Source organism: Dryas octopetala, chromosome 1, assembly GCF_963921425.1.
Source record: "Dryas octopetala chromosome 1, drDryOcto1.1, whole genome shotgun sequence".
In the NCBI taxonomy this organism is placed as follows: Eukaryota; Viridiplantae; Streptophyta; class Magnoliopsida; order Rosales; family Rosaceae; genus Dryas; species Dryas octopetala.
The window spans coordinates 26,176,887-26,248,975 of record NC_141366.1 but is presented as its reverse complement, the minus strand read 5'-3'; the positions used below and the strand labels follow the sequence as shown (position 1 = coordinate 26,248,975).

Sequence of the window (72,089 nt, the reverse complement as noted above, 5' to 3'; positions counted from 1 at the left end):
CATTTGCTCTGCACTTGCCTAGTTGGCAGTGTACGACCAGCATTTGCTCTGCACTTGCCTAACCGGCGGTGTATGACCAGCATCACAGCAGGTATAAATTTGCTCTGCACTTGCCTAGAGATAACTCGGCGGTGTATGACCAGCAGTTCCCTGGGTACTAGTGTGGCGTGAGTTTCAATTGTGGAGCATTTTGAGAAATGAATTTGCATCAGTAAATATTTTAAATGACATTTTCAGTAAGACCTTGTGTTTTAAATCAGTTCAGATTTGATACTTCTTTGTTTGAACAGTTTCATTGCTTTTTCAGTATATCGAGGTTTATTTGAGTTGAAAGTTTTTAGCCTAAATTATTTATATACAGTTGATAATATTGATTTCAGCTTGAGAACTGTGTTACTTTCAGAGTTTGATTTACGGTTTGAGGGGATTTAAAAACTGGATTTGAAAGAAGAGATTTTGAAAATAGTTTTAAAGCTAGGGGATTCCAAAGAGTGAGATTAGGGGGATTTCAAAGAGCGACATGAGTGAAATTAGTTAGTCTAACTGTTTGCTGGATTTCTTGTGTGTATTTGTTTGTTAGGACTTGATTTGACTAGGACTGGGTAAGTCTAGGCTTGAATCTTAAGGATGGAATTGATGAATGGATTATGCATTGAGGTTATGAGTTAGGATGTAAATGATTCGAGATTGAGGTTAATAGTTGACGTTTAGGTAATTGATTTGCCAGAATGAGGATTATTATTATTTTTGTTGGGATTATGATGTGAATTTGAGGAATTACATTTATCTTGATGCTTGAATATTTGTTGATGAATTTGAGATGTGATTGAGTAATTATGGATACTCTTGTGGATTATTTTGAGTATGGAAATTGAGGATATTATTGAGGTTAATTATTTCGTTATTTCACTCATACGAGCTCTAGTGAGCTTACCGGGTTGTTTATTTGAATGACCCGGTGTACCATGGATATGGTGCAGTGTGGTTATTGGTGTTTTGCAGGTTAAGCAGGCTGAGGAGGCAGTGAGGAGAAGACGAGGCAGTGGGACCTATTTTAATTAGATTTAACTGATTTTATACAGTAAATTTTACATAAATGTTTTGGGCTCACACTCTGATTTATTTAACGTATTTATTATTATGTTAAATGCATAGCTCATTCTTTAAAAAGAGGTTTAAATGTCAAGGTTTCAGTGTATTTTTGGGCCCTAGGATCGGGGTGTTACACAACGTCGGGCCAAAGTTGAGATAAAAACTGAAAAAAACATGGTCCTTAATTAACACAAAATGAAAGTATGTGTCCTTCATTAACACAAAGAAAAATTAATGTCCTGAAATGAAACAACCATCAAAGTATGTGTCATGTTTGTAAATTTTTCCCTATTTTAAAACATTTATTGTAACGACCCGACCCAAATTTCCACTAGAAATTTAAATTTTTATTTAACTATGTTTTTAAGAGATTTTTTTTAAAGGATGTTGGATTGTATTTTAAAGATTTTGGGATTTATTTGGAAAATAAAAAGGGTTGGGATTTAAAATTTTTATTTTTATTATTGTTTTAATTTAGGCTCAATCCAAAGTTGACTTTTAAAATAAATGGGTTTTCAATTTTGACTTAGGGTTTGTTGGATAGGTTTCGAATCCACGATTTTGTAGACACGCGGCACGCGTCAATCGGAGTTACGGTTTGAAAGATACGGACATGTGAAGTGAGGGGCAATTTCGTAAAATGGACAAATTGGGTTTAAAAATCAGATTTTTTCTAGAAGTTTCTCTCTCTCTCTAGAACATTCTCTCTCCCCTTTTATTTCTCTCACCCTCGCACTCTATCTCCCTGTTTTCCTCTCCCCCGCACCCTTTCCCCTGCGGCATTACCGAGCCACCACCCCCACTCACCATCGCCGGCCACCTAGCCGGCCTCTGGCTCCGGCGAGCTTCCCCCCAGGTGCCGGCCACCCTCCCCTGACCTCTCTCTCTCTCTCTCTCTCTCTCTCTCTCTCTCTCGCGACTCACCCTGTGCGCGCGACAGCTCCGGCCATAACCCAGTTCCCCGGTCATTTTCCCGACGACCCAAGGCCAACAGCAGACGACCCACCCAGACGCCGGTCCAGCCCAGCCTCCCTCCTCACCAGCCAGCACCCACGCACAGGGAAACCCATAGGAAAACCACCAGCCCGCCGCCCCCTCTATTCGCTGGATTTCAGCCATTTTTTCAACAGCAATTACCTCGATTTTAGGTGGGTTTTCTCTCCCCCATCTTGGGCTTTATTTCCCCTGTACTTTTATTGGTTAATTTCGAGTATTTAGGAAATTAAACATTTGGATTTGTAGTGATTTCGGGTTCCCTTTGAATGTAGAGGTTGTGGGTTAATTTTGTTGTGTTTTAGATATTCTTCCACCTCTTAGGAAGGTCAATTGATGTTTAGAATCGGAAATTTAAAGAAATTCAGAGGATTTTTGAGTTCTTGGGGGAGTTGAGTTCAAGGGCTTGGAACCCATTTCGGGTTTGATTGAAATTTTTGGATTTGGTGGTGTGATGTGGTTGTTATGGACAATTTCACTCGTAGAAACTTTCACGTGCCGATCCTAATAAGAAGTTTTAAGAAAATTCTGAGAGTTGGTAAATTTTATCTTTGGAGCCGCCAAGTTGGGCAGTGACAGTAGCGAATACAACCATTCAGTTACCAATTCTAGTTTCTAGCACCGTTTGAGTGTCTTAACTTTAGTTAGTTGTGGTTTTGGGGTTAAGCTCTACGTAATTAATTTTGGATTTATGGTTGGATTATTTTGTGTAATTAACGTTGATTTTAACCGAGAAGTTTTGGAGTTAAGTATGGTATTATAGGTTTAAGAGAGGGAATTTCTAACTATTATTTTGAGCGAGAGTTGGGTGGGACATTAGGCTCCAAACACACTCTCTTTAAATGTCGTAGAACCGAGGCTAGTCTATGGTTGTATCGTTTTATTCTATAGGCAAGACGATCGTGGCTCGAGACGACCCGGAGGAGGATCGAAGTTAGGATTCTCACTGTGAGTGGACTTTTGTTTTAAAAACATTTGTTTACTTTATGGTTGAATTTATTTGCTTATCTTGAGTTTTATTTGAGTATGGTTTGAGTTAAAATAATTTGGGGTTGAATTGGTTATAAGTGATTATGATTTTCAAAGTTTACATTTCCGTTAGTTGATTAACGTTTTTACTTTAAGTCTTATTAAATGATTTTTCATTCAAGATTGATGAACTAATTTGGTTTTATGAGTCGATAGAGATATATGATTTCAAACGTGATTTATACAAGAATTTTTTGAAAGGAAATTGATTTCAAAGTTTTGAGTAAGCCTTGAGTTGATAGCGAAATGTGTGATAATTTCATTGGGATTCTTTATTTTTAAGAACTTATTTTGCGTGGCATTGAGATATTATGAATGGTTTATGTATACTAAAATTATTTGAAATAATACACTTTGGCATATTGATTTAAGGTTTGAAGGAAGGTTTCAATAATATTTTCTTTCGATGAGAAAATGATTTTTATGATTTGGTTATGGAAGATGGTTTTCAAACCACCTTTGCAGTACCCTCCAGGTTATCAGATTTGATAGGTCTTTGGGACCCATCACGGCACACATATAGGCTTTGGGCCGTGTGTCGGGATGCTTCGCCCTTTGGGGGCCGCTTTGCGTGCACGTACGACCAGGTTTGCCTGCACGTGCCGATTTTATTCGCACGTGTGTATGGCCAGGATATTGCCTGCACATGTTGGATTTACTCCACGCGTGTGTATGGCCAGGATATTGCCTGCCTGTGCGATGCAGGAATTCCGCACAGGTGTATGACCAGGATTATTCAGGGTATATAGCATGGTGGAAAATGAAATTGGTATCTTCAGAGTTTAAGTATGGATTTTAAGTGAGAAATATCTTTCGAGTTTTATAATGATTTCGATTTTATTATTATTTTTATGACTTTGTTAATTTAGATGGCTGGTTATTGAGAAATGTGTTTTGAGTTATCTCTTCCTTGAGTTCCATTAGTTTTATAACATTCTTAAAGCTTGGAAATGGTTTTAAAACTGGGGGATTTCAAAGAGTGACGTGAGGTCTTAGAGCTAAACGTGATTTTGGAGGATTTTCTGAAACATGAATTTTACTTTTGTTTTCGTTTTTATTAAACTGTCCACTCACTGAGTTATCTCACAGTTTTTCTTGTTTTGTTTTAAATTGTTTCCCCCAGGTAGTAGCTTTGGTGGAGGTCGAGCCAATAACGTCGAGGCATTTACGTCCATCTCCCTAGTCGGACCCTGTAGGCGTTATTTTATTCTTGTAAAATTTTTTGTAATAGAATAGCAGCTCTGATAACCACTCTACAATTTTAAGTTGGATTTCTGTGAAATTATTGGGTCTGTGTAAGACCCCGTATTTTTCAAGGAGTTATTTTAAATATTTTACGAATTTATTTTAAGGATTTTGGGGATTTATTTGGAAATTTAAAAGGTTTTGGTTTAATTTTTTATTTTTGTTTTAAATTGGGCTTGACCCAAAAGTTGACTTTTAAAACTAATGGACTTTCGTCTTTGACTTTGGGCATGTTGGAAAGGTCTCGAGTCCACGAGTTCGTAAACACGCGGCATGCGTCAATCGGAGTTACGGTTTGAAAGATACGGACATGTGAAGTGAGTGGCACACTTGTAATTTTTACGAAAATGGTTTTTAAAACCCAAAAAGTCAGACTCATTTCTCTCTTTCTCTCTCTCTCTCTCTCCCGCGTCTCTCGCCCCAAACCCTCGCCGCCCATGTCGCCGGCGTGTGGAGGCGCGTTCGGCGGCTGGGCTGGGTGTTTGGTCCACCGTGCTTGCCGTCCTCCCCTCTTCCTTCCCCTGGCCGCCGATCACCCACCTGAGCCACCATCGCGACGAATCGACGCGAAGACAGAGAAGATGCTCTCGCCGGCGATCTGTGTTTTCTGACGGAGTTGCGGCGCCGGACCACCTGGGTTCTCTTCCCTAGGCCACGGCGAGTCTTCCCATGCCCTTCCCTCACGCCGGTGACGCTCCACGACGACGATTCGACGCCACAAGGGTTGCGGCTGCACCACCGCGATTTCACTGTTCCGGCAGAAATTGGATGGCCGGACCTACTGGGCTTTGTTCCCCTCGTCATGGTGAGTCTAGCCATGGTCTCCGTTCATCCATACGAGGCTCCACGACGGAGCAATGAGGTCGGGTAGCCAAGTCAACCGCCGGCTTCCGCTGTCGATTTTGGCCATTTCCGGCGAGTTTTGGCCATCGACTCAGGTATAAAAGTTGATCCTCTCGACGTCTCCTTCGTGCCGGTGTAATTCGTTTTCGTTAATTTTGAGTTTTGAAATTCGCGTAGGTTGACCACCACGGACCACCGCGGGTCCCGCCTCGTTTGGCCACACCGATGGCTGGAATTGTTGATTTTTGACCTCTGGCCAGTCACCCGAAGCTTGTGGTGAGTTTTCGGTGATTTTTTTGTGTTGTTTGGGGCTGGGCAGCCACCGTGTGTAGTGGCGGCCGCCTGTTTCGGTCGTTCAGTGGCCTAATTGTGTTTCTGAATTGTATTTGTGGATTATCTGGTCTTAACAGATACACGGGCTCGGGAAATCGCATTCCCGATGCTGTTATGCTGCCGGATTTGAGATCCGAGCAAAGGAGCCAAAATGGGCATTTCGGTCTTTTCGCGTGGTTAGACTGTGAGTGAAATTTATCAGTTTTTAAAGTAGAGTACTGTTATTGAATGATCTGTTTTGTGTGTTTGTTGCTTTATGTTAGGAAGGCTAAGTGTAGGATTTGGATTATGAGAATGAATTGATGAGGATTTGAGGCTAGGGAATTATTTAGGAATTATAGGGTTGCCCGAGAATAAAAGCTGGATTAGGGAAGAAATATTTATTGTCGAGGATTAATGAAAAATGATTAGGTAATTATCTTACAGAATAATCAAGTTACTTTTAAGGAAGCATTTAGTATGATTTGAGTGACAAACAAGTGAAAGGTCATGAGCAAGAATCAATTTCGGAAGGGATTCCTTGATTCGGCATAGCTCGGAGTAAACTGAGAGTAAATGTTTAAAGAATAAATTGTCTGACAACAAGTGTTGATGATGATGCATATGTAGAGATGATCTGAGGAGAAATACATGGGGCATTTATACATTGTGAAACAAGGATAGTTATGAGATGGTTCTGAGAATGTTGTGATTGGGGTTGTGTGAGAATTCCTGCCTACTCGTGTACAGATTCGCTCTGCACGAGAAGTGGCGAGCATCCTGCCTGTTCGTGCATTGATTCGCTCTGCACGAGAAGTGGCGAGCATCCTGCCTTTTCGTTCATTGATTCGCTCTGCACGAGAAGTGGGGAGCCTTCCTGCCTGCTCGTGTATAGATTCGCTCTGCACGAGAAGTGGCGAGCATACCTGCCTGCCCGTGCATCGATCCGTTCTGCACGGGAAGTGGCGAGCGATTTATAGTTTGTGGAGTGAGGTTTTGGTTGTGGAGTATAAATTGTTCTTTAGAGGTCGATTTACAATTTTGAGGGGATTGAAAAATAGATCTGAAGGAAGAGATTTTGAAGGTAGTTTGAAAGCTAGAGGATTGTAAAGAGCGACGTGAGTGAAATTAGATAGTCTGTTTTGTTGCTGTGTGCTTGCGTGCATATGTTTGCTAGGATTTGGTTTGGCTAGGACTTGGTAATGTCTAGGCTTGAACCTTGTGAATGGAAGTGATGGTAATTATGCTTTGAGGTTATTAGATTTAAGACGGGAATGATTTGAGGTTGAGGTTGATAGTTGATCATTAGGCAATTGAATTGCATAATGATTATTATTATTTTTGGTGGAATTATGATGTGAACTTGATGAATTATATTTGTCTTGATGCTTGGATGAAATTGTTGATGAAATTGTTATGCGATTTGAGTAATTATGGGTTTTATTGTGGATTATTTTTAGCATGGAAATTGAAGGATTATATTGAGGATAATTATTTTGTTATTTCACTCATACGAGCTCTAGTGAGCTTACCGGGTTATTTGTTTGAATGACCCGGTGTACCATGGATATGGTGCAGTGTGGTTATTGGTGTTGTGCATGGCTCATTCTTTGAAAAGAGGTTTAAAGGACAAAGTTTTCAGTGTATATTTTGGCCCTAGGATCGGGGCGTTACAGTTTGAGACCCTATTTGGTTGTGGTAGAGGTTAGGGGTGGGCATATTAACGGCGGACCGCCAAAACCGGCCGAACCGCACCGCAAAAAAATCGCAAAAAACGCGTTGACCAAAAAAAGTCAACACCGCCAAAAAAACCGAACCATACCGCTTCTCTCCGGTTCCAGTTCCGGTTCTACACCTTATTTAACCGCACCGAACCGAATCGCACCGCATACTTGCAAAAAATATATTTTTTTATATTTTTATACACATATTGTCATATACACCATTTTATATATTTTTATATATATATTTATACCATTTTTATATACTTTTTATACACTTTTTGTACACATTTTTATACACTTTAGACCCTAAACCTTAAACCCTAATAAAATATTAAAATTAATATTAACCTAGCTATATTTTAGGGTTTAAACCCTAAAATATATTTTATATAACCCTATGACCTATTTATAGATATATAATATAATAATAAATTAATATGTTTTAGCATATAATTTTAGTTATACCCATTACCCTATATAATAAAATTAGTATATTCTTTATATTCTATATAAAAAAAAATAGTATATTATTTATAGTTTATACTCTATATACTAAATTTTTTAATTGTTTATAGTTCTAAGGTATAATATATAGTTATATACTATATAAGTGTATATAGGGTATATGCCATAGAAGGTAATAAGGTATAGGATTTAAAATTTATGGTATAAGGTTTAGGATATTAGGGTTTATAGTATAAGGATTTAAAACTTATGGTATAGGGTTTGGTTGCAACTCATCTCTCATTCTCTAAACCCTAAACCATAAAGTTTAAAATTTTATATATTCTATATACTCTATATAGTCTAGTTACATAAACTAGTTTGCCCAACCAAACCCCAAAGTCCCAAAACTTGTTAATTAGAATGGGTTTACATCATTAAATAATTGGGCTTAGGCTTAAAAAAACAAGTGTGAGGCCCCATTAGGCCCAGAACCGTGGTGAGAACCGCACCGCACCGCATTCAAGATGGTTTGGTTTGGTTCGATTTTTTTATTTTTTTCACCGTTTTAAGCACCGAACCGCACCGTCTATTCATGTCTAGCGCGGTGCACGGTTCCGAGGGAAAAGTGAGTCGAACTGCACCGCGCCCACCCCTAGTAGAGGTGGTTGATGATCTATAAGTGCTTTTTAACAGGTTTTGAAATTTCTGGGTTAGTCCATTTTCAGGGGAGGCTCTGCCGAATTTTTGGTAGGATTTTCCTTGAATTTGGATTCCCGCAGGACCTCTCCGGGTTTTAGGGTGGAATTCGGGGGCGGTCCTGTCATTTATACTTAAAACTCGCACCATACTCGTACCCGTACTATAGACACTGTCCTGGCCACAATCCCACGCACGAGCAGGCTCAAATTCTGGCCACAATCTCGTACGGAGAGGTCACTCCGCACGAGTAAGCTCGTATTCTGGACACAATCTCGTACGGAGGGGTCGCTCCGTACGAGCAGGCTCGACCGGTCAATACGTGCATTTACACAACAGTTTTTAAATACTCTTTTCAAATTTCTCTTTAACAATCCAACTCATCAAACATGTGTCTTTCCTCAAATCACAACGTCTCAATTTTTAAAGTCATTAATCTCAAACATAATATCATTTGAAGAAGGTTTAAATAAGAATTCTCAACTCAAATCCACCACTATATCAATGAAATCAAAATCATCTAGAAACATAAGCATTTAAAAAAAAAAAAAAAACAAGGTCCACTCACAAATTGGGAAATCTAGTTTCGATCCTCCGCCGGATCGTCACGAGCCATGGTCGTCTCGCCTATAAAATAAACAATAATTACAAATAGTCTTGACTCAAAAATATTTAAAGTTTGTACGTGGAATAATGAACCTAATTATCGTGCATATCTCTCATTCAACCCAAAGGTTAATTACTTATATCACATTAATCCCATAAGCACTTCGTTCTCCTTCAAAAACTCCTCGGCTCAAATGAAACTTCAACCACAACTCCAAAATACATCTTAAACTTAGAAAGAAACCTATCCGAGGCTTATTTCAATTGGAAAGTTCGTCCTAGAGTATTATCGGTGTCAACAAGGTTTCAATTCTTAGTCCCAAAATAAGTTTTAGCTCCTCTAACCACATTTGACATGCTCAAGATCAACAACTTACTCCACATTTGCCAAAAAAATCCTACAATCATAAATTGGCAGTGGGGGTTCGAAATCACTGCCCAAAGTGGCTGCTCCAAATCCAAATTTTAACCAAATATATAAAAATTTATCAATCTTCTCAAACTTTCAATTCTAAACATCAACTTGGGTTTCTTAGAGGTGAAATTGTCGAAAATCACACCAATAATAACCCCCTACCCAAAAACCCAAAGTAAACCCGAATGGCCCCAAACCCCCCACACTCCAACTTCCACAGAATCTCAAATTAGACAACCAAAAACATAATAGGATTAAAGCCCATCAATAGTTAAGGAAAACCCACCTGGAATTGAAGGAATTGGTGTCAGAAATTGGTCGGAAATGAGGAGAGAGGTCGGCGGCCTGTGGTGGTTTTCTGAGCAGAAATTGCGCAGGTGGAAGAACGGGCTGGTGCGAGAAAGCAGCTGGGAGGTTGACCGGTGTCAGGGAATTACGCCGGTGGGTTTGGGTCGGTGGAAGGTGGAAGGTGGCCGACGATGGTGTCTTGGAGGGGGTGTGTGTGCACGGGGAGGAAGACTCCAGAGAGCCCGAGAGAAGTCGGGGGGGGGGAGGGAGAGAAATCTGAGGAGAGAGAAACTCATTTTTGGGTTTTTAAAACTCATTTTTATAAATTTACAAAATTGCCCCTCGTTTCAATTGCCCGTATCTCTCAAACCGTAACTCGGATCAACGCGTGCTACATGTCTACGAACTCGTGGACTCGAGACCTATTCAACGTGCCTAAAGTCAAAGACGAAAACCCACTAATTTTAAAAGTCAACTTTTGGGTCAAACCCAATTTAAAACATAAATTAAAAATTAAATCAAAACCCTTTTTAATTTCCAAATAAATTCCCCAAAATGATCCAAATAAATTCTCAAAATATTTAAAATAACTTTTGATAAAAATACGAAGTCTCACTATTCAATTTCTCACTATGCCTCTAAATGGCTATTACGAATAAAAATTTAGATTTCTCGTGAAATTTGGGTCGGGTCGTTACAAATGTGTTTATGAGTGCAAATTTATACAAACATGCTAGTAACCAATTTGAGTATGTCTAGGGATTTGTTTGGGTTTTTAAATTGGATGCAAAGTAAGCAAATTGGAGTTACAAATAATTAGTTTACTACTGCCAATTGAAAGATTGTTAGAAATATATAAAGATTACAAATTTTCCTGAATGTATAAATATTTCCAAGTTAAAGATTTGTTTAAACTGAATGGAAGATATGCTATTTATACTGCCTTTGTGGCTGCTTCTAAGAGAATCTGTCTACTACCTATTTATACTTCTAGTGGCTTGCAATCTGAAATGCTTGCAATTTTTCAATAGGCAACCTCAGATTCTCTTAGAAGCAGCCACAAAAGCAGTATGCATGTTTATCTTCCATTCAGTTTAAACAAATCTTTAACTTACTAAACGCTAAAAAGAACTTATTACTACTAAGTATATGTTTAAAGCATTTTTTTTTTTTACCTGTGAATGTAAATATATGTTAGTGTTTGGTCAGGTCCTGCAACTCTTTCAACAACCTTAGTGCTTATGGATAAGATGCTAATGATTTTAGAATGTGTGGTGTGGCATATTGCTGATTTTAGGATTGGTTTGTAAAGACTTTAGCATTTGCTAATGATTGAGCTGGTCTACTGTGGTTTTGCAGAGGTATTAACATCACAAAATGTCCAAGGAAATCCTCTATTGGCACCAACTACAAGTGGACCAAGTGGTGAAGCTACCCAATCTTCAGTCCAAGCTTCCACCACCACCTAATCTGCAACCCAACCTTCCATTCCAATTTCAAGCAGTACAAGTGCCCAAGTTACAGTAGTAGCACTTCAAGAGGGCATGTGTCATGCCCCAAAACCCCGGCATGTGACATCGGCACATACTTTAAGGTTCCCAAGAGTACAACACTTAATCGACATAGCATTGTTGTAACGCCCCAACTCTCGGGCCCATAAATATTTATACAAATACGTTTTTAATGAGCCAATTACATACTTAAATAAATAAAAACATTTATTCAAAATTCACTGTATCAAAAATATTTAATCAAATCAACGTAGTCCCATTGCCTCGTCTTCTCCCCACTGTCTCCTCAACATGCTTATCTTGCAAAGCACAAACCCTACACCACATCCATGGAGTACCGGCTTATACAACAAACCCGATAAGCTCATAGAGCTCGTATGAGTGAAATAACTTAAACAAAAACCTCAATTCATAATCAATTGACTAATAATTCAAGCATCAAGATTATTATAATTCCTCAATTCACATAATATTCCAGCAATAATAATAAATTATTCTAGCAATTCAAATGCCAAATTGTCAACTATTAACCTCAACATAAAAAATTCATATCCTTATCAATAACCTCATTGCATTCCAATTATAACAATATTTAATCCCTTAATAGGCGAAATCATCATCATTTTTATGCTCAGGATTCAAGTCTAGACTTTACCAAGTCCTAGCAAACAATGCATACAAGCAAACAATGCAAACAATCCAACTATCTAATTTCACTCACAGTGCAACCAAGTGAAAAGAACAAAATGTCCTTCACAGCGCCTTTGCTAGGATTTCTAATCCAACAACCAAAATGACATCGGGGATAGAATTCCCAAGCCGAGTACATGTTAAGACCAAACAACCAACACTTAATAAATTTCAGGTTTCTCAACAAACAAATTGGTCTGAAAAAGAGTCGGCCACTATGTGCGGTGGCTGCCCAATCACAGATTTCACAAACTTATACTTTCAAGTTCATAATTGACCTTAAAGGGTCCAAGTAGCTGAGCAGATGCCAAAACAATATAGCTTGAGTCGCCAGCACCGTCACACAGGGTGGAGATTGTGGTGGACAGACCTGGCAGATAATGGGTCTCTCAATTCGTCACAAAATAAGCAAAACCAAACACATAAAAACAAAGAGCATGATGGGAGGACTAGATTAATACCTGACTCGACGGAAACAACCGTCGAAAATGTCAGAAATTGGCCGGAGAAGTCACGGCCATTGTGGCTTTGATCCACCGCCGTTGGGGATTGGGTGGGTGATCGGAGCACACCACCGTGCTTTGCTCGACGAGAGGAAGAAGATGATGGTGATGCGACGCTGCAACTCCGCCGAAAATAGAGTCAACGCCGGCAAAGGCTAATCATACCTGCTCGAGCACACGTGATGTTGTCATCTTTTATAGGTGATCAGCTCACATGGAAGAGAGGAGGAGATGACTCCATTGCCGCTGATCTACTCGCAATCTGCCACCGGACGGCCGAGAATCAAATAGAAAGGGAGAGAGTGTGATCGGAGAGGGAGGAGAGAGAAGAGAGAGAAATGGGAGTCAGGGAGAGAGAAAAAGAAATGCTAGTTTTGGGTTTTAAAATTCCTTTGGTACAAAATTACAAATTCGCCCTTACTTCAAACGCTCATATCTTTCAAACTGTAACTCTGATCTAAGAACTGTTCACGTCTACGATCTTGTGAACTCGAGACCCTTCGAACAAACCCAAACCCGAAATCAAAAGTCTACCTTTGGGTCAAACTAATTTAAAAAGAAAAATTTAAAAATAATCCGAAATCTTTAAAATACTTTTCAAAATAAAAATTGGAAAAATACGAGATTTCACAATTGTAACCCAAGTTCCTTAAGATACATTAAGCCCTTTAGTTTTAACCCCGAGTTGGACTAAAGTTTTTAATAGCAGTAGAAATTTAAATACGTTTAGATTAAACATTGTTTTGATAAACCAACCCCACTCAAGGTCACATGTGTTTAAAGAAATCTTGAGCAAACTTTTAAATGATTTGAATTTAAAACACTCAACCCGAAATATAATTTTTGCTTAGTTCAAAAATGTAACCAAATTGAAAAACGACAAGTAAAACGAACCGAATAATCATTACAATCCTTTTCAAAAATAAAGAAATAAAGGACTATCAAAATCAAATGAATTATACAACTTTGGCTAATTAAATCACGTAATGGCCAAAATGATAATTGAAAATAAAATTTGCCCAGTTGGAAATCAATAAAGTTGACAAGTCCAACAATAGCCCGCTCGACCTCAATCCACGTTCTAGTAATCACATGCACAGTACCTGAAAAATCCATATAAGGGTGAGCATCACATATGTTCATCGTCCAGCAGGGGCTACCTCGACTAGGTTTGAAAATACGATACTTAAAATATTTAATACATATATAGTGAGTTCGGCATAATTAAAATACTTTAAAACAATGCACAACACAAATCCTTTAACTTGATTCATAAAATGAAACTGTGGCATGCTCATACATCCATTTAAAACATTAGGAGCTAACTCCAGATTCATACCTGATGACCGACCAAAATGCCAACTACTCTTCCCTAACACATAATCCTTGGTAAAAGCTAGTGAGAGTGTCCACTTCACCGGCTATTCCACCTACACTAGGCCTCCCCTAGGACAATCGACCTAGTCCGTCTGTACAGCCCATCCGGAGGTTTAGGGGATCAAAACCCAAGGTCATCATAACGTGACCCTTCACCATCAGGTCATCCCAAGAGATATCGCGGTACTTAAGCAGATATCTCATCATCACAAAACCACAAAATTTTTCCAACCAAAAACATATGCAAAGTTCACATGCAACATATATTTATATATATCTTACACATAGAAAAACCACTAGCCAAAGTATGAGCATGTGTGCCTCTTACTTGGCATCCATAGCTTAACCTGATCCCACATGCCAATCCAAGCAATCTTTGAGTTGTCTTTACGACACCATCATCACCGGTTCCAGTGACCAATACAAAATCCTAATTCCAGCATAAAACCAACCATGCCTCATAATCAATCCAAACCAACCAATTCCAATACCAAGACAATTTACGTAAACGAAATGGAATGAAACCCTACCTTAACAGGAATCATCCTCTAATCAGCACAACTTTGATTCTGGTTTCACTTATCGAATCAACCTCGAACCGAGTTTCTCTAAAATACATAATATACCCAAAATTAATCACCATCTCCGGCAAGAACTCCTTTGTCTGGTGGCCGAAGGCGACGAGAACACCATGGTCCGTCTCCTCTCTCTCCCCATACCATTAATCTCTCCTATAAAACCGTTGATCTTGGCGTTTCAAAGCTCAAGGCTGACGAGTCCTTCGGCAGCGATCCGTCGTTTTCGACCATGATGAGGCGCCACTGGGTTTTGCTTGCCTCTTCTCTATGAGCAACGTGGTGGCTTCGGATTGTCCAATTGATCAACGATGACGGAGAATCGATGAGAAACCCGATCGGACAACCTCGCCGGCGATGATGATTTTCCGGTAGTGTTGCGACACCAGACCACCTGGAAAGGCTTCCTCTCCACCTACTGAGCATAATGGTACCCTCTGATTGTCTATCTAATCATCCATGGTAGCGAATCGAGATGTTGAAATCTGCGACTTTCCCTGCCAGTTTCCCGGTGATCCGATAGCTATTTTCGTCGACACAAAATCGATCTCCTAGTCCTCCTCTTGCTATTAGTTACCTTAAATTGAGCTGAAAGTTGATAAATTGAAAAACCTAATTTTTGAACCCACGACCATTTCGTTAGTTATGAACCCTGTTGTGATTGTGGTTGTTTGTTAGTCTTAAAAGGATTGTATTGGCTCGAGAATCCTAACCCGATGCCAATTGGTTGTCGAATTGGAAATCCGAGCAAAGGCGCCATGAAGGGCAAATCGGTCTTTTCACAGGGTTGCACTGTGAGTGAAATTATTTGTGTTGTCTTAACTTGTTTGTTTGCTTGTATGCTAAAAATGGGTAATTCTAGGATTGAGTCCTGAGGATGAATTGATGATGGTTGATCTTAAGTGATTAATTAGGTTATTATTGGAATGTCATAAAATTACTGTTTGGGATGTGTGATTTGGATTTCTGGTGAATCAGTTTGGAGATATTGAATTAGGCATCTAAATTATAGTTGAGGTTAATGGTGGATGATTAGGCTTGAATTGCTGAAATGATTTTCATAATATTATTAGATTATACTGTTTATGGTGAAATTGAGGAATTATGATTATCTTGATACCTAAATCATTGGTGAATGAATATTATATGATTTGAGAATATTTATTTATGTCAATTGATTATAAATTGAGATTTTTGTTAAGTTATTTCACTCATACGAACTCAATGAGCTTATCGGGTTTGTTGTATAACTCAGTACACCATAGATGTAGTGAAGGGTTTGTGTTTTGTAGGATAAGCATGATGAGCAGTCAGTAGGACCAGTTGATTTTGTTAACTGTTTTTGATACAGTGGTTTTACATAAATGTTTTATCAGTTGGGCTCACACTCTAATTTATTAAATTTATTTATTTATTATGTTAAGTACATGACTCATTGTTTGAAAAGAGGTTTAAAGGCAAGGTTTCAGTGTTTTTCACGAGCCCAGAAAGCAAGGCGTGACAATTCCAGATGAAATTTATTGTTTTGATATTCTTTGTTCTTGTTATGTTTAATTAGGTTTGGAATTCTGTCCACTTTCATTGTTGTGTAATTTGTTGCTAGCCTAGCAGGCAGGAGTTGTGTAATTTTTTTGTTTGTGTTGAGTATTGCTCTCACAGTTGGAGTTGCAATACAATTTTGGTGAATGATTGCATCCTTGCAGATAAGATTCTAAGTTGTTTACTTGTTTGTGTTGAGGCTTTGGTTTTTGGTTAAAGATGCTCTCAAAATCAAAGCATGGAAATTAATCTTATAGCTAGAAATGTTTGCAGTTGTTTGCCTTGCATATCAGAATTATGTTTGCATATTGTTCTTATGTATGCATATTATGGCAGCCTTGAATGATTGCAGCCTTACAATTTCTTTGAATGATTGCAATTTTTGGATGGAAATTATGTATATTCATATTATGTTTACAGGAATGTGGGGAAAAAATAAAAACATGTCGGGCTAAACAACCAACCGACCTGACCTCAACCGACAAAGTCGATTGCCCAACTATCAACTGACCCACAATCTTGGGTCGGTTGTCGGTTTTGGAATTTCAACAATGTCGATTGGTCGGGTGGGTAGGTTGTTTGGCCGATATAGGCCTAACCCAACCCATTCTCAGCCCTACATTTAGTAATGGGCTTTTCTCATTATTGGTAGACTCGTAATAGTGGGGTGTTGCTAACCTCTTTAGCCTTAAAACGTGAAAAGTGAAAACTTAGATGTGCAATATGGGATAAGTGCTTTTCTTTGATTTTTCGGTAAATAATTAGGTTTTAGTTTCATGAGTTCTTTATTAATAAGCCACAACATATAACATTTTTTAGTCATAAACCTAAACTTCTATGTATTTATTTTTAAGTCAAAAAAAATATTTATAAGCCACAATTCAAAAAAAAAAAATCATGTATGGATGTAGCACCCCAAATTTTGTTGATTTTGGTCTAAGGGTGCTACTAGATTAATTAATTAATTTAGCACTAATTGCCACATTTTGAAATACAAATGTGGATTTAATCCACAAGTTAATTTTATGAAAAGATTTCTCTTTATTCTCTATAACTATGTATCTGTTATGTATGCACTTATGCTACTTTCAATTTATTTAAGTATTTCATTTTTACACTTTGTAACGCTCCAAACCTCGGGCCCATAAATACACTGAAACCTTGACATTTAAACCTCTTTTCAAAGAATGAGTCATGCACTTAACATAATAAATAAATACATTTGATAAATCAGAGTGTAAGCCCAAAACATTTATGTAAAATTCACTGTATAAAATCGGTTAAATCAAATTAAAATAGGTCCCGCTGCCTCGACTTGTCCTCACTGCCTCCTCAGCCTGCTTAACCTGCAAAACACCAACAACCACACTGAACCATATCCATGGTACACCGGGTCATTCAAACAAACAACCCGGTAAGCTCACTAGAGCTCGTATGAGTGAAATGACTTAAACAATAATCCTCAAATAATCCGTCAATTTCCATGCTCAAATATAATCCACAATAAAACTCATAATTACTCAAATCGCATAATAATTTCATCAACAATTTCATCCAAGCATCAAGACAACATAATTCCTCAAGTTCACATCATAATTCCACCAAAAATAATAATGATCATTCTGCAATTCAATTGCCTAATCATCAACTATTAACCTCAATCTCAAATCATTCCCGTCTTAATTTAATAACCTCAAAACATAATCACCATCATTTCCATTCTCAAGGATTCAAGCCTAGACTTTACCAAGTCCTAGCCAAACCAAATTCCTAGCAAACAAATGCACACTAGAAATCAAGCAAACAGTTAAACTAATTAATTTCACTCACATCACTCATTGAAATCCCCCAATTTTAAAAATCTTTTCTCAAATCCCTTTTTAAATCATCTCAAAACTGTAAATCGACCTCTGAAGAACAATTAATACTCTCAAAATACTCCACAACCGAAACCTCACTCCACAAACTGTAAATCTCTCGCCACTTCCCGTGCAGAGCGAATTGATGCACGGGCAGGCAGGTATGCTCACCACTTCTCGTGTAGAGCGAATCTATACACGAGCAGGCAGGAATGCTCGCCACTTCTCGTGCAAAGCGGATCTATGCACGAGTAGGCAGGATGCTCGCCACTTCTCTCGTGCAGAGCGAATCAATACACAAGCAGGCAGGTAACTAGGCTCGCCACTTCTCGTGCAGAGCGAATCAATACACGAGCAAGCAGGTAACTAGGCTCGCCACTTCCTATACAGAGCGAATCGATGCACGGGCAGACAGGTATTCTCACATAACCTCAATCACAACATTCTCAAAACTATCTCATAACTATCCTTGTTTCAAAATGTATAAATGCCCCTTGTATTTCTCCTCAGATTCATCTCTACATATGCATCACCATCAACACTTGCTGTCAGAAAATTTATTCCTTAAACATTTGCTCTCCACCCACCAAACCATTCGACGTGAGAAGTCAGCCACTTAATTATCACTCAAAGTTTACTCTCAGTTTACTCCGAGCTATACTGAATCCCTTCCGAAATTGATTCCTACTCACGACCCTTCACTTGTTTGTCACTTAGATCATACCAATGCGTCCTCAATAATTATTTTGATCAAATCTGTCTAAAAATTTGCCTAATCCTCATCCATATACCTCGACAATAAACATTTCTTCTTTGATTCCGCAATTATCGTCATAGCATCTCTATAATTCTCAATTAATTCCTTAACCTCAAATCCTCATCACTAAATTCTCATGATTCAAATCCTACACTTAGCCTCTTCTAAACATAAAGCAACAAATCAAACAAAACAGACAATTCAACTACGGTATTCAACAATAAAAACCGATAAATTTTCACTCACTGTGCAACCACGTGAAAAGACTGAAATGCCCTTCGCAGCGCCAAAGCTCGGATCTCCAAATCCGACAGCATAATGGCATTGGGAAATGAGATTTTCCGAGCCCGCGTACCTGTTAAGGCCAGACAACCAACACAAATACCAATCATTAACACAGACAGTCGCTAAACGATTGAAACGAGCAGCCGCCACCACACACGGTGGCTGCCCAACCTAGAATAGCACACAAAACACACCAAAAACAACGACGGACCTTTGAAAAGACTCCTGGAGTTTCCAAAGAGGCACAACGACCAAAAAAAACCACCAAAATCGCCGCCACACAAGGCGGAGCTACAGTGGCCGTGGCTGCAAAATAGGAAAATCGGAATGGAATCACAAATGGCTCAAACTAAGTACACAGACACGAAGGAGACATCGAGAGGAGCCAAAACGATACCTGGGTCGACGACCAATTCTCGCCGGAAATGGCTGAAACTAGCTGGAGAAGACGATCGGACAACAATCTTCGATCCGCCGCTGTTTGAGGTGATCGAAGCATGGGGTAACCACTGGGAGACTCGCCGTGGCCTGGGGAAGAGAACCCAAGTGGTCCGGCGCCGCGATTTGGCCAGAAAATGCAAATCGCCGGCAAGGGGAGGCTTCGCTGTTCCGCGCCGTTCCTTTGTTGTGGGTGATCGGCCGGAAAAATGGAGGCCACAGGGATAGAGAGGGGAGGGAGGCGAGCACTGTGGGCTAAACACCCAGCCCAGCCGCCGCCGAACGCGCCGCCACGCGCCAGTGGCAGGGACAGCGAGGGTGAAGGGCGAGAGAAAGACAAACGCGCGGGGAGAGAGAGAGAGAAAAAAAATGAGGAGAGAGGAAATCTGATTTTTGGGTATTTAAAACCCCCTTTCGTAAAAATTACAAGTTTACCACTCACTTCACATGTCCGAATCTTTCAAACCGTAACTCCGATCGACGCGTGCTTCGTGTCTACGAACTCGTGGACTCGAGACCTTTGTAACGTGCCCAAAGTCAAAATCGAAAGCCCACTAATTTTAAAAGTCAACTTTTGGGTCAAGCCTAATTTAAAACAAAAATTAAAAATTAAATCCAAAACCTTTTTAAATCCCAAATAAATTCTGAAAATCTTTAAAATAAATTCTCAAAATATTTAAAATAAATCTTTGGAAAATACGGAGTCTCACACACTTGGTTATTATTTTCAGATATTTGTAATCTATGCATGCATGGTTGGCTATTAGATTTAAGAAAAAAAAAAAAAAAAAAAAAACCTAAAGGGTTAAAAGGTTTGACCCCTTGAAACCCTAATGTTGACTAACCTTAGTAACTAGGACTAGAACCTTAGGTTACTTGAAGAAGAGATAAGGAAGGTGACCTTAGCATGAGATGGTAATCATGATTTAAAAGGAGTGTATATATGGTTTTGGGCTTAAGAAATAAAAAGAAAATGAAATGATGAGTTTTAATTAAGAATGCTAAGAAAGCAATGGCCTTAGAATGGTTAATGGGCTGATAAGCCTAGTTTAGTAGGCTAATTTTCCATTTAAATAAGCCCTAAGGGATTGACCAGCCAATTAAAGCCCTCTTAAGAAACTAAAAACCTGACAAGCCACTTCATAAACCCTTTCCCACTCCAAGACATGAAAGCTGAAGAGGTGACTCTTCGTTTTCCCTCCAAACGGCTATAACCATCCCTTTATAAACCAACCCTCTTTCAGACAAACATTCCTACATTAATTCAGGAACCAATGAGAAATAAAGAGAGAGAGAGAGAGAGAGAGAGAGAGAGACTTGAAGGAGATTCAAGAAAACCAAGATTAATTTGTTGGAGAAGAAGAGAAAAGTGCAGCATGCATTGTTCTTCAACCAAGATTGGTAAGAAACTCGACCTATTCTCTGAAGTACGTTAAGAGTTTAGTTTATGGAATTTAGGTATTGGTTAATTGGCAAGGGTTAATAGAATTCCGAGAAATCCAAAGGATTATATGTTTTAAAACCTTGTTTGGCAATTTTTCAATCTTCTGACCACACAAGCTTGTTTTTGAATTTGGTACTGTTTTGAAAAGAATTTGATTGTGGTATTATAAGGGATGAAACTAGACATCCTAATTTTATCTTAAGTCAAGAAACACCCGAATCCAACTTGTTATGGATTTATAGTGAATTTTGAAAGTTACACCTAAATGCTGCCAGTTTATGCATATTTTTCATTGAAAAAGTGTTAGGTTTGTGTGCACGAATTTCTCTATACTTGGATTTGGAATATGAAATTATTACAGTATTTTATAGGCATGATTTCAAGACTTTTCCAATTGGTTTCATTCAATCTGGATCAGTATACACAAAAATAGCATTTTTGACCAGATGAACAGTGTTCTGCCAAAAGTCAGTTTTCTAGTGTGAGATTTCACTTTTCAAAAAAACCTACCACAACTCCAAATGCTTTGAAAATTTTTATGCACGAGTCTTAGCATGTTTACTAACTTTCTATGAAACATCTTGTTCAAATTATTTTTGGACAATTTTATAAAAATGGCAGAGCAAGCACTGCTCTTTTGGCCTTTTTGAGAAACTTGTTGGGTACAAAACTAAAAAGTCTTGTTTTAATGGCTTTTGGCTTACACTCACAAGCTGAGCAAGTTACATTTCATCCCCAAGGATGTTCTAAAGACAAAGAGAAGCCTATTTTCAAACAAATCAAAATTTGGGTTGTCAAACCTCTTGTTTTTTTTAACTAAAGGCTTGAAATCAATTTCTGCAAACTACCTCTTTTGCTCTTATGACTTATGTTTCGGTTTTAAACTTTCAAAAATGATTTAATACATGATTTAAAACTTGTGTATGGTCAGTTGGTAGTTATTAATAGATTTAGGAACTTGGATGCTATTTAACTTAGCCAATAAGCCACTTACTATAGGAAACCCTAGGATTATTTTACAAACGCTGATTTCAATTTTTAATTGCTTTGGTTTAGGACACCATTCTACTTGGAAGTGTAGCAAGGACAAAAATCTCATTCCAGGTAGGGGGAGCTAGTCCACTTAAACCTTATGTTTTGATTATACCTATATTTATAGCTATATATGCCTGTGATTGATTTCTTATGCTAAGACTTGGACTCGAAATGTGATAAATTGTTTTAAATATTCTTTTTATCTGATAATCCAAGTAGTTGAGCATGAGGTTAAAGCTTTGCCTTGTTACTTGAATGTCTGCTAGCTATACGTTAAAAATGAATTGGCTGCTTACTGATATTAAGAAATTCAACATGGTGTAGCATGTTGATGACTTCAACTTGCTTAACCAGGTTGAGAGAATAACTTATTTTATAAATAAGATTAAAGGCTTATTTGGTAATGCTTGTAAAACTGCTTTCATTGATAGCATGCTTACTGGATAAAATAAATCAACATGTGGAAGCATGTTGATCATCTCAACTTGCTCTAAAGAGAAATGGAATATACACTGGTTTGGTCACGATTTGGAGTAAGAGTACACCTGGAATGAACTAATAGGACTCGCATAATTGGAAGTACTCTGAGAATAATTTGAACTGGTTTCTTTACTTTGTTATAACATTGCATGATCTTAGGGATATAAATTGAGTTGATTAAAAACTAAGAACTAAACTAATAAGGAAACTATTAGTTACCCCTTTTTGCCTCAATTAAAGTTTGGATTAATGCAAGTCTACTAGTTTAATTTATTGCTCATAATGTGATTCTCTTGCTTGCATTAGTTAAATTATGAAGCATGTTTTTTTTTTGTTTTTTTTTTTTTATGACTTGTGCAATGAAATGAACATGCATATAAGAAATTGTTGTTACATGATTTCATATGCATATTGAATAATTGGTTCATTAACGGTAGGTTTCCCTTTCGTAGGATCTGCCTATGCATTAAATTGGCATTCATAATGATTTGAATCTATATGTAAACTCTAATGTGTTTTGAGTGTTTGGACTTCCTAATTAGAGATATATGGCAGAATAAATATTTCTTTTATCTTTGGGTTCAATTCCCTTAAAGTATGCATACAGGTTTCTCTAGAAAGTTATGTATTTTAAGAATATGCTAGAGGGGAAGAGATAGACTTATCTACTTCCATTAGAGGACATCTCACTATCTAATGCCTATCTATGAGTAGGATAATGGGATAAGGGTAATGAAATTACAAATTAGGGGATAAGTCCACTGTTTGAAATCTTGACAGGTGAGCTTTGTCATGGAGAAAAGGTACGCACTGCATAGTTATTTATTTTTAACATATATTTGCATTTCATAATTTTATTCAAGACCAGTTGTGATCTGTGGAAGAAACTGCTATGTTAATCCGAGACTATTGAGTTGTTATCTATGTATGGCATGTGTTTATATCTTATGATTTCTTTAAAACCATATTATGAATATGCTCAGTTTCTAGTCAAATGACATTACCTGGTACATGGTGAAACTGTCTTGTTGCTAATTAATTCTTATGATTGATTGTGATTGAGATACTTTGGCAAAAATACATGTTTTGTTGAAATTTATTTTGCTATTTAAAAACTAGTTTGAAATGCATACAATTGTTTTGGACTAGTTAAGCAAGGAATTAGCTGTTTTGGTGATGCTCACCCCTACACAGTTTGTAAGTGCAGGATACCTTTAGGACAATGGTTAGCATGGTAGACCTCTCAGATTCAAAGGAAAAGCAAGGAGGCTGGTGTAATAGGACTCCTAGCATTGACATTCCAACACCCCTAACATCAGTAGATACTAGTGAAGAGGAGGATCCCTCTATGAATGAGTGTGTAACAATCCCTTTTTATTTTTACGTATTAGTTGAGAAATCTAATGAACAAAGTTACTAAGGAATATAATGGCTCATTATCTGCTTCAATTGTTTTGATTTTATAATTTGGCCTTTGGTATTATAACAAGTTTTGTTTTATAACCTTACTAAGAATTTACATTTATAAAAGTTGTTTTACCTTGAATGTTTCAAAGCAAGGGTCTGTTATCCATTTTACATACTCATATTCAACTACTAAACCAAAGGAGCTCACCATTTTGGTAAAGCTTCATAGCTGCATCTACTCCTACTTTTATCATAAAAAGAAAAAAAAATTAACTCTGATTACAAGGTATTTGTTTGCTAATCTGCCTTACATTGATTATTAGCTTTGAGATGAGATTATCTCAAGGTTGATAACCAATGTGGCACTACTACATGCCCAAAGTAACAGACCCCACTTTGGGGTGTGACAATAGAGCATTCAATACTATTCAAACTCAAGCATACCCAAGTTTTAGTTTACTTTTTTTTTTTTTAATTCTTTTGAGAGTTTATGGTTTATGGTATAGTCTTTAGAATTTAGGACTAAAGCCCTAAAACCCTAAATATGAAGTCATAAAACCTGTGAGACCCTAGAAAAATTTTTGTGTTTTATTTCCTGAGTTATTTATTTATGTGGTTACTTTAAATTTATTATTGGAAGTGTCAGGATTTTTGTGTAAATCCTAGAGATCCAAATTTGGTGTTAAATCCATAAGAAATTAGTAATTGCCGCTACGAGTACGTAGCATTTTTCGAGATATTTTTGGATGACCGATGGTCTTTTTGGTGAGTGTTTGAAGTTGGAAACGTGTGAGAAAATAGGTGGATGAGATGGCAAGATCTCAACCATTGATCAAGTTGATCAAATGACTGAGAAGTTGACAGCCAAACTGGAGAGAGAGGGAGGCAGCTGGCATAGGAGCGAGGAAAGAAGAATTGAGAACTAGGTGGAACATTGTGGAATGCACCACCGAGGGCTCGGTGGAGTCACCGATTGCCGAGCGCTCGGCAGTCCGACAAGGGCTCGGCAGCCTATCCTATATATATACCCCCCCTCCCAGCTTGTTTTCTGCTTCGCACATTATTTCCTCTCACCCGCAACTCATTTTCTCTCAACAAAATCTCACGCCTCACCTGCAAATACTTTTCTTTAGATTAATCAAACGTTTTGTGTATTAAATTTGACAGTGAATTCAATAGTGAATTCGGATTGATTACTCAATCCTTTGGTAAGATTTCCAAACTGAGGATTTGGTTATTTAATTTCTGATTAATGTTTTATTATAATTTGGATTTAGATTTAGATTTCTGATTAGAATAATTGTTCTTGGTTAGAAGTTAACTAAGGATTACATCAGTTCCCTAATATTTGGACCCGGTGAAGTAAAAGAGCTGTAAATTGGATTTGTATTGTGGATATCAAGCTGAGCAAAGGATTCCAGGTAAGGGGAATCTCACACCCTGCTAGTGGCTCTATTTTACTGCATATATTATGCTAGTATAAACTGAATGTATGAGAAATTTTCATAGTTTGTGATTGTCATCTGTGGCGTGGTTTTTATCCTATATTGTGATTGCCATGTGTGGCGTGGTTTTTATCCTATATTGTGATAATTGAATTGTTAGGATGACCTGAGAGTAAGTGGTCACCATAGAGTTGACCTTGGATTTCGATTGTAACGACCCGACCCAAATTTTTACTAAAAATTTAAATTTTTATTATGATTTTTTTTAAGAGGTTTATAAAAAGATGTTGGATTGTATTTTAAAGATTTTGAGATTTATTTGGAAAATAAAAAGGGTTTTGATTTAAATATTTATTTTTGTTTCAATTTAAGCTTGACCCAAAGTTGACTTTTAAAATAAATGGGTTTTCGACTTTGACTTTGGGTCCGTTAGATAGGTTTCGATCTCCCGAGTTCATAGACACGTAGCACGCTTCGATCCGAGTTACAGTTTGAAAGATATGAGCGTTTGAAGCGAGGGGTAATTTCGTAAAATGACAAATTGGGGTTTAAAAGTCAGATTTTCTAGAAATTTCTCCCTCTCTAGAACACTCTCTCTCTCTCCTTTATATCTCTCTCTCCCCGCACTCTCTCTCTCCCTGTCTTCACTCCACCCCCCGCACCCTCTCCCCTGCGCGCACCAGCCCCAGCCACCCCCACTCACCTCGCCGTCGACCGCCACTCGCCGACCTGGCCTCTGGCTCCGGCGAGCTTTCCCCCAGGCGCCGACCCCCACCGGCCTCCTCTCTCCCCGAGCTCTCTCTCTCTCCCTTTTCTCTGTGCGCGGCCAACCAGCTACCCAGTCACTTTCGGCGGCTTTTCCATCGACCCCGACCACCGGCGACCTCCAACGTCGGCCGATCAGCTCAGCCGGCCCTCCTCCAGCCAGCCCAGCCGCGCGCACAGGAAACCCAGAAAACCAGCAGCTTGGCTCCCCTTGGTCTCGTTGGATTCTGACCAATTCCCGGCGCCAATCACCTCCATTTTAGGTGAGTTTTCTTCCTCTTTTATTGGGCTTTCACTTCCTTTCGTTTTGTAGTGTAAAAACCTTAGATTTAGAAACTTAAATTTTTGGATTATAGGGCCTTTTCGAATTTCCTTGGATTTCTGATTTGGGGGTTGTTAATTAGTGATGGTTTTTAACAAATTTCATCTCTAGGAAACCTATTGGATGTTTGGAATTAAAGATTTGAGTAGAATTGAGAAGTTGGATTTGCAAGGGTTGGAACCCATTTCGGGTTTGCTAAGGATTGGCTGAGTTTTGTGGTGATTTTTGGGGTGGAAGAATAAGTAAAGTTCGGATTGCTTTTGGTCAGTGTTTGGGTGCTCTTCGGTTACCGAAACTAACCTTAAACTAAATCGCGGTTTTGTGCGTAGGCTATATTATATTTATGTTTTTATATTCGGATTGAGTTTGGGTAGAGCCGAGTAGTTTTCGAGGAAGGAGAGAGTGTTTAATTTGGGATTTTTGGTGAGTACGTAATTGAATCGTTGAGATGAACAAGTAAGAGGCGTGATGTTAGGTTCGTTCACACACACACACCCTAATTGTGGTTGAGTCGAGATTAATGATATACCATATGGTTCTATTTATAGTGAGACGACCGTAGGTCGAGACGATCTGGTGGAGAGTCGAAGCTAAGAATTTTATACTGTGAGTGGACTTTGATCTTAATAAATTATGCTTTATTATGTGATTTCAATCTCTTCAGTTATATTTAAATTGACTTTGAGTTTTAAATGTTAAGTTTTCTTAAATAATCTTTTATATTAGTTCGATTTTCCTGATCTTGGAATCTATAATTTTAAGCGATCCAGAAATATTTGACATGCATTTCTACGTGAATTCATATTGCAGATACCTTTATTTAACAGGCGTGTTGTAATTTTACTTAGCTTATGAAAGGATTACATATATCTTGGTTGTTCATCCCATTTAATATTTATGTTTGGTTTGAGACATTTGTGATTTGAGGAAATGACACGTTAAGGTTTCGATCATTGAGGGAGTTGAGAGAAAGAAAAGGGTTGTTCATATATATTTCAAAAGTAAGCAGAGATTTTAAAGAGTATCTTGAAATGTTGTGTAAATGCATGTACTGATCTGACGAGCCTGCTCGTGCGGAAGGGTCATCCGTACGAGATTGTGGCCAGGATACGAGCCTGCTCGTGCGGAAGGGTCATCCGTACGAGATTGTGGCCAGGATACGAGCCTGCTCGTGCGGAGCGACCCCTCCGTACGAGATTGTGGCCAGGATGTGAGCCTGCTTGGCGGAGCGACCCCTCCGTACGAGATTGTGGCCATGATTTGAGCCTGCCCGTGCACGGGATTGTGGCCAGGACAATGTTTACAGTACGGGTATAAGTATGGTGCGACTTTTAAGTATAAATGTTTTGAGAAAAATCAGCTTACAAAGATAATTTCAGTTCAGAGTTGATATTTCTCAGCTTGAAAAGTTTTATTGCCTTTTTCCAGTGTATCAAGGTTTATTTGAGATGATTTTAAAAAAAAATGGATTTGCTAAATGGTTTTAAAGTTGGGGGATTGCAAAGAACGATTGTGAAATCTTAGAGATTCTTATTTTAAGATTTCTAAAAGAATAAATAAATTTTATGTTTCGTTTTTAATCCGTCCACTCACTGAGTTTGTCTCACAGTTTTTCTTGTTTTGTCTTAAATTGTTTCCCCCCCAGGTAGTAGCTTTGGTGGAGGTCGAGCCAAACACGTCGAGGCAGTTACATCCATCTTCCTTCTCGGACCAGTAGGCGTCATTCTATCTTTCGATGTAAAAATTTCCTTGTAAAAGAATAGCAGCTCTGATAACCACTCTAAATATTAAGTTGGATTCTCTGTGAAATTGTTGGGTCTGAGACCCTATTTGGTTGTGGTAGAGGTGGTTGTTGTTTAGAAGTGTTTTTAACAGGTTTTGAAAAGTCTGGGTTAGTCCATTTTCAGGGGAGGTTCTGCCGAATTTTCGGTAGGATTTTCCTTGATTTTGGATTCCCGCAGGATCCCTCCGGGTTTCAGGGTGGAATCTGGGGGCGGTTCTGTCAACTTGGTATCAGAGCATTAGGTTTAAGTTTCTTGTAGACTCCGCACCTCCTGTGCATCCTTCAGTGTACAAAAAGGTTTTTCTCCGCTACTATAGATATGGCTCCTCGACGTGGCCGACCTCAAAGTAGACTATGGTAAGTTTATGGGGGTAGATTTAATACGATTAACGTGAGTGTTACGTTTGCGGTATGCTGGTATTACAATTTGGGTCGTACTCGTGAGGATTTCTTTTGATAATCGGTAATCACGAAATTGAGAGTGCGTTGTTTAAATGTTTCAGTACTTCGTTTGAAGCCCATTCGAGGAAATCAAGTTGGAATTTTATGGAATTTAACGGTATTGTAATTATAGATTTCCCTAGAGATTAAGTATCGAAGATGTGACACAGTGAAGCTTAGTTAAACTCTGATGGTTTACAATAAAGATGGCGAAGGATAGATGCTTGTGTATTAGGATAAATATTTTATAATAATGATTAAGGGATAAATGAATTGTTTTGGGAATCTAGTGAGGACAATGAAGGAAATTGAGAAGAGAGACGTGACTTAAAGGAATGATAGGAGAAATTAGAAGGTGGTAGGCATATGGGAAGCAAGAGATCCAAGTATTGGATTTAAGTAAGGGTTGATATTAGAAGAGGAGGGACATCACAAAGTGATGACATATGAAGTGATGTTTTTATTTAAGAGAGTAAGCTTGAAATTGTTGTAATTCCATTAAAATAGCTTTCTTAACTTGGGGCATGTGAGTACTCGATGGATTGATGATAACTTATGGATGGTAATGAGGAGCTAGACCATTTTGGAGACATAAGTATCTTGTATGGAAGTCTGGGTAGTTGGAGTTGTGATAGACCTGAATACATCACACATTGCTAAGGAAATGATAGGAGCTTGAGGGTGACCCTTTAGTTCACGATCATAATTTATTTCTCATTTTCATGGATACGTAAGAAATGGTGTGGAAGAAGTAGTAATTAACGATACTTGAAGTCGCAATCATATTTTATGTTGGATACATTTATAGATCAAAGGGTTAATCAGAGTAGCGCAACGGAAGCGTAGTGGTGCCCAGTCCAGCCATGTCAGTAGAAGTGGAGAACAATAGAGGGGTCAGCCAGGACGCCCCAGAGCCCAGGGCAGAGTCTTCGCCATGACGGAGCAGGACGCGTTGGTTTCACCGGACTTCATCGTGGGTACATTATCTAACTTTGAGCATGATACAATATTTTCGATAGACTTCAGGACACACACACACACACTCTAGTTTGTCACATATTCGTGTTTTGAGTAAACTTTCTAGATTTATGGGTTAGAGTTGCTTTCAAATGATTTAAAGGTTTTAAACGGATTTATTTCGTTATGGTTTTATCCCTGGAAACTTTATCTAAGGTTTGGCATTTCTATCACATTTTCAAGTTTTTATTTTTAAGGCTTACTTAATTTATTTAGGTTCGTTGTAGAGTGATTTCCTTAGTTTAAATATCCTTGGTTTTCTCGAACGGAAGCGAATGTCAAATTCACGCATATTTCAACTTATGGTTGTTAAAAGGAGGTTTGATTTGATGGGTGATAAGAATTTTACAACTACAATTGACTTAAATTAAGGTTTTCTACTAAATTTCGAGGACGAAATTTTTGTAAAGGGGGAAAGTTGTAACGACCCGACCCAAATTTTTACTAAAAATTTAAATTTTTATTATGATTTTTTTTAAGAGGTTTATAAAAAGATGTTGGATTGTATTTTAAAGATTTTGAGATTTATTTGGAAAATAAAAAGGGTTTTGATTTAAATATTTATTTTTGTTTCAATTTAAGCTTGACCCAAAGTTGACTTTTAAAATAAATGGGTTTTCGACTTTGACTTTGGGTCCGTTAGATAGGTTTCGATCCCCCGAGTTCATAGACACGTAGCACGCTTCGATCCGAGTTACAGTTTGAAAGATATGAGCGTTTGAAGCGAGGGGTAATTTCGTAAAATGACAAATTGGGGTTTAAAAGTCAGATTTTCTAGAAATTTCTCCCTCTCTAGAACACTCTCTCTCTCTCCTTTATATCTCTCTCTCCCCGCACTCTCTCTCTCCCTGTCTTCACTCCACCCCCCGCACCCTCTCCCCTGCGCGCACCAGCCCCAGCCACCCCCACTCACCTCGCCGTCGACCGCCACTCGCCGACCTGGCCTCTGGCTCCGGCGAGCTTTCCCCCAGGCGCCGACCCCCACCGGCCTCCTCTCTCCCCGAGCTCTCTCTCTCTCCCTTTTCTCTGTGCGCGGCCAACCAGCTACCCAGTCACTTTCGGCGGCTTTTCCATCGACCCCGACCACCGGCGACCTCCCACGTCGGCCGATCAGCTCAGCCGGCCCTCCTCCAGCCAGCCCAGCCGCGCGCACAGGAAACCCAGAAAACCAGCAGCTTGGCTCCCCTTGGTCTCGTTGGATTCTGACCAATTCCCGGCGCCAATCACCTCCATTTTAGGTGAGTTTTCTTCCTCTTTTATTGGGCTTTCACTTCCTTTCGTTTTGTAGTGTAAAAACCTTAGATTTAGAAACTTAAATTTTTGGATTATAGGGCCTTTTCGAATTTCCTTGGATTTCTGATTTGGGGGTTGTTAATTAGTGATGGTTTTTAACAAATTTCATCTCTAGGAAACCTATTGGATGTTTGGAATTAAAGATTTGAGTAGAATTGAGAAGTTGGATTTGCAAGGGTTGGAACCCATTTCGGGTTTGCTAAGGATTGGCTGAGTTTTGTGGTGATTTTTGGGGTGGAAGAATAAGTAAAGTTCGGATTGCTTTTGGTCAGTGTTTGGGTGCTCTTCGGTTACCGAAACTAACCTTAAACTAAATCGCGGTTTTGTGCGTAGGCTATATTATATTTATGTTTTTATATTCGGATTGAGTTTGGGTAGAGCCGAGTAGTTTTCGAGGAAGGAGGGAGTGTTTAATTTGGGATTTTTGGTGAGTACGTAATTGAATCGTTGAGATGAACAAGTAAGAGGCGTGATGTTAGGTTCGTTCACACACACACACCCTAATTGTGGTTGAGTCGAGATTAATGATATACCATATGGTTCTATTTATAGTGAGACGACCGTAGGTCGAGACGATCTGGTGGAGAGTCGAAGCTAAGAATTTTATACTGTGAGTGGACTTTGATCTTAATAAATTATGCTTTATTATGTGATTTCAATCTCTTCGGTTATATTTAAATTGACTTTGAGTTTTAAATGTTAAGTTTTCTTAAATAATCTTTTATATTAGTTCGATTTTCCTGATCTTGGAATCTATAATTTTAAGCGATCCAGAAATATTTGACATGCATTTCTACGTGAATTCATATTGCAGATACCTTTATTTAACAGGCGTGTTGTAATTTTACTTAGCTTATGAAAGGATTACATATATCTTGGTTGTTCATCCCATTTAATATTTATGTTTGGTTTGAGACATTTGTGATTTGAGGAAATGACACGTTAAGGTTTCGATCATTGAGGGAGTTGAGAGAAAGAAAAGGGTTGTTCATATATATTTCAAAAGTAAGCAGAGATTTTAAAGAGTATCTTGAAATGTTGTGTAAATGCATGTACTGATCTGACGAGCCTGCTCGTGCGGAAGGGTCATCCGTACGAGATTGTGGCCAGGATACGAGCCTGCTCGTGCGGAAGGGTCATCCGTACGAGATTGTGGCCAGGATACGAGCCTGCTCGTGCGGAGCGACCCCTCCGTACGAGATTGTGGCCAGGATGTGAGCCTGCTCGTGCGGAGCGACCCCTCCGTACGAGATTGTGACCAGGATGTGAGCCTGCTTGGCGGAGCGACCCCTCCGTACGAGATTGTGGCCAGGATTTGAGCCTGCCCGTGCACGGGATTGTGGCCAGGACAATGTTTACAGTACGGGTATAAGTATGGTGCGACTTTTAAGTATAAATGTTTTGAGAAAAATCAGCTTACAAAGATAATTTCAGTTCAGAGTTGATATTTCTCAGCTTGAAAAGTTTTATTGCCTTTTTCCAGTGTATCAAGGTTTATTTGAGATGATTTTAAAAAAAAATGGATTTGCTAAATGGTTTTAAAGTTGGGGGATTGCAAAGAACGATTGTGAAATCTTAGAGATTCTTATTTTAAGATTTCTAAAAGAATAAATAAATTTTATGTTTCGTTTTTAATCCGTCCACTCACTGAGTTTGTCTCACAGTTTTTCTTGTTTTGTCTTAAATTGTTTCCCCCCCCAGGTAGTAGCTTTGGTGGAGGTCGAGCCAAACACGTCGAGGCAGTTACATCCATCTTCCTTCTCGGACCAGTAGGCGTCATTCTATCTTTCGATGTAAAAATTTCCTTGTAAAAGAATAGCAGCTCTGATAACCACTCTAAATATTAAGTTGGATTCTCTGTGAAATTGTTGGGTCTGAGACCCTATTTGGTTGTGGTAGAGGTGGTTGTTGTTTAGAAGTGTTTTTAACAGGTTTTGAAAAGTCTGGGTTAGTCCATTTTCAGGGGAGGTTCTGCCGAATTTTCGGTAGGATTTTCCTTGATTTTGGATTCCCGCAGGATCCCTCCGGGTTTCAGGGTGGAATCTGGGGGCGGTTCTGTCATCGATCCCCAATACCTCTAGAGGCGGTTATACAGTTAGGCTGGTAGCAGTCAATTTATCTTGGCGTCCAGTCTAAAGTTGTAGTAACCATGAATGGATACTCTCGCTACCAAATCAGTTTTTACCGATAATCCAGGTAGGATGGTAGTTGACCAATTTTGAGTTCGGTCATCAGGTATTATATTAGAAACATTCTGAAATGTTTTTAATGGTTGTTTGAGCATGCAAATGGTTTCAAACTGATATTGATTCTCTGGTTGTGCATTGTGCTATTTCGATGTGTTTCACTAGCTATTTAGTATAAATATACTCGTACTATCTTAAAACCTAGCCAGGGTCCCCTGAGGGGAAACTATGATCGTATATGATGCTTATCCCTTACTGTACTCTTTGAGTGACAGAACCGTACCCGGATTCCACCCTGAAACCCGGAGAGGTCCTGCGGGAATCCAAAATCAAGGAAAATCCTACCTAAAATTCGGCAGAATCTCCCCTGAAAATGGACTAACCCAGAAACTTCAAAACCTGTTAAGCACTTCTAACTCTTTCAGCCACCTCTACCACAAGCAAATAAAGGGTCTCGGACCCAACAGATTTCAAATAAAACCCACTTAAACCTTAGGAGTTGTTATCAGAGCCACTAATCATTTAAAGTAGGTTTTTACAAAAATAAAACATGGCGCCTATAGGGTCTGGGAATGAGAAATGGATGCTATGCCTCGACGCGTTTGGCTCGACCTCCACCAAAGCTACAACCTGGGGGGAACAATTTGAACAAAAATAGGAAAATGGTGAGATAACTCAGTGAGTGGACAGTTTAATAAAAATGAAAGTCAAAGGTAAATATCTTTTCAGAAAACCCTTTATAACTAGATTTAAATTCTAAGACCTCACGTTGCTTTTGAAATCCCCCAGTTTAAAAACAATTTCACAAGTCTTAAAAATGTTATAAAACTCATGAAACTCTAGAAAAAGATAACACATTTCTCAATAGCAAATCATTTAAATTAACAAAGTCATAAAAATAATCATAAAATCGAAATCATTATAAAACTCGAAAAATATTTCTCACTTAAAATCCATACTTAAACTCTGAAGATACCAATCTCATTTTCCACCATGCTATATACCCTGAATAACCTGGCCATACACCTGTGCGGAATTCCTGCATCGCACAGGCACGCAATATCCTGGTCATACACACGCGTGGAGTAAATCCAACACGTGCAGGCAATATCCTGGCCATACACACGCGTGGAGTAAATCCAACACGTGCAGGCAATATCCTGGCTATACACACGCGTGGAGTGAAATCCAACACGTGCAGGCAATATCCTGGCCATACACACGTGTGAATAAGATCAACACGTGCAGGCAATCCTGGTCATACGTGCACGCAGAGCGGCCCCCAAAGGGCGAAGCATCCCGACACACGGCCCAAAGCCTATATGTGCATCGTGATGGGTCCCAAAGACCTATTAAATCTGATAACCTGGAGGGTACTGCAAGAGTGGTTTGAAAACCATTTTGCATAACCAAATCATAAAAATCATGAAACTTTGAATACGCAAAACCACAAAATCCTTAGTTTCCACCACAATTTACAAATAGAAATATTTAATTTATTCAAAGCTTAAAACAAGATTTTTCAAATATAAATGAAATTCCTCAAACTTGTTTTAAAACATGCTCTCCAATGGCAATAAATCAACATGATGAAGGTATTAGTCCAAATCAATTTCTTCAAGAAAATATATAAAACTTATTAGATCGTCATGCATAAACCATAAACATCGATTTAAACTTAGGAGAAAGAGATTTTAAAAACCGAATTCTATCTCAAAATCCTTTAACTTAGGTTCAATCGCAATGTAGTCAAGAAATCGAATTTCATTAACAAATGTATATAACATTTTAGGAAAATAAAAATCAGTCCACTCACAGTGATATCCCTAGCTTCGATCCTCCGCCGGATCGTCACGAGCCACAGTCGTCTCGCCTATAGAACAAACAATCAACGAAATATAATTAGTTCCGACTCAAGACACTTAAATGTACATGTGTACTCAACTTAACATCACACCGGACTCCCATTCTAGCTCGACAATTCCCAACTTCCACTCATATACCCAAAACTCCTACATAAACACTCCGGAAGCTCTCCGGCTCAGCCTAACCAAAAACGTCATAACCAAGACCAATAACTCACTCCACAATTGCCCACAATTAATCCTTCATTCACGAATGACAGCGGGGGTTCGGACTCACTGCAGGAGCTGTCCCAAGTGGCTACCCCAACTCCAATTCCAACCAATTTTATTTAATTCCAACCAAACCCATTAATTTTCTCAGTCCTAAACAACTATTGAGTTTCCTAGGGAAGAAATTTATCCTAGACGACAACACAATAGCCCCCCAAATCCGAAAACCCAAGCTAACCCGAAATGGCATCAAACCCCCAACTCCAACTTCCACAAATACTCAGAATTTCACAACTTTTTAAATTCTAATCTTCAATTGGGGTTCAAACGGGTGAATATTGTCCAATAATTATCCAACAAAAATCCCCAAAACCAGTTTTCAAGAAAGCCCAAAATAGCCTTAAACCCCACAAATTCAATCTTCATCAATTTCTCAAAATCAAACAACCAATTCATGAAAGAATGAAAGTCCACTGAGAAGGGAAGAAAACCCACCTAAAATCAATTCGAACGGAGGCCAGAGGTGGCCGGAATCGCCAAAGGAAAGGGGCGGCAGTGGGCTGGCTTTCAATCGCGGTTCGTGTCGCAGTGGTGGCTGGCCGACGCAAGGAGGTGATGGGCTGTGTTGGCGCCAGGCGAGGAGTCGACTGGTGAGCTTGGGTCGTCGGGAAACTCGCCGGAGAAGATGGTCCGACCTGGTGGTGTCGCGCGTCGAGAAGGGGAAGAGAGAGAAGAGGGTCTGCGGGGGGAAAGAGAGAGAGTAGGCTCGGGGGGGGGAGGGGTGGTTGGCGCCTGGGGATGTTCGCCGGAGCCAGGGGCTGGCCAGGGGTGGCCGGTGATGGTGAGTGGGGTGGCTGGGTGGCGCACGCAAGGGAGGGGGTGCGGAGGAGAGGGAAACCGAGAGAGAGAGTGCGGGGAGAGAGAATAAATAGAGGGAGAGAGAGTTCTAGAGAGAGAAATTTCTAGAAAAGTCTAGAGAGAGAGAGAGGAAATCTGATTTTTAAAACCCACTTTTATAAATTTACAACATTGCCCCTCACTTTAAACTCTTATATCTTTCAAACCGTGACTCGGATCGAAGCGTGCTACGTGTCTATGAACTCGGGGGATCGAAACCTATCTAACGGACCCAAAGTCAAAATCGAAAACCCATTCTTTTTAAAAGTCAACCTTTGGTCAAGCTTAAATTAAAACAAAAATAAATAAATCAAAACTCTTTTTATTTTCCAAATAAATCTCAAAATCTTTAAAATACAATTTCACATCTTTAAAAAAAATCTCTTAAAAACATAGTTAAATAAAAATTTAAATTTCTAGTGAAAATTTGGGTCGGGTCGTTACATTGAGTGCAGAGAACGTAGCGGTTGACGACTTGAACTAAAAGTGCGGCCTTGCTACTTGTCAAGTCTCCGATTTGTCAGATTTTGATCCTTTCTTTCTGAGCAGGTCGGTTATGATCTTTGTGGGTCACTTTTGCTATGTAAATTAGCACACTGTTGTCTTTTGGGTTTGTTTTGTAAATTATCAAATATCTATCTTCGGGTTGGTTACTTTTGTAAATTTTGAACATCTTTATTTGTATGTTCCTCGAGGTTACTTTTTAACTTACCTGTAACCATGTCAAGTTGGTTTAAATGTAAACACTTTATTTACATTTTGTATTTCCGCTGGCAATTTATCTCTGATCTAACTAGTTTTCTTTATTATTAATAAGGCTTACCTATCTTGAAAATATTTGAAAGTATAATACTTGGGGTTTGAGTATTATATTTTCGAGTATTCTCAAGATGGTGCCGCTATGATAGACCTGGGTTTTGGGACGTCACAAAACCTAAACTCTAAATGTTTAAATCTTAAAACAATACTACATCATTTAACAAAATGTAATTCTATGAAATTATAAAGTGTAACTCTACAAGAGTTACATTCTGCATCATAACAAAATAAAGTGTAACTTTGTGAGAGTTATATACTACATCAAGAAAAAATTTTAATTTTAAGCCACTTCTTACTTGATTTTTTTTTTTAATTGTGGCTTAGAAATATTTTGTGTGCCTTAAAAATAAATACATTAGAAGTTTGAGTTTATGACTAAAAAATGTTGTGTGGTGACTTATTAATAAAGAACTCTTTACATGAGTTTATGAGTGAAACTTACAATTTTTTGTGGCTTTTTGCTAATTTATTTTATTTTATTTTATTTTAATAATTGGTTGCACATTAGATTAAGCAGAGTTCAATCCAAAAGGTAATAATCGTATGATATGAATCTCAAAACTCTGAGATTTTACTGTACGTATTACGAATTGTTTTGCATCACATTCAATTACTAACTTTTCATCCACTACAAGAGCCTAGTATTGTTGAGATCACAGATGATTCACCAAAGCATACACCTAAACATATACAGATCACTGAAAAACTTTAGAACTGTAATATGCAACAATGTGAATGTTTTTGATAATTCTTTGATGCTTTGCTACAACAATTTGTTTGTTTGGTCTCAACCTGAAGCAGTGCAAAACAAGTGCTTCACCTGATTCAGACCAGACAAAACATCACCTATCTTGGGATTATTTTTATCCCGGTCAACTCTCCAGCTACTGCCAATGCACCACTCTGCAATTTCACCAAACTTCAAAAAGGCCATTTTACATGCTTCATTGGGAATATCCAACCTCCGATCAAGCCACACCTGACTGCCAAGGAGCTCATTTGTCTCTTCCAGGCTCCTAGAATTTTTATAAGCATGTCTATTCACCAGAGGCTCACCTCTTAATAGCTCAACCAGCAGTAGTCCAAAGCTCCATATGTCTGTAGCCATTTCTGATAGTTGCTCAGGATTTGCTCTGCCGTTGCTGCTGCAATAGTTTGCAGCCCCAAAACCTCCTAATTTTGCATTATAAAACTCATCAAGAAGAATGTTTCCAGATGTTATATTTCCATGATATACTGGTGGTTTCAAGTACATATGCAGCATTTGAATGGCAGAGCAGATTTGTAATGCTATTGCTATCCTCTTATCCCAGTGCAGTGTTTCTCCTCTTTCCCTCAGATTCAAACTCAAATCGCCCATACCCATGTATTCAAACACCAAATATTGTCTCCCAAGTCCATCTTGAGAATGCCCCAAACATGAAATAATGTTTGGATGAGAAGAGCACTTGACCAAAATCTCTTGCTCTAGTTCTGTTTGAGCAGCTACATCTCTTAGTGATTTGACTGCTACCAGAATTCCATCAGTTGAAATTGCTCTATAAACAATAGCAGAAGGCCCCTCTCCAATTTGGTTTTCCACCCCAATAGTGTCTATGCCTATTAGCATAAGCCCCTCATTTGAGTCCATTGTGTTTATGTGCCCTAGTTTCTTTCGACGTAAAGCTAATGCCACAAAAACAAGAGAAACACTCGTTGCTAAAAAGGCCAACACAACAACAATGACAACAACCGACAATTTTTTGCAACCATTAACAGGATGAGAAATGTAAAAGTTAGCTGACCATCCTTCCCCTTGATTGGTCTGAGTGGTGAATGCAATAACAACCTCACCACTCAAGTTCAATTGAGGGAGATTTGAGCCTGTAAAAAACCCAGAAAAGTTTGCTATCTGCTGCATTGTTGTGCCATTAAAAATTGCAAGAAAATCCAAACCTCTAGAGATGTTTATGTGAGTGAAGGTTATAAACACAGGAGTTCCAGGTTTTCCATGGAGAACCCATTGGCATTTCAGTCCTTCTACATAGGGAAAGCTAGTAGATGAAATGTAGCTGATAATGCCATCATGGTTGTATAGATCTTCCTTTCCATAGCAGAGTCCTAACGTTGTGAAGGTAACTATTAAAAACAATTTATATCTCATATATAGTTAAAACTTTAGATTAGCTTGGGATAGCATACCTGCAGAATAACTCAGCTCCCATCCTCTTGACTCAAAAGAAATGCGGTCACCAGTTCTGAACTCAATATACGCTTTTGAGCTCATCAATTTTAAGTTCTTCTCATATATTCCATTATTTGATTGGATGATAGAACATTGTGCAGATTTTGATTTTGACTTGCAAATTTTCAGGTGATCATCACTATCTGCTACAACTGAAAGGTAGTTGATGGTGAATCTGATAAACTTTGCTGTTGGGTAGTGGATTGCCCAAAGACATTTTTGGTTTGGGGGATATGGCTGCAAACCATTGGAGTGGTTTACTATAACTCCCCCCCTCAAGTATCCTTTTGGCTCCTTGGAGATAACTTCATTAGTTCCGCAGGATTCTGGTAATAATAAAAAAACAAAACAAAAACTTAGTTATATTAAGTAAAGAAAACAAATAAAAAGGCTCTCATATACACATGACAGAATTATAAGTGAAGAACAAGTTTGTATTAGTGATTACACTAGATCATAACCAAAATATACCCTTTTTCTATACTAAATTAATTTCTTGTTTAATTTATGAAGATAGTTGGTTTACAGTCAGTAGAAGACAGAATTACAATAGCATACAGTTTTTTGATTTCTACTTCCCTGTTTGATGCGATTCATTGCAATACCTGAGAGTTTCAAGGCACAGTTGCTGATTTTCTGGTCCCAGATGTATGGCACCATGTATCTATAACCATTCAAACCAACTGCATTGAAACTCAAATTCCTCTCTGTATCCATGAACAAAGGTGGTCCGCCATCCTCTCTCCACAGTGGAGAATCACATGAACTACTAATTGTCATCCCACTTCCATCATTACTAACCCATCCTCTTCCATCTTGGTTAGTAACCTCCTCAGCAATGTTAGCAAGCATATAACCCACCACGCTATCAATCTTTTCATCACCATTTGGAGGACCCATGTAAGAATTCCCATGAAAAAGCATTGAACATTGATCAGCTGCCTTTTGAGGGGCTCTTGCCCAAAGCATATTTACCTTCAACCTTGGAGAAACCTCAACTTGAAAACTTCCTCTACACATGTCCATCAGTTCCCTCTGCTCCTTGCTGTCTAAGAACATCACAGTGTAAGAAAACACAACATGGTAGACACTGTTATCATTCATTTTGAAAGGCCGATTACAGCTCAGGTTCCCATCAAACCCATGAATAGAAGACTTGTTAAAGATTGATTTCCCAATGTAAATTACTTGGTCTAGGGTCATGTTGAGTTCAGGGCCTGTATAGAAGCACTCAGCACCCAAATCCACTTTATCAGTGACAGGAGCATTGTTACTGTCTCTATACTGTCTAACAATCTCCCACCAGTTTCCCAATGTGGGAACCTCGGAATCCTTGACAGGATATTGAGACGAAGTTATTGAATTAATAGAATTCCGTATTGTTTCTCTATCAGTTTCTTGCCATCCAGTACCAAGCCATAGAATAGAAACAGAGATTGGTTCAGTCATGATCTTCCCTCCATAATAAGAAAGACCAAATGAGCTTTCACCTGCAGATGAACAAGGAAACTGAGCAAGAAAATACACTAAAAGACCTATCATAACAAAACCAACCATTTGCAATTTCCAGAGAATATCGTAAATGTTAATGGCATGGAATTGTAATGAGTTATCATAGTAAATATGAAGTGGGTTACAGGCTTTCAGCCGGCAGGTGAAGGAAAGAGGTTCCTAAAGATTGAAGTAAAACAAAAGAAATAAAACAATAAGTTAGAAAAATGAGAGCAACCCAATGGCCGGCCGAAGAAATTTGGATGGTCTTTGAAAATTGAAAGGAACAGACTTTTTAAACTAATAGTGGCTGACGGAGTGGATGAAAATTGACATGAAGAAAAGACAGGGGGAAGAGGTTCGATAACTAGTTTCTTAGCAAAAGTGAGAAAGCAACACAAGGAAATAAACAGGGAAACTGATGAAGAAAATGCAGTAAATGGGGACCTACAGAGTGAAATGGGTCGTTTACAGTGGGTTTGGATCCATATTAAAATCTAAATAGGATACAGTTCCACAGATGAAGACCCTATAAAAAAGTATGAGTCTCACTTTGGAGCTACTACACCAATTTAATAGTTGATACAATTAGTCATTGCTCCAATCATAATTTGTTTCACTAAAATGTAGTCGCACCTAAAGTCCTTAGCAATAAAAACAAAAAACAAAATCATGCTTTTTCTGTTGTAAGTAGGAATATTTCATTCATCAAAAGGATTTGTAAACTGGCATTTGACTGAAAATGAACATAATAGTGCTTATGATGGGTATAGCAGACATAGGAGGTCAAAGGTGAAACTCAATGATGAATCCACTCCTAAACCGATCTACTTGCTGTGTCTTCAACGTTAACTCTTGCAGGCTGTCTATGCCTATTAAAACTCAATGAACAACCCAGATACCTGAAACTATTCCATGTTGCTGTCCCTTCAACGTATGTGATGCTTCTTCCAAGTTTTCCAATAACCTGAAACTACTCGATTTCATCACCTGCTTTATGGCCATGATCAATTGGCTGGAAAAGCATGCCATAAATTAAGCTTATAAGTGAAACTACCAGATTCAATTTTTCAAACAATCAAGACTAAACAAATAGAAAATTTTAAGTTGCCCAATTCAACTATATAATCTCTGATATCAAGATTGTATTACTTGAAAGCAAGAGAGAAAAAAAAAATATATATACATATATATATTATTTACAATAGCTTCAATTCATGGGATTAAATGTGAATCATATAGGGTCTTTTCTTTAAAGAGCAAGCCACAAGGTAAATTAGTGAACAGCTGCCATTGAGAGATCAAGCATAAATTTACATTTGATTTGAACAGGCCAGGTCGTGTTCAATCATTTCCTTGCCTCAGCACAAATTCAACTGACCCAACGTGATGGAGAATGTGGAGGAGAGATCCATCGAGTCAAAGCCTCTAACCAATCAGAAAGCTCAGACATGAGCAACTCTTCTGGTTCAGGATAGCAGTGAGGGCTATCAAGATCATCCTAAAGTACAAAAAATCACATTACACAAAAAATAATAAATGAAAAGTCTAGCATCCTTAAGTTTTAAATAAATAAATAAATAATCTAGCTACATTAGTGCCAGATATTGCAGGGATGATAATTCTGTCGTTTTAATGTAAAGGAGTATATCCACTGACCTCCATGACCAAAAAAATAATAATTTAAAACAAAAAAATCGGATCAAAAGCATTTGTGCAAAATGTGAGAATCATATACAAGTCTAACGTGTATTAACAGAACTGCACAAAGTATCAAATGATCGTGGCCTTGAAATGTATATTTACATAAAACTGGAGAGGAAAAAGAAGGCATACCTTTGCTTGTTCAGACTCCATTTATTCAGCAGTTGATATGGAATCTGAGAGAATAAGGTGACTACAGGAATCATGCTTGTGAAAACAATTGCACATACCAATTTGAATAGATAATTTTATAAGGGAGTTAAGAAAAATAATAGTGATAATTTCAGTTTCATTTCAAATCATCTATTTATTTATTTATTTTTTCGAGAAAGATACTAAATCATCTATGTACTTATTACAATTAATATACAAGAATATCTTAGCTCACTAATTCCAGTAAAAAATTTTCATTCGAAACTTTTTATCTTCATACATTCCTACAAGAGTCATTTTTTTTCTGTTCTTCCCTTTCCTACCAACCTCACCAGAGCCTCCATCTCTCTTCTCATGCACCCTCCTCAATTCTGTAAGTTTAGGACTGCCTTAACTTCTACCATAAGAAGAATCCCTCAGCCATACATCAACGTATCAATGAAAATTTGGAAGGTAACACAAAAGAATAATAACTTGGTTCTCTTCATCAACTTATTATCAATATTTTTCAAGATCCAAGATAATCTGATTAAACTCATCCAACTGCTCTTCCATAAGTTCACCTTCATGCATTTGCAGTGTACATCTATAGCTGTTTCTTCATATATAATTGATTGGTAAGAAATTTAGTTATGTACCAACTTTCTAATTTCTTCCACATTCTGTAAGGCATATCTTCTTCAGAAACCTCTCACACAAACTCATTTGTCAGACACAAAAAGAAATGAATTGTGTATTATCTATGATTTCATCCTTGCATTTTACAAGCCACATACTAGAGCCATCTCCTACACTAAACTTCCCTATTTTGAACTTGTTTCCACCATTGAAAACTAATCAGCCAAAGCTCAATACCAATTTGTTTCGAAGAGCATAGCTTGAGTTTTAGTATGGAAAATCCAAAAACAAGAGTATTAATAAGAAACAAACCCAGGCAATCACAGAGGACAAAGAGAATTACGTGGTTCAACTTTTAGCCTATGTCTATGATTGCAGATAGCGTGGTAATTCTGATCTGATAAGAAAAAGAAGATTCCAAAGCTTTAAACATCACTTTCACTCACAACCAAAAACCCCAAAACACCAAAGCGCTTTTACACTCTTGGTTCCCTAAACTTTATAATGTGTTTCCCACACAAAGCCACACTCCCTAATAGACCCTAATGGCCTTATATATACTTATTTAAAAAGCAAAGAAATAAGGAGTAGGAATAACATCTCTATGAGGAATATGGAAGTTTCTCTTAGGAGTGTATTGAAATAGGAAAAAGAACTCAAACTAAGAATTTGAGACATATTCTGAAAAAAAAAAAAATTTAAAAAAAATAATAATATATATATATACACACACAATATTAATAGAGGAAAAAATGTTAATGAATGTTAGAATGAAAGATATAGTTACCTTGCACTGGAAGGACCATATGAATCCAAGTACAATGTATTCATTGTGGCTTTCTGTGCTTGAATGCATTTTTTGTGATCAAGCAAAAACCTTTCCTCAGCTACATTAAGATCCTCTTTATAAAGTCTTTTTCTTTGATGAAGCTTCATGGTGAAAGGAGGATTTATTTGTAATGTCATAACGAGCTTTACGAGTACCAAACCCCACTCCACCTTTCTTTGTAGTAGTTTTAAAACTCTTGGTCTTTCAATCAGCATCGGGCACTACAAAACACGTTTATTCAATTTAGTGAGACAAATTATTTTGGGGTAAAGTCAAGGTATAAGAAAAATGCTATCCTCAAAGAATGATATGACAACATTAAAGATGAATTTACCAATACCTTTGAGGTGAATTTTCAAATTTTCATTTGGAATGATCAGCTGTCCCCCAGTGAAACGGCTTGCCATTGTTTCTCCTTTATATTTTCTTTTATCTTGTAGAGACTAAAACATAAGCACTTAGTTCTGAAGCACATATCATTAAGAGAAAAAAAAAAAAATGTCAATTTTCCATGAAAGAACGAATATAAAAATAATGTTCTATCATCAAACAATAGCTTCATTTGGTTAAGATTAAAGGACAAAGCTCCTCAGATATTTACCAAAAAGAAAAGTCAATTAACAATAATACAAATTACAGGATGTACATGTACCGGATTGCTACACTCATAGCAGAATGGCTATTCTTACCCAAAAGTAAATAAGTTAAATAAGATTAAATGTAACGACCCGACCCAAATTTTCACTAGAAATTTAAATTTTTATTTAACTATGTTTTTAAGAGATTTTTTTTAGGTGTGGAATTTGCATTTTAAAGATTATGAGATTTATTTGGAAAATAAAAAGGGTTTTGATTTAAATATTTATTTTTGTTTTAATTTAAGCTTGACCAAAATTTGACTTTTAAAATAAAAGGGCTTTTGATTTTGACTTTGGGTCCGTTAGATAGGTTTCGAACTCACGATTTCATAGACACGTGGCACGCGCCAATCCGAGTTACGGTTTGGAAGATACGGACATGTGAAGTGAGGGGCAATTTTGTAAAATTGCCAAAGTGGGATTTAAATACCCAAAATCAGAAAATCTTTCTGATTTCACTCTCTCTCTCTCTCTAGATTTTTCTACAACTCCCTCTCTCTCTCTAGAACTCTCTCTCCCTTTATTTTTCTCCCCGCACACTCTCTCTCCCCGCACTCTCTCTTCCTCTCTTCTCTTCGACAACCTCCTGCACACACCAGCTGAGACCAAGTCCGGTCACCACCCGTCGACCCTGATCACCGGCGTGTCTCCCCGACGCTGGTCAGCTTACCGGTTCTTCCTCCAGCCAGCCCCTGCGCACGATCAACCCAGACACCCAGCCCCTGCGCGCGATCAACCTAGCCACCCAGCCCACATCCGGCGACTCTCCCGCCGACACTGACCACCGGCGACCTCCCCCTCAAGCCGACCTTCACCTCCCAGTCACCCTCTTTGCTGAGCTGCCCCTCTGCACGCGAAAACTCGCCAGAAAACCACCCAGCTGCCGCCTCCTCTCTTTGTCGGTTTCGACCACCTCCGGCCTCCATCCAACTTGTTTTCAGGTGGGTTTTCTCTCCCTCTCAATGGGCTTTCAATATCTTGTGTTGTGGCTGCTTAATTTTGAGTTTATATGGAAGATTGAGTTTGGGGATTTTGATGCCATTTCGGGTTAGCTTGGGTTTTCGGATTTGGGGGCTATTGTGTTGTCGTCTAGGACGATTTTCCTGATCGAGATAAGCCATACGCAGATTCCTATTAAGTTTATGACTGGTTTTGGAAGTGTGGGTGATGTTGAGTTGAGTTGGGAAGTTTTCAGGGAAATGAGAGGATGTTTATGGATTAAGAAGAGTAGTTATTAATTGTTGTTTAAGCGAGAGTCGGGTGGGACGCTTAGGTTTTATACACACTCTAAACGTCGTTAAGTCGAGACTAATCTTATGTTTTATTGTTTTATTTTAGGCGAGACGACCGTGGCTCGTGACGATCCGGCAGAGGATCGAAGCTAGGATTCTCACTGTGAGTGGACATTTGTTTTTATAAAATCTGTGAATTTAATTATTGATTATTTGAGTTTTGATTGAGATATAATGAATGTGGGTGAATTCTTGGTTTTCAAATGTATTTATGAAATTCCTTTGAATTAACTGTTGTTAATAAATCTTGATTTTGATGTGGGGTTTGGTGGACGGAGTTGAATTTCGGGTTTTCAAATACTCTCGTATATAAGTTTTAAAACATAATTTTATTTGATGGTTTGTTTAAATTTATGGACCTTTTTGGAAAGAACTCTAGCTTCCTATTAAATATGGCTCATTTATTACTTGGGTTTTGATCGAAAAGAATGGATTAGATTTATGCCTATTGAATTTAAATTGAGCTATGAATTTATGTTTATGGATTTAAAGTTTTTCTTGGAAAAGTACGATTATTTTTATTTTTGGTGGAAAAAGGATTTATTTGGGCTATGGAAAAATGGTTTTCAAACCACCCTTTGCAGTACCCTCCAGGTTATCAGATACATAGGTCTTTGGGACCCATCATGGCACACATATAGGCTTTGGGCCGTGTGTCGGGATGCTTCGCCCTTTGGGGGCTGCTCTGCGTGCACGTATGACCAGGATTGCCTGCACATGCTGATTTATTCACACGTGTGTATGGCCAGGATATTGCCTGCACGTGTTGGATTCACTCCACGCGTGTGTATGGCCAGGATATTGCCTGCACGTGTTGGATTTACTCCACGCGTGTGTATGGCCAGGATTATTCAGGGTATATAGCATGGTGGAAAATGAATTTGGTTATTTTCAGAAATTATTAAAAATGTTTTTAAGTGAGGGATTCTTTTGAAATCTATCAAGGTTGTTGTTACGATGTTTTACAGTTCGTTTGTTTTAAGAAATTGTTATTTGAGAGATATATATTGTTTTATGGGATTTCTTAAGTTTAAATAAACTTTATGGTTTTAAACTGGGGGATTTCAAAGAGTGACGTGAGGTCTTAGAGCTAAACGTGGTTTTGAAGGATTTTTCTGAAATATGAAGTTTACTTTTATTTTCGTTTTCATTAAACTGTCCACTCACTGAGTTTGTCTCATGGTTTGTTTTCTTTTGTCTTAAATTGTTTCCCCCCAGGTAGTAGCTTTGGTGGAGGTCGAGCCAATCACGTCGAGGCGGTTACATCTCTATTCCTTCTCGGACCAGTAGGCGCCAGTTAATATTCTTGTAAAAATTCCTTGTATTAGGATAGCAACTCTGATAATCATCTACAATTTTAAGTTGGATTCTCTGTGAAATTTGTTGGGTCTGAGACCCTTTTTGGTTGTGGTAGAGGTGGTTGCTGTTTAGAAGTGCTTTTAACAGGTATTGAAATTTTTGGGTTAGTCCATTTTCAGGGGAGGTTCTGCCGAAATTTCGGTAGGATTTTCCTTGAATTTGGATTCCCGCAGGACCTCTTCGGGTTTCAGGGTGGAGTCCGGGGGCGGTCCTGTCAACTTGGTATCAGAGCATTAGGTTGAGTTCCTGTAGACTTCGCACCTCGTGTGCATTCTTCGAGGTATGGAAAGGTTTTCCTCAGCTTGTGTGGACATGCCTCCTCGACGTGGCCGACCTCAAGAAGTTTGTGGTAAGTTTTGGGGGTACAGTTTACTCGAATATCGTGAGTGTTACGATTACGGTACGTCTGTATTTCAGCTTTGACTCGTGCACTTCAAGAATAATTTTTGATCAGTACATAAGGAGTTGAGATCGTGAAGTACTTGGGTGTTTGAGTTTAGTAATAATTTTTCGAGGTTATGAGCATAGGGTATTTAGAGTACTATTTGATGCATTTATAGATCAAAGGGTTAGTCAGAGTGGCGCAGCGGAAGCGTAGTGGTGCAAGTCCAGCCACGTCAGTAGAGGTGGAGAACAACAGAAGGGTCAGCTAGGACGCCCCAGAGCTCAGGGCAGAGTCTTTGCCATGACAGGACGCGTTGATTTTACCGGACGTCATCATGGGTACGTTGTCCATCTTTGAGCATGATACGATATTTTAGATAAGAGATAAACTTTCTCGATTTGTGGGTTAGAGTGGTTTTCAAATGATTTAAAGGTTTTAAATGGATTTATTTCGTAATGGTTTTATTCCCAAAAACTTTATCTAGGGTTTGGCGTTTCAGTCACATTTTCAAGTTTTTATTTTTGAGGCTTAATTTATTTAGGTTCGTTGTGGAGCGATTTCCTTAGTTTGAATATCCTTGGTTTTCTTGAACGGAAGAAAATGCCAAAAATTCACACATGTTTTAACTTATGGTTCCTGAAATGAGGTTTGATTTGATGGGTGATAAGAAGTTTACAACTACAATTCACTTAAATTAAAATTTTATACTAAATTTCGAGGACGAAATTTTTATAAGGGGGGAAGGTTGTAACGACCCGACCCAAATTTTCACTAGAAATTTAAATTTTTATTTAACTATGTTTTTAAGAGATTTTTTTTAGGTGTGGAATTTGCATTTTAAAGATTATGAGATTTATTTGGAAAATAAAAAGGGTTTTGATTTAAATATTTATTTTTGTTTTAATTTAAGCTTGACCAAAATTTGACTTTTAAAATAAAAGGGCTTTTGATTTTGACTTTGGGTCCGTTAGATAGGTTTCGAACTCACGATTTCATAGACACGCGGCACGCGCCAATCCGAGTTACGGTTTGGAAGATACGGACATGTGAAGTGAGGGGCAATTTTGTAAAATTGCCAAAGTGGGATTTAAATACCCAAAATCAGAAAATCTTTCTGATTTCACTCTCTCTCTCTCTCTAGATTTTTCTACAACTCCCTCTCTCTCTCTAGAACTCTCTCTCCCTTTATTTTTCTCCCCGCACACTCTCTCTCCCCGCACTCTCTCTTCCTCTCTTCTCTTCGACAACCTCCTGCACACACCAGCTGAGACCAAGTCCGGTCACCACCCGCCGACCCTGATCACCGGCGTGTCTCCCCGACGCTGGTCAGCTTACCGGTTCTTCCTCCAGCCAGCCCCTGCGCACGATCAACCCAGACACCCAGCCCCTGCGCGCGATCAACCTAGCCACCCAGCCCACATCCGGCGACTCTCCCGCCGACACTGACCACCGGCGACCTCCCCCTCAAGCCGACCTTCACCTCCCAGTCACCCTCTTTGCTGAGCTGCCCCTCTGCACGCGAAAACTCGCCAGAAAACCACCCAGCTGCCGCCTCCTCTCTTTGTCGGTTTCGACCACCTCCGGCCTCCATCCAACTTGTTTTCAGGTGGGTTTTCTCTCCCTCTCAATGGGCTTTCAATATCTTGTGTTGTGGCTGCTTAATTTTGAGTTTATATGGAAGATTGAGTTTGGGGATTTTGATGCCATTTCGGGTTAGCTTGGGTTTTCGGATTTGGGGGCTATTGTGTTGTCGTCTAGGACGATTTTCCTGATCGAGATAAGCCATACGCAGATTCCTATTAAGTTTATGACTGGTTTTGGAAGTGTGGGTGATGTTGAGTTGAGTTGGGAAGTTTTCAGGGAAATGAGAGGATGTTTATGGATTAAGAAGAGTAGTTATTAATTGTTGTTTAAGCGAGAGTCGGGTGGGACGCTTAGGTTTTATACACACTCTAAACGTCGTTAAGTCGAGACTAATCTTATGTTTTATTGTTTTATTTTAGGCGAGACGACCGTGGCTCGTGACGATCCGGCAGAGGATCGAAGCTAGGATTCTCACTGTGAGTGGACATTTGTTTTTATAAAATCTGTGAATTTAATTATTGATTATTTGAGTTTTGATTGAGATATAATGAATGTGGGTGAATTCTTGGTTTTCAAATGTATTTATGAAATTCCTTTGAATTAACTGTTGTTAATAAATCTTGATTTTGATGTGGGGTTTGGTGGACGGAGTTGAATTTCGGGTTTTCAAATACTCTCGTATATAAGTTTTAAAACATAATTTTATTTGATGGTTTGTTTAAATTTATGGACCTTTTTGGAAAGAACTCTAGCTTCCTATTAAATATGGCTCATTTATTACTTGGGTTTTGATCGAAAAGAATGGATTAGATTTATGCCTATTGAATTTAAATTGAGCTATGAATTTATGTTTATGGATTTAAAGTTTTTCTTGGAAAAGTACGATTATTTTTATTTTTGGTGGAAAAAGGATTTATTTGGGCTATGGAAAAATGGTTTTCAAACCACCCTTTGCAGTACCCTCCAGGTTATCAGATACATAGGTCTTTGGGACCCATCATGGCACACATATAGGCTTTGGGCCGTGTGTCGGGATGCTTCGCCCTTTGGGGGCTGCTCTGCGTGCACGTATGACCAGGATTGCCTGCACGTGCTGATTTATTCACACGTGTGTATGGCCAGGATATTGCCTGCACGTGTTGGATTCACTCCACGCGTGTGTATGGCTAGGATATTGCCTGCACGTGTTGGATTTACTCCACGCGTGTGTATGGCCAGGATTATTCAGGGTATATAGCATGGTGGAAAATGAATTTGGTTATTTTCAGAAATTATTAAAAATGTTTTTAAGTGAGGGATTCTTTTGAAATCTATCAAGGTTGTTGTTACGATGTTTTACAGTTCGTTTGTTTTAAGAAATTGTTATTTGAGAGATATATATTGTTTTATGGGATTTCTTAAGTTTAAATAAACTTTATGGTTTTAAACTGGGGGATTTCAAAGAGTGACGTGAGGTCTTAGAGCTAAACGTGGTTTTGAAGGATTTTTCTGAAATATGAAGTTTACTTTTATTTTCGTTTTCATTAAACTGTCCACTCACTGAGTTTGTCTCATGGTTTGTTTTCTTTTGTCTTAAATTGTTTCCCCCCAGGTAGTAGCTTTGGTGGAGGTCGAGCCAATCACGTCGAGGCGGTTACATCTCTATTCCTTCTCGGACCAGTAGGCGCCAGTTAATATTCTTGTAAAAATTCCTTGTATTAGGATAGCAGCTCTGATAATCATCTACAATTTTAAGTTGGATTCTCTGTGAAATTTGTTGGGTCTGAGACCCTTTTTTGTTGTGGTAGAGGTGGTTGCTGTTTAGAAGTGCTTTTAACAGGTATTGAAATTTTTGGGTTAGTCCATTTTCAGGGGAGGTTCTGTCGAAATTTCGGTAGGATTTTCCTTGAATTTGGATTCCCGCAGGACCTCTTCGGGTTTCAGGGTGGAGTCCGGGGGCGGTCCTGTCATTAAAGATGAAGGATTCTTGTTCATATAACTTCCTCTTTATTTCCGTCTCTCCCCCAGAGATTGAGAGAGAGAAGAGGGAAGATATAAGACAGCTTTCATGTAGTCATTATTATTATAAACCATTTCTTTTCTCTAGAATGTAGAAACCAAAAAGGAATATTTTATGGCCCAGTTTGTTTCAATATATTATAGTTCAGTGGAAAATTCTTTCAATTTGGAAAAACTGTTTGATGTTTGTTTGAGCAAAATATTTTTCAATTGGTTAAAAATTTTTACATGGAACATGAGCATTTCCTTAGGTTTTTTGTTAGCAAATGTTTTCTTAAGAGAAAGACAAATAATTTACCAGCTCTTATGTTGAGTTAAAGCCTTCACCAAATCACAATCAAGAAAAGCATTTTCTAGAAAGAATCATTCTAAAATTTACCAAACCAACCATAAACTTTTTCCAAAGATAACTTTGTCAAGAAACTTTCTTTACAAAAATGTTTCCACGAAATTCTATTTTCAGTTAAAACAAATGGAGCCTATACTCAAAGTTTCAAACACGACCACAAAATGAAAAAGGTAAATCTCACAAAATGACATCGAGATAAGAAATATAAACTCAAAAGGTGCACAATGTAGCCAGTATGGAAAGTAAAAATAAATAAAACCAACATAATGAAATATATATATTTAAATACCCAAAACAATTTTAAAAAACAAAAAAGGATAGGGAAAGAGATATTTGACCTAATCTTTGTTTAAACAAAATCAAGAAAATAGTCTCAAAGCCTGTCGTATTTCTTCAATTTGGGGAGTGGTTGCCCGAGTTTCTCGGCCTGGTCTCCTGCACCTCGCATTCCTGATATCTAAATTCAACTGTGCCTCAAAGACACAGTCAAAGTACGCTCTCCCAGTGTGCTTCTTTCACGGCATGCTCTGGTCCTGGTTGTCTTCCAGTGGTCTTCTAGCGTTAGAAGAAGTCGTGTCCATCCCGGACATCTGCAACGTCTTCCCACGCTTTCTCTCGTTCCTTCTGCAACGCAAGGCCGATATGTTTCGTAGCAGCAAAGGATGAGTTTGATCCATTAGGTTCTTTGATTTGTTCAGAAAAGAAACGAGAGACAAGAAAACATCTTTGATTGCGATTAAAAGGAACAATCTCAAATAGACAAGATAAAATTTCGGGTCATTTCTTGGTGAACATGATCTGCCAAATCTCTTCGATCCCTTCATTTATGTGCCAGAATAAGAGAGATTTGCTAGGAAAGTGTAAGAGACTTTTTTTTACACAAAAATAAAAGGGAGTGGGAAAGCTCCAGTAATTCTTTGGAAAATCCCGGTTCTCTTTGTCTTCAAGCTTTCATTCCTCAATCCACTGTTTTGTTCCTTCATATACCTCCCCACCAATAGATAGAGACAAATGGGAATAACCAAACGACGTCTACAAAATGCCAGTATCATGCAGCTGCTTCAAAGCCAACGTGATGCTCCTTGGTCAGATGACCAAGATATTAGCAAATACCACATATGATCAAGAAAAGAGTACCTATAATCACATGAAAACCATGAAAGCCAGTTGCTAAGAAAAAGGTAGAACCATAAATACTATAGAAATAGTGAATACTAGATGAAATGGTAGCTACTAAAGCGTAAACTGCTCGTTTTTCCTTCCCCGCGAGTATAGCATGATGAGCCCAAGTTACGGCAGCTCTCGATGAAAGGAGAATAGGGGTATTAAGAAAAGGTATTTCCCGAGGATCTAAAACCCCAATCCCTTTGGCGGCCAAATACCTCCAATCTCTACTGTAGGTGCCGAAGAAGAATGAGAAGAAGCCCAGAAAAGAAAAAAAAAAAAAAAAAAAAGGCAAAAAGGAACATAACCTCCGATACGATGAACGGAATAAAACCATATCGAAGTCCTAATTGTACAACTTTGGTATGATGTCCTTCCAATGTGGATTCATGTAGAACATCGCGCATAATAATAATATAAATAAGTATAAGTAAAGTTTAAAATATGAAAATCAGATCTACAAGCAATATACAAAAAAAAAAAAAGTTACTGCCCATCTACTTCATCAAAAACAATGATTGTTTTTAGTCTCTTGAGTGCACCATATTTATTTCTACAATACAAACGAACATCAACCATGTAAGGCATTGTTTCTCCTGTTTCGTAGTAAAAAGCATGAGCATTCTCAATAAAGTTTCCCAAAATTCAAGGGACATGGTTTATCACAATACCAAACCCTTCTTCTTTTCAATTTCATTGTTGTATCAAGAAAAGAAAACAAAATACAAAGTTGCAATGTAAACAAACAACCGAAAAAATGAAGTGTCCACGTACCGAAACAACCCACGAACCAGTTAACATTGAGTTTGACCATGTAAACTGATAAAGGATGCTTTCCCATACTGATGTGATTTGTTGACTGCTTCTGCTTTTTCGACCTTCTACTTATTGATTGCTATATCTCTGTTTGCCACATGAAGTGATCAAATCTGGGTGCAGAATGAAATATCTTGTTGGAACGATTGCATTAAAACGCTTTGATATAACATAAAAATTCCATGACATGAAACTCTTTGATATCTACAGATAAACAAACAGTTTAATATAACAACTTGTATGGAAAACCTGACAGAATTAAGGTTTGGATAAATGATGACGCAGCGAGAAACTAGAACCAAGGTCTGACAAGCGTTTAAACCCAAACAAGAACACTGGAATCAACTAGATTGAGAGAAAACTCAAGGTTTTATTAATAGACTGAAAAGATTGATTAAAGTACATAGCTATTAGGCCTTTATATAGGCTCTCAATCCAAAATCTACTAGGAAACATAAAGAGAAATCTTAATTAATATATAGGCTTGATACTCATCTAAAGTGGCCATTGTTTTAGGCTTCCCAGAACTTACCAGAATTTAAGGAGTAAACTATTTTCTCCCTTCTGTGGGAGTTCTGTCCAGTCCTTGCAGGACTCCAACTTCCCCAAGTGCATGCCAAGATTTGCAATATTTTTCTCTATCATTTCTGCATCAGGGTGCAGGTTATATTTGAAAACAGTGGTTGACCACTCATCTTAGTTTTAAACCCCAATCTTCTTACTCCTAACACTCCTTGTTTCAGCGTAGATGTCATTAGTAATGGATGTCACTCTCCAACTTTGACTTAGTCCAGTGACAATTCTGCCCAATCCAAGAAACATTGAATACTCTATGCAGCACTTTTTGAGAAAGGGTTAGCCATGATTTGACAAAAGAATTCCGTATACATCTCCTTGCCCTCTAAAGGAACAGAAAGCTCCATGGATCCTCTTACCAGGTTCTTAGCATATATGTTGTTTCTCTCATTGAGGAATATTTGACCTTCCCACCTTGAACTCAAATACAAGTAACTGCTTCTATATAGTATATCCAAGGCCCAATGCTCAATATGGAAACTCATCTCTCCCCATGTGACTGGTAAGAATTGTGAGACACTCATATACCATTTCTGAGTGTGGGTGGGACTTGTCTTCGACAAAGAAAGGCTGAATCCTCTTATCAATCTCGATCCAGCTACACCCAGGATTTTTCTTTAATCCCAACTCTTTCATCTTTGATCTCACCTTCCGTACTTCATTCCATTTCTTGGCTGAAGCATAAATATTTGATAACATAATATAAGTTGAAGGATCATTAGGATTTTTCTCAATTAGCAATCTTGCAATTTTTACACCCAAATCAATATCTATGTGCAAACGACATGCAGAAAATACTGTGCTTAACAAGTCAACATCCTCTCTAATTTCTGGAGTTCTTAGGAGAATTTCATAAGCTTCAGTCAATCTTCCAGCACGTCCAAGAAGATCCATCAAACAAGAGTAATGTTCTATTCTGGGTTTAATTCCATAATCAGTGGTCATTTGGTTGAAATAGTGGTAACCTTCATCAACTAGTCCCACATGGCTACAAGCAGATAACACTGCAAGAAGAGTAACTCCATCTGGTTTTGCATCAGATTGCTGCATTTCACCAAAAAGTTTTAAAGCTTCTAAGGCCTGGCCATGAGACCCATAAGCAGTGATCATGGATGTCCATGAGACAAGATCTCTATCTGGTAATCTATTAAAAACATTAAGTGCTTCATCCACCACACCACATTTTGCATACATGTCAAGGAGAGCCCCCATGACTATTTCATTGGTTTCCAACTCACTATCAATAACAGTTTTGTGAATCTCCTTACCCATTTCCAGTGCTGCTAATTGTGAACAAGCCGATAAGATACTAGTTACCGTGATGGCATTTGGGCTTACACCAGCTTCTTTCATGTCATCATATATGCCCAGAGCCCCAAAGTAATTGCCCACTTTCACATATCCAGAAATCATAACATTCCAAGAAACTACATTTGTCTTCGGCATCTTTTCAAAGACATTTTTGGCTGATGAGACACATCCACACATGAAGTAGAGATCAATAAGCGAGCTGTAGATGTAGATATCAGCCTCTATACTGTTTCTTATCATAAATCCATGTATGAATTTTCCATGTTGAAGTTGGGCTGACCTTGAACTAGCCAACAATATGCTGCTAAAAGTAGTTAAAGAGGGACTAGTTCCTTCATCATTCATCCTTCTGAAAAGTTCAATACAAGACTTACTGTCACCTGTTGCACTGTATGCTGCAATCATGGAATTCCAAGCAACAACATTCTTTGTTGTTATTTGCTCAAAAACCTCTTTAGCCATATCTAAACATCCACATTTTCCATACATGTCCACAAGAGCAGAACTAACAAAAGAGTCCAATACAAATTGACTTTTTATCAACTCCTTGTGAATCTCCATACCTCTCTCCAAATCCAAAAGTCTTGCACACGATGAAATAATAGTTGTGAGCGTTACTGAATTAGGCATAAAGCCAAAAGTCCTCATCTTTTCAAACAATTCCACTGCCTTCTGAGCTTGTCCATCTTGATAATAACAAGAAATTACAGAATTCCAACATGCCACATCTCTTTCAGGCATTTCATCAAACAGATGTATAGCACACTCAAACACATTGCATTTTGCATACATGCCCACAAGAGAGCTCGCTACCACAATATCTGATACCAAACCAGTTTTTATCAAATGGGTATGGATCATCTTTCCAAAACCAACTCTACCCAATGCACCACATGCCTTAAGAACACTTGGGTAGGTGTAACTATCAGGACCTAGAAAAGGGTAATGCTGTAACCTTTCAAAGAGCTCAATAGCTTCAATGAACATGAGCTTCTTGGTGTAAGCTGTCATGAGGCCATTCCACAAGGAAATGTTGGATGGGTTTTCGATGGATTGGAAAACAAGCTTCGCGGAGTCGCAAAAATGGCAAGAGAAGTAAAAGTCTATGAGGTTTTTGCACAAGGCAGTATTGTTTTGTAAGCCTAGAGTGAGTATCTTTTGGTGGACAAGCTTGCCTTGTTTCAGCGACTTGGAACTGATGCATGTTCTTAAGAGAGATAATAGTTTTGTTGCGTCCATTCACTATTCTATCTCTATAAGCACCTTCAAAAAATCTATCTTCATAAGCACTATTCTAAACACTGCCAACATGCAGCTACCACATATATACCAATTGGTCTAAAGATAATTGAGGTAACAAACTCTTCCCATTCAACCCAAACTTCATCAATTTGTTCTTGTGTATAACCACTCCGCTTGTTCTTCAAATTAGTCCACTGCAAACATTAAAGACAAGTGCAATATTAATATTAATAATATTCATGTCAATTTCAATATCTCAACATGCATGTAACTCAATTTCACAAAATCAAAAGAATGCAACAAAATCTGACCAATGTTATAAAATATATGCCATTGTCACCAAAGTTGACATTTATATATTCTGCCCTTGTACCTAGAGGAATCAATTAATGAAATAAAAAGGCCCCTGCAGTTCGAAATCCCCAAACCAAAGCAGTTCCAAGAAAAGTGCGCGCACACACACACACATGCAGTACATAAGAAAACCACACAAGTTGACAAGAAAAGCAGTTCCAAGGAAGAGACGTTCCAAACCCAACTAATGTGATGAATATATAACAAGGCATTTATTAATTATTGGTTTGAAACACTTCAGTGGGAACTCTTACAAGGTTTTTTAAAGTTTAAATCATATAGAATGAAAACAAGAAACAATAACTCCATGCTGGAAAGGACATAATCTAGTTTAATAAGTAATGGAGACTTTTATTTCTAGATATTATCTGTATAAAGAAAATAAAACACAAAGCCCATGTACACACTAGATAATTACTAAGCAGATAGAACAATTTCCTTTGAATGGATATCCTATAATGAGATGTTTCACAGTCTATAATATATGAGTTAAAACTTGATCTTCCAAAACAGCTAACTCTCTCCAACCCCTCTGTCTACACATCATTTCATCTATTCTGCATAATCAAACTAACACCTAAAACCTCAAAAAAACTAAAAACGAAAAAAAAGATAATAAGACCATTAACTATAAAGGTAGGCACTAAACTCTAGTTTTTTTATTGTTTAAAAATTTACACTTTTGCAGTTTGAATTCTTATCACAAGAAAAACCATGTACGGTTTGACAACTACATAGACAAAAAAAAAAAAAAAAGAAAGGTTTATATTTTAAAAAGCCAGCTCTTAGTTAGAGAAAGATTTTGATCTCATGAAATCCAACAAGAATTCATCTCTTTTAAATCAAGGAGATCAAGTGTTGAGGGCGGCATTATAACTGGAAAGACAAAAACCAAACAAGTAATTAAAAAACTATTTAATGTTATCATGTTCTGTGAAAGAATATATACATAGAGAATGGCATGGATAGTATAAAATAACTAGTCAGACAGAGAAACATACTTTTATCACCTTTTTCAAGATGTTGCTGCAAAGATCAAGATTAAGAGGAATCAGTACAAACAATCATGAGGCTAGCCAAAGAATAACATCAATTATAACTATATATATGTATATATTACATGTAATATAACACCGAGTAATTTGTCCTAATTTTTGGAGGGCATAGGGGGTGCAAACTTGCAACTTAGTTAGTGAAATTCAATAAATATTCCAGGTTTGGAACTCAAACCTTGTCAATAAATGAAAATGGGAAACAACGATAACTCTGCTCAAAGGCTAAAATGCGATAGTCTTCATAAGCCTGTGACATTAAAACACTCAGATTTATCAGCAAAAAAAAAAAAAAAAGAAAAAAAATCAGATTTGCAGCTCAAGTAAAGAAGAGTGGAAAATAAAAAGAAAGAAGAAAGATTGCATATTTTATTCATCTCTTATATAGGATCCAAAAACCACTTGAGGTGAAGATTAAATTTGTTTCCAGTAGACATGGAAGCAATTACCACATGGCCAAGGTCTAATTACCAGTCAACTAGTAGTAAACCATTCTAGTCATCTAAGAGTATGTGAACAAGAAGTACAGTATATAAAGTATGAACTTATTACCAAATTAGGGACCCATGAGATTGAGTAATTCGCATACGTCTACACTCTTTTATTACTACACAGCTAGTTTTAGTGGGTTAGGGAGGAAGGGGAGGGAAAGCAGGATGTGGGAATGACTCAAGCAAGGGCATTTCATGTTGCGTATACTGTAAAATATAATCACAAGAGAACACAATGATAAACCTGAATGATTATCTTGGCACACTTATTGCAGGGGAACATGGCCATATAAAGCCTCTGCAAAAAAAAATAGACAATAAATATTCCCTCAGTACTTTCAGTCACAGAGGAAACATTTGAGAGATTATGAGCAAGAACCAGGGTTTTTCAAAGAATTTTATTAATTGTGAATTTTGGATAAATGATAAATCAGTATATCAATGGAGAACAAGTATTGGATATGATGGGATGGTGGTGGAAAGAATAAATTTGATTAGTGCACTAGAAAGAAGACGATGACAGAAAAATATTTTTTTAAGAGAACAATCACGAACATAGATGTAGCTCCAAAATAATGTCAGACCCCCATTCTTACGGTAAACAGCAGACCACAAATCAAGAATGGAGTTTAAGAAAGCACACACACTTACGGATACTTGGTCTCCAAAGGATCCCCGGCCAGTTCTGGATTTCTGAAAAGAAGAAAGGACAGCTTTACTAATTACTACTGACCTTATCTTCATAATGAATATTTTTTTTTTCAAGTAGCACATACAAACCTTTGCCCAAGGAAGCTTGTCATCGAAACAACCTCTTGGGAACCCATTATATACAAATCCTGCGGAAGACAAATTAGCATGGGAAGTCAGAAAAAAAAAAAACTACATGTGGGAAATTTCAATAACCATAGAAATGATAGACAATGGATACCATAAACTAAGAACCATATGACCACTAAACATTACAATGAGAAGTAATTAATAATTCCATGTAATTTGGATGTAGAATTTCGGTCAAATAATCTCATCCTTACCTAGAATTACACCATTTTGACTCACCAAGCATGATCCAACCTATCCAGCATCAATACAAACCACAGCACCAATCAATGTCAGCCAGACACAAATTGAAGCAATTTCGAACACCTGTCATTGTTGTTCTCATTTATTGGCCAATGCATCGGTGTGCATGCTAAAAAGGAGCAGAGAATATGACCTACCTGTTAGGATGTTTGGATCTTTCAGCTGATAAAAATGCAATTGCTATGAAATAGTCATCCCATGACAAATATCTCCAATAAAAACCAAAATCCCTGCAAAGAAGAGAGAGAGAGAGAGAAAAAAAACACCTCGAAGCTGCTAGAAAACTCAGATTGCCGGTGAAGGGGTTGGATTTGTTTTCCTTCGATTCTCCTTTATGATTGACTTTCCGGACTAAAGGAGGAAACCACGACGATCAGTGTTAAGAGGACGATGATATCTTGGGTGGTCGATTTCAACAAGTGAAGGGCAGAGAAAGAGAGACGATGGGGAGAGAAAGATTTGGGGGCCGACTGAGAATGCCAAGGAGAGAGAAGGATCGAGTGAGAGAGAAGGACCGAGTGAGTGTGAGCGAGGGTGAGAGAGAAGGAGATGTCTACAGAGCACGACGATGGGAATGTGTGTGTTTCGTGAGGGATATCGTGACTTAATTAGCCAAAATTTTTAAGTTAGGGGAAAAATTATCCTGTGTTTTTTTTTAGGTCAAGTATAGGTATCAGATGGCGTTTTACATATCGGTTTTTAAAAAAATTGAATCAAAAATGCAAAATTTAGATATCGGAAAAAAAAAAATTTGTGATATGTTAATGAGTTTAGATATCATTTAATAAGTCAACCAATATCTAAAACTCTACAATATTGGTTAATGTAAAAATTGATATTAAATAAGTAATGTCTATTACAATTTTTCTTGTAGTGTCAAAAGCTTATGTGTTTATGAGTGCAAATTTATAGAAGCATGCTAGTAACCAATTTGAGTATGTGTAGGGATTTGTTTGGGTTTTTAGATTGGATGCAAAGTAAGCAAATTGGAGTTACAAATAATTAGTTTACTACTGCCTATTGAAAGATTGTTTGAAATGTATAAAGATTACAAATTTTCTTGAATGTATAAATATTTCCAAGTTAAAGATTTGTTTAAACTGAATGAAAGATATGTTATTTATACTGCCTTTGTGGCTGCTTCTAAGAGAATCTGTCTACTACCTATTTATACTGCCAGTGGCTTGCAATCTGAAATGCTTGCAATCTTTCAATTGGCAACCTTAGATTCTGTTAGAAGCAGCCACAAAGGCAGTATGCATGTTTATCTTCCATTCAGTTTACACAAATCTTTAACCTACTAAAGGCTAAAAAGAACTTATTACTACTAAGTATATGTTTAAAGCATTTTTTTTTTTTACCTGTGAATGTAAATATATGTTAGTGTTTGGTTAGGTCCTGCAACTCTTTCAACAACCTTAGTGGTTATGGATAAGATGCTAATGATTTTAGAATGTGTAGTGTGGCATATTGCTGATTTAGGATTGGTTTGTAAAGACTTCAGCATTTGCTAATGATTGAGCTCGTTTGGTGTGAATTTGCAGAGGTATTAGCATCACAAAATGTCCAAGGAAATCCTCTACCGGCACCAACTACAAGTGGACCAAGTGGTGAAGCTACCCAATCTTCAATCCAAGCTTCCACCACCACCTAATCTGCAACCCAACATTCCCTTCCAATTTCAAGCAGTACAAGTGCCCAAGTTACAGTAGCAGCACTTCAAGAGGGCATGTGTCATGCCCCAAAACCCCGGCATGTGACATCGGCACATACCTTAAGGTTCCCGAGAGTACAACACAATCGGCAGAGCATTGTTGTAACGCCCCAACTCTCGGGCCCATAAACATTTATACAAATACATTTTTAATGAGCCAATTACATACTTAAATAAATAAAAACATTTATTCAAAATTCAGTGCATCAAAAATATTTAATCAAATCAACGGAGTGTAAGAACCTTATTTGAGCTTACATCTATTTGGGAATCCTAATTGAATAAGGATACAAGAAGGGAAGTTTTATTTGGTTATCTGGTTTCTTAAGATGAAGTAAAGTCCTAATTAATGAGGAATATCTATCCTATTAGGTTATGGATTGTGGAGGTGATAAGGATAATTTTTTGGGTTTTCTTTATGGATAAGAAACCTTAAGGCTTTCACCTATAAATATAAGGCTTAGGTCCCCCCTCTTTTACACAACATACAAGCACTACCCCATATTAGGAGTGCATAAGGATGTGTAGAGAGAGAGGAAGATCTTTGCTAATTGCCGCACATCATCAATGGCTTCTCGAGGTTAGTACTTTTTGTATGCATATTTAAACGATCTTACATGTGGTATCAGAGCCGGTTATATGCATCTAAAGGTCTAAGCCTAAAAGATAAAATTAAAGATAAAAACGTTAAGGATGCTTGAAACCCTTTGTTAGCCGATTATGCACTTTGTCATACTTTATTAATTTTATTGCACCATAATCAGATTTTATAGAATACATGTTTGTATGATAAAGAATCTTGCGGCTTGTTTTGTTTGTTTCTCTGCCTATGTATGCAAAGTTTTCCTTTGATGTTTTAATTAATAGTAAGCATGTTTAATTAATTAATACATGTTATATGTATATCTTTCTCATGTTTTGATTAAGATAGAAAGATGATTAGGATTTTCTCTAAGTTAATAAAGCAACTCATGGTTTTCCATTATTGAATTTAGTGATTAATTTACCTTGATTGAAGATCATACAGATCTATATATATATATATATATAATTGTCGGTTTTACCATGCTGCACCTTAATTTGCATCCATGTTGCTGCACCTTAATATGGGTTAATGTAAAAACTGATATTAAATAAATGATGTCTATTACAGTTTTTCTTGTAGTGTCGAAAGCTCATGTGTTTATGAGTGCAAATTTATAGAAGCATGCTAGTAACCAATTTGAGTATGTGTAGGGATTTGTTTGGGTTTTTAAATTGGATGCAAAGTAAGCAAATTGGAGTTACAAATAATTAGTTTACTACTGCCTATTGAAAGATTGTTTGAAATGTATAAAGATTACAAATTTTCTTGAATGTATAAATATTTCCAAGTTAAAGATTTGTTTAAATATTTCTTGAATGTATAAATATTTCTTGATTTAGGATTGGTTTGTAAAGACTTCAGCATTTGCTAATGATTGAGCTCGTTTGGTGTGATTTTGCAGAGGTATTAGCATCACAAAATGTCCAAGGAAATCCTCTACCGGCACCAACTACAAGTGGACCAAGTGGTGAAGCTACCCAATCTTCAATCCAAGCTTCCACCACCACCTAATCTGCAACCCAACCTTCCCTTCCAATTTCAAGCAGTACAAGTGCCCAAGTTACAGTAGCAGAACTTCAAGAGGGCATGTGTCATGCCCCAAAACCCCGGCATGTGACATCGGCACATACCTTAAGGTTCCCGAGAGTACAACACAATCGGCAAAGCATTGTTGTAACGCCCCAACTCTCAGGCCCATAAACATTTATACAAATACATTTTAATGAGCCAATTACATACTTAAATAAATAAAAACATTTATTCAAAATTCAGTGCATCAAAAATATTTAATCAAATCAACGGAGTGTAAGAACCTTATTTGAGCTTACATCTATTTGGGAATCCTAATTGAATAAGGATACAAGAAGGGAAGTTTTATTTGGTTATCTGGTTTCTTAAGATGAAGTAAAGTCCTAATTAATGAGGAATATCTATCCTATTAGGTTATGGATTGTGGAGGTGATAAGGATAATTTTTTGGGTTTTCTTTATGGATAAGAAACCTTAAGGCTTTCACCTATAAATATAAGGCTTAGGTCCCCCCTCTTTTACACAACATACAAGCACTACCCCATATTAGGAGTGCATAAGGATGTGTAGAGAGAGAGGAAGATCTTTGCTAATTGCCGCACATCATCAATGGCTTCTCGAGGTTAGTACTTTTTGTATGCATATTTAAACGATCTTACATGTGGTATCAGAGCCGGTTATATGCATCTAAAGGTCTAAGCCTAAAAGATAAAATTAAAGATAAAAACGTTAAGGATGCTTGAAACCCTTTGTTAGCCGATTATGCACTTTGTCATACTTTATTAATTTTATTGCACCATAATCAGATTTTATAGAATACATGTTTGTATGATAAAGAATCTTGCGGCTTGTTTTGTTTGTTTCTCTGCCTATGTATGCAAAGTTTTCCTTTGATGTTTTAATTAATAGTAAGCATGTTTAATTAATTAATACATGTTATATGTATATCTTTCTCATGTTTTGATTAAGATAGAAAGATGATTAGGATTTTCTCTAAATTAATAAAGCAACTCATGGTTTTCCATTATTGAATTTAGTGATTAATTTACCTTGATTGAAGATCATACAGATCTATATATATATATATATATAATTGTCGGTTTTACCATGCTGCACCTTAATTTGCATCCATGTTGCTGCACCTTAATATGGGTTAATGTAAAAACTGATATTAAATAAATGATGTCTATTACAGTTTTTCTTGTAGTGTCGAAAACTTATGTGTTTATGAGTGCAAATTTATAGAAGCATGCTAGTAACCAATTTGAGTATGTGTAGGGATTTGTTTGGGTTTTTAAATTGGATGCAAAGTAAGCAAATTGGAGTTACAAATAATTATTTTACTACTGCCTATTGAAAGATTGTTTGAAATGTATAAAGATTACAAATTTTCTTGAATGCATAAATATTTCCAAGTTAAAGATTTGTTTAAATATTTCTTGAATGTATAAATATTTCTTGATTTAGGATTGGTTTGTAAAGACTTCAGCATTTGCTAATGATTGAGCTCGTTTGGTGTGATTTTGCAGAGGTATTAGCATCACAAAATGTCCAAGGAAATCCTCTACTGGCACCAACTACAAGTGGACCAAGTGGTGAAGCTACCCAATCTTCAATCCAAGCTTCCACCACCACCTAATCTGCAACCCAACCTTCCCTTCCAATTTCAAGCAGTACAAGTGCCCAAGTTACAGTAGCAGAACTTCAAGAGGGCATGTGTCATGCCCCAAAACCCCGGCATGTGACATCGGCACATACCTTAAGGTTCCCGAGAGTACAACACAATCGGCAGAGCATTGTTGTAACGCCCCAACTCTCAGGCCCATAAACATTTATACAAATACATTTTAATGAGCCAATTACATACTTAAATAAATAAAAACATTTATTCAAAATTCAGTGCATCAAAAATATTTAATCAAATCAACGGAGTGTAAGAACCTTATTTGAGCTTACATCTATTTGGGAATCCTAATTGAATAAGGATACAAGAAGGGAAGTTTTATTTGGTTATCTGGTTTCTTAAGATGAAGTAAAGTCCTAATTAATGAGGAATATCTATCCTATTAGGTTATGGATTGTGGAGGTGATAAGGATAATTTTTTGGGTTTTCTTTATGGATAAGAAACCTTAAGGCTTTCACCTATAAATATAAGGCTTAGGTCCCCCCCTCTTTTACACAACATACAAGCACTACCCCATATTAGGAGTGCATAAGGATGTGTAGAGAGAGAGAGGAAGATCTTTGCTAATTGCCGCACATCATCAATGGCTTCTCGAGGTTAGTACTTTTTGTATGCATATTTAAACGATCTTACATGTGGTATCAGAGCCGGTTATATGCATCTAAAGGTCTAAGCCTAAAAGATAAAATTAAAGATAAAAACGTTAAGGATGCTTGAAACCCTTTGTTAGCCGATTATGCACTTTGTCATACTTTATTAATTTTATTGCACCATAATCAGATTTTATAGAATACATGTTTGTATGATAAAGAATCTTGCGGCTTGTTTTGTTTGTTTCTCTGCCTATGTATGCAAAGTTTTCCTTTGATGTTTTAATTAATAGTAAGCATGTTTAATTAATTAATACATGTTATATGTATATCTTTCTCATGTTTTGATTAAGATAGAAAGATGATTAGGATTTTCTCTAAATTAATAAAGCAACTCATGGTTTTCCATTATTGAATTTAGTGATTAATTTACCTTGATTGAAGATCATACAGATCTATATATATATATATAATTGTCGGTTTTACCATGCTGCACCTTAATTTGCATCCATGTTGCTGCACCTTAATATGGGTTAATGTAAAAACTGATATTAAATAAATGATGTCTATTACAGTTTTTCTTGTAGTGTCGAAAACTTATGTGTTTATGAGTGCAAATTTATAGAAGCATGCTAGTAACCAATTTGAGTATGTGTAGGGATTTGTTTGGGTTTTTAAATTGGATGCAAAGTAAGCAAATTGGAGTTACAAATAATTATTTTACTACTGCCTATTGAAAGATTGTTTGAAATGTATAAAGATTACAAATTTTCTTGAATGTATAAATATTTCCAAGTTAAAGATTTGTTTAAATATTTCTTGAATGTATAAATATTTCTTGATTTAGGATTGGTTTGTAAAGACTTCAGCATTTGCTAATGATTGAGCTCGTTTGGTGTGATTTTGCAGAGGTATTAGCATCACAAAATGTCCAAGGAAATCCTCTACTGGCACCAACTACAAGTGGACCAAGTGGTGAAGCTACCCAATCTTCAATCCAAGCTTCCACCACCACCTAATCTGCAACCCAACCTTCCCTTCCAATTTCAAGCAGTACAAGTGCCCAAGTTACAGTAGCAGAACTTCAAGAGGGCATGTGTCATGCCCCAAAACCCCGGCATGTGACATCGGCACATACCTTAAGGTTCCCGAGAGTACAACACAATCGGAAGAGCATTGTTGTAACGCCCCAACTCTCAGGCCCATAAACATTTATACAAATACATTTTTAATGAGCCAATTACATACTTAAATAAATAAAAACATTTATTCAAAATTCACTGCATCAAAAATATTTAATCAAATCAACGGAGTGTAAGAACCTTATTTGAGCTTACATCTATTTGGGAATCCTAATTGAATAAGGATACAAGAAGGGAAGTTTTATTTGGTTATCTGGTTTCTTAAGGTGAAGTAAAGTCCTAATTAATAAGGAATATCTATCCTATTAGGTTATGGATTGTGGAGGTGATAAGGATAAGTTTTTGGGTTTTCTTTATGGGTAGCTTTCACCTATAAATATAAGGCTTAGGTCCCCCCTCTTTTACACAACATACAAGCACTACCTCATATTAGGAGTGCATAAGGACGTGTAGAGAGAGAGAGGAAGATCTTTGCTAATTGCCGCACATCATCAATGGCTTCTCGAGGTTAGTACTTTTGTATGCATATTTAAACGATCTTACATGTGGTATCAGAGCCGGTTATATGCATTTAAAGGTCTAAGCCTAAAAGATAAAAACGTTAAGGATGCTTGAACCCTTTGTTAGCCGATTATGCACTTTGTCATACTTTATTAATTTTATTGCACCATAATCAGATTTTATAGAATACATGTTTGTATGATAAATAATCTTGCGGCTTGTTTTGTTTGTTTCTCTGCCTATGTATGCAAAGTTTTCCTTTGATGTTTTAATTAATAGTAAGCATGTTTAATTAATTAATACATGTTATATGTATATCTTTCTCATGTTTTGATTAAGATAGAAAGATGATTAAGATTTTCTCTAAATTAATAAAGCAACTCATGGTTTTCCATTATTGAATTTAGTGATTAATTTACCTTGATTGAAGATCATATAGATCTATATATATGTATATAATTGTATGTTTTACCATGCTGCACCTTAATTTGCATCCATGTTGATTCATGAAGATAATAAACTTTAGATATATGCCGACTCTCCATGGATTTGATTGTTGATTTACATGCATCAACATTTATATATAGTCATATACACATCAACAAATTCAAGTACTGATGTTAATTACTTGGATCAATATAAGATTGATGTTTTGAATATATGTGATCTGAATTCGGTGATATGCTTGTATTTAATTATGTATATTGATAGCAATTGTGGTAGTGCAATCATAACGTTTTGTATATCCATTAAAGTATCTAATTCCTAGATCAAAATAGTAACACTACAAAAAATATGAGTAAAGCACACCCTCATTGGTGGCATAGAATGGAGTGGCAATTAGGCAATAGGGACTGAAGTGTCTCGATTTTAACAAAAATGAGTGTCAATTGGGTAATAGGGACTGAAGTTCCCAATTGACACCCCATTTTGTGCCACCAATAAGGGGTGTGCTTTGCTCACATTTCTTGTAGTGTAAATATCTGAATTTAATTTGGGATTACACATCTGTATACATTTTTGCATAAGTATTTGATATATTATAGCACTAAACAATACATGTTATTGAGACATTATAGCACTTATATATGGATATACACTTATGACTTTTGGTATTATATGGAACTAATTTGAACCCACACACTTATCAAGTTTATGAATATGTGATGGTTTAATTAGATGTATATTGTTTTAAGTTTACATCTAATGTACGTGGCTGATTGTGATTAGTTTTCAATTAAAAAAAAAAAAGATTGTTCTAGTACGTTGTACGGTTCTTATGCAAGGAAGGGCTTGGTCATTTAATTGACTAGATTATATTGCTTATTTTCAATATTAAGGGGTTTTCTCTAAAAATAAAAAAATAAAAAATTTTGTTCTTCCTCTTTTTCATAAAGCAAGAATATATATGTTAAATTCCGCATAAAGAATTATGACCCATAAGAATGTCATGTTTTGATATATATGAAATATTTAATTTATTGTTTAGTCCACAGATAATCATAAATTAAGTATTAATTCCTTATCAATTCAAGGTAATGATGACAAAATTGCATCATACGGCACCGTCAATTAGAGTTTTCTGCCTACAGGTGTGAACCCTAATTGGATGTCACTTATGATGGAACAAGATATTACATTAACTTATATGAATATCAATTTGCTCTTTTTGTCCACATATGATAAGGGTTTGATAAAAGATTATCATGTTAAGTTCATGCTTTTAGTCTTGTGAAAGAAACAAAGGGCATGTTGATATTCTGTCCACAGATGATTATCATTCATGCATAAAGATTATTGGGGTTAAAGATTGATCATGTTGCATATTTCGTTAAACCCTGAAGGGTAGCAATTTTAAGAAGTGGAAGCGAGACTAAAAGATTACTTTAGACCATGACTTAGCCAAGGATAAGTTTTCATAAAGAATTATAGGCTTTGATTTATCCTGATTGAATCATATGTGTGTCCTAAATTTTCACGCGACTATAAATTTTATCCTCTGTTCGATCTATATTATAGGGTCCTAAGTGATAAAAGTTTTGATTTTTATACACACCTATAAACATATATACATGTAAGCTGTTAATACGGTGGGAGCATTTTGGACCATTATCATCGATTATTTTATACTGTTGACTCCTATACCTTAAAGCTTATATATACATATGGATTAACTCTTGCCTTTGTTTTATGTGACTTGCGTATGTGAATTCAATTAATATAAGAATCATATGTATTAATTTGATGTTTGGATCAAGAAATTATGATAATATTATGGATGATTCTTGGAAATTATTAAAGTGCACTATTTGCATATGACGTTTTCATTTTATTTCTCAAATTTTGGATCAAGATATTACTATATATATATCATGTCATGATGAAGAGTTTTGAATATAAATTGCTTTGCTCTGCCGTGTGAATGAGTATTTGTGGGATTTGATTTAACGTGTTCATTTTTGAATTTATAAAGTTTCGGTTTGAGATTGGTTTGCCTATATTGTTCACACTCATGAATATAGATCTCTGTATATATTTATTGGTTTTGATTTTGATCTATATATTTTATGTATATTGAAAGTTAAAGAGTAAATTAAGTTATGCATATACCTATTGATCTATAATTTCAATAACAACAGATATATATAAAAGGTACGTTGGATTGATTATAAATTCGCTAAAGTTTCCATTATTTGCTATGTCATATAACTCTAGCAATGACATGTTAAAACTTCTTCAGTTCTTGATCCCGCTCTAAGAAAACTCTAAAGAAGAATATATTGCCAAAGTGGTCCATTCATTTATAAATTTTCTTAGTTCAAGGATTTATTTTGATCAAGATTGCATTTTTGGATTATAACAAATAAAAATCCTTCCAAAAGGAGGTTAAATATTGTATTTGGTTCAATTAAAAATAACACATTGTAATGTATGTATACACAAATTTTTGAATATTTCTTCTTGCCCACAGGCGTAGAAATTTTCATGAATTTTGTATTTTATATGTTGGCTTTTTGATAAAGTTTTTATTATTGCATTTTATTCTCTGCACAAAGGTGAGATTAATAATGCATACAGAATTTTTAAAAAGCTAAAAAGAACAATTAATATTTTTCTCGCATATTGTTTTGGTATGCTTATATTTATATTCAGTCATGACCTTTATGCTTCCATTGAGATAGGATTCTTATTTGGTTTTTGGTACATTGTTTTTCTTGTACCTATAAGGAATTTTGGACTATAGTATCCATGAAAGAGAGTTCTCAGATGCATTAATGTTATAAATACGTATTTTTGTTAGAACAAGTACGTTAAGGCTTATGTTATTGCATATTGTTTGTTTAGTCATCAAAACACCATTCTTCAAGGGTTCTTAAAGTGACGCGTGAAGTGAATTTTATTATCTGTGAAAGGGTCCCTAGACTTGATATCTGACCCATTGAATAAAGTTGTCTCTAATTTTTTTCAGAAGCATGTCACCAACATGAGGGTACTATACAGTTTTAAAGATGCCCTAATTTAGTGGGAGCTATTAAGCTTTTAATTTGCTTATTTTTAAGTTAGTGATTCCTGTATATGTCTTAAAGTTAAGGAGTGTTATGTTTGCTTTCAAGTTTATAAATTGATTAAATTTCAGTTTTAAAATTTTCAGTTTATTATGCAACATAAATAAAGATGTCTTTGTCGATTTAAGGGCTTTTCATTAAGCATTAAGGTTAGATCACATAGTGATCATAAAGAGGACCATTTATATGTCAAGTGTGATATTTCACAATTAAGCTCACTTGTCATATAACTTTTGACCATAACTTGTTGGTACTTTATGTGAATATCGTTGCTTATTGTGATTATAGGTGGATGATAACATTTACATTGGAAATCATGTCTATAGTCCTATGAGTTGATGATATTTGACACTAAGTTTGAGATAGATATTGTTATCAAATAGCTTTCCAAAGTTGTGCACATAAGGAAATTGATCCTTGATTGTAAAGAAGGGTTTTTGAATAGATGTGGTGCTCAAGTGGAAGAATGTAAGAACCTTATTTGAGCTTACATCTATTTGGGAATCCTAATTGAATAAGGATACAAGAAGGGAAGTTTTATTTGGTTATCCAGTTTCTTAAGGTGAAGTAAAGTCCTAATTAATAAGGAATATCTATCCTATTAGGTTATGGATTGTGGAGGTGATAAAGATAAGTTTTTGGGTTTTCTTTATGGGTAAGAAACCTTAAGGCTTTCACCTATAAATATAAGGCTTAGGTTCCCCCTCTTTTACACAACATATAAGCACAAAACCTACCCCATATTAGGAGTGCATAAGGACGTGTAGAGAGAGAGGAAGATCTTTGCTAATTGCCGCATATCATCAATGGCTTCTCGATGTTAGTACTTTTGTATGCATATTTAAACGATCTTACACGGAGTCCCACTACCTCGTCTTCTTCCCACTGTCTCCTCAGCATGCTTATCCTACAAAGCACAAACCCTACACCACATCCATGGTGTACCGGGTTATACAACAAACCCGGTAAGCTCATAGAGCTCGTATGAGTGAAATAACTTAAAGAAAAACCTCAATTCATAATCAATTGACCAATAATTCAAGCATCAAAATTATTATAATTCCTCAATTCACATAATATTTCAGCAATAATAATAAATTATTCTAGCAATTTAAATGCCTAATCGTCAACTATTAACCTCAACATAAAAAATTCATATCCTAATCAATAACCTTATTGCATTCCAATCATAACAATATTTAATCCCTTAATAGGCAAAATCATCATCATTTCTATGCTCAAGATTCAAGTCTAGACTTTACCAAGTCCTAGCAAACAATGCATACAAGCAAACAATGCAAACAATCCAACTATCTAATTTCACTCACAGTGCAACCAAGTGAAAAGAACAAAATGCCCTTCACGGCGCCTTTGCTCGGATTTCTAATCCAACAACCGAAATGGCATCGGGGATAGAATTCCCAAGCCGAGTACCTGTTAAGACCAAACAACCAACACTTAATAAATTACAGGTTTCTCAACAAACAAATTGGTCTGAAAAAGAGTCGGTCACCACGTGCGGTGGTTGCCTAATCACAGATTTCACAAACTTATACTTTCAAGTTTAGAATTTGACCTCAAAGGGTCCAAGTAGCTGAGCAGAGGCAAAAACAATATAGCTTGAGTCACCAGCACCACCACACAGGGTGGAGATTGCCGTGGACGGACCTGGCAGATAATGGGTCTCTCAATTCGTCACAAAATAAGCCAAACCAAACACATAAAAACAAGGAGCATGATGAGAGAACCAGATTAATACCTGACTCGAAGGAAACAACCATCGGAAATGTCAGAAATTGGCCGGAGAAGTCACGGCCATTATGGCTTTGATCCACTGCCGTTAGGGATTGGGTGGGTGATCGGAGCACACCACCGTGCTCTGCTCGACGAGAGGAAGAAGATGATGGTGATGCAACGCTGCAACTCCGCCG

The 72,089-nt window shown here is 37.2% G+C and overlaps 4 protein-coding genes across 4 annotated transcripts; all 4 read right to left on the bottom strand.

The window, feature by feature from the left end:
- Positions 1-37,420: 37,420 nt before the first annotated feature.
- On the bottom strand, positions 37,421-41,357 carry LOC147299456 (uncharacterized). Its single transcript, XM_086230678.1, has 5 exons — positions 41,251-41,357; positions 39,463-40,347; positions 38,815-39,183; positions 38,569-38,733; positions 37,421-38,298 (listed from the first exon to the last, which is right to left on the bottom strand). Exons 1-5 carry the CDS (start codon positions 41,351-41,353, stop codon positions 37,421-37,423), a joined length of 2,400 nt encoding a protein of 799 aa, XP_086086804.1. The 5' UTR covers positions 41,354-41,357.
- A 193-nt stretch (positions 41,358-41,550) lies between these two features.
- On the bottom strand, positions 41,551-44,059 carry LOC147299455 (protein PATRONUS 2-like). The gene is given in 5 exon segments (XM_086230667.1): positions 41,551-41,849; positions 41,942-41,972; positions 43,611-43,748; positions 43,750-43,853; positions 43,970-44,059. Coding segments are annotated over 5 exon segments (492 nt in total). The 3' UTR covers positions 41,551-41,720.
- On the bottom strand, positions 43,640-52,828 carry LOC147299454 (Cytochrome c oxidase, subunit III). The gene is given in 5 exon segments (XM_086230657.1): positions 43,640-43,873; positions 43,993-44,116; positions 51,596-52,619; positions 52,622-52,706; positions 52,709-52,828. Coding segments are annotated over 3 exon segments (588 nt in total). The 3' UTR covers positions 43,640-43,873; positions 43,993-44,116; positions 51,596-52,236.
- Positions 52,829-53,535: 707 nt separating this feature from the next.
- Positions 53,536-59,915, bottom strand: LOC147299453 (Tetratricopeptide repeat (TPR)-like superfamily protein). The gene is made up of 7 exons (XM_086250223.1): positions 59,298-59,915; positions 59,044-59,102; positions 58,915-58,956; positions 58,508-58,561; positions 57,951-58,022; positions 57,722-57,746; positions 53,536-56,560 (listed from the first exon to the last, which is right to left on the bottom strand). Exon 7 carries the CDS (start codon positions 56,361-56,363, stop codon positions 54,282-54,284), a length of 2,082 nt encoding a protein of 693 aa, XP_086106349.1. The 5' UTR covers positions 56,364-56,560; positions 57,722-57,746; positions 57,951-58,022; positions 58,508-58,561; positions 58,915-58,956; positions 59,044-59,102; positions 59,298-59,915; the 3' UTR covers positions 53,536-54,281.
- Between the last annotated feature and the right edge of the window lie 12,174 nt (positions 59,916-72,089).

Excerpts from the sequence above, each read along its gene's own strand:
- LOC147299456 (XM_086230678.1), bottom strand. The coding sequence starts at position 41,353 with ATGGCCATAAAGCAGGTGATGAAATCGAGTAGTTTCAGGTTATTGGAA. Across the intron at positions 39,184-39,462 it reads CTGTGCCTTGAAACTCTCAG|AATCCTGCGGAACTAATGAA; the intron begins GTATTGCAATGA and ends TATTATTACCAG. Across the intron at positions 38,734-38,814 it reads GGAGCTGAGTTATTCTGCAG|GACTCTGCTATGGAAAGGAA; the intron begins GTATGCTATCCC and ends TCACAACGTTAG.
- LOC147299453 (XM_086250223.1), bottom strand. The coding sequence starts at position 56,363 with ATGGACGCAACAAAACTATTATCTCTCTTAAGAACATGCATCAGTTCC.